Source organism: Schistocerca nitens, chromosome 10, assembly GCF_023898315.1.
Source record: "Schistocerca nitens isolate TAMUIC-IGC-003100 chromosome 10, iqSchNite1.1, whole genome shotgun sequence".
In the NCBI taxonomy this organism is placed as follows: Eukaryota; Metazoa; Arthropoda; class Insecta; order Orthoptera; family Acrididae; genus Schistocerca; species Schistocerca nitens.
In genome coordinates this window covers 40,246,121-40,318,209 of record NC_064623.1, presented here as the reverse complement: position 1 = coordinate 40,318,209, position 72,089 = coordinate 40,246,121, and the positions used below count along the sequence as shown (strand labels likewise).

The window sequence follows — 72,089 nt, the reverse complement described above, 5'->3', positions numbered from 1 at the left end:
ACTGGCCACTCGTCTAAAGATATTTTTCATTTTATGCCATTTGTCCGTACAACCCTTCATGACTAGTCGATCTGACGTTAAGAAATGAGGAAAAAGGCAAAAAATTTGTTCCATCTATCACGTAACAAACACAGTCTGATACAATCTGCAGGAACCGACAGAAAGATAAGTAAAACATATAATTCTTGTAATTTTACCGTCGCAATAATAACTAATCAGTGCAACAAGGGTAAATACTTATGACTAAATTGCCCTTTATATGATATTTAACTTTGTTGCATACCAACGGGGATAGAATAGTACACACACTGTTTCCTAACGCCTAAAAACGATTTTATGGACTATCATATAACTTTTGTTATTGCTTTCAGGAGCCTTACATCTACGGCGTATATCCAGCGCACTTTGTACCACTGGTGGAGGGGGGTAAAACTGTCTACATTCTTCCGTACGAGCCACGATTTCTCTTACGTTGCCTTCGTAGTCCGTGGCCGAGAAGTGCCTCCGTTGAAGTAGAACTGTAATCACAAATGCTGGCTCTCTGTTCACAATAGCATTTCGCAAAAAGGACGTCTTCTTACCTCCAAGGTTTCCCATTTGATTTCACGGAGCATTCTCGTATCACCAGAATTTGATCGAACCCACTGGTAGCAAATTTAGCAGCACGCTTCAGAATTGCTTCGATGTCTTCCTTTAATCGTGCGTGGTGGGGACCTGAAACACTCGAGCAGTCCAGAATAGTAGGCTACACAAGTGTTTTGCACTCAATCGCCTATGCAGATGAGCTACACTTCGTGAAACAATCCCCCTTCTGAAAGGTTGTTGTTGGGCAGCGTCTGGAATGGTCTCCACACCTCACGTAGCAGCTACGGAGCTTCCCTGATCTGTCCTATGTAAAAGTCACAAAGAGCTCGGGGAAACTTCTCGTCACTATGATTAAGATATGCGACCAGATTCGTTCAGTAGGACTGACATCTGATGGTCAAGTATCTGCACCGCCATCATGCACGTAGAAAGTTCTTAAAACGATGCTGCTCTGTTCTGCATTGTTTTGCATGTTGTACAGAAGGCCTGCATTGTTCTGTAAATCAGTAAATGAAGGCTGACAATTAAAATTTGAGTACCGTGAATGACGTGCAACAAATGTGAGATTGCCATGAAATATACTACGTGCTTGAATATCTACATGATTAGTATTTCAGCACAACTGTACAAATTTGGTGTCATTTACGACATTTACATCCTACACATTAGGAAAGATTGCGCACCGAGTTCGTCATTTATAAATTACTTTTGAATGTTGTTTGTTGGTAAATCGTCTTATACCTTGTGTAATTAGGAGAAGTTCAACTGCACGATTCTGAATTCGACAGCGTAACGAAAATTAAGACTGCGCTCTATTCTTCCACGATACTGCTGATGACCCTGGTCCTGATTCTTCGATGGTCATGCAGTTATGGAATTTGTAGGTGCACGATGGCCACAATTAACGTCATACGAAGTCTCAGCGGCGGCCCCACGCTGCTAACACCCTAGAGTACAAACATATTTTTCCACGGACCTCGAGACCTGTTTGTTTGTACAAAGGTATCCCCCTATACCATACGACAATGTCTGGATCACCACTGACTGCCAAGTGTTGTGATATTGTTGTGACACAGCTTCAAAGAGAGGCGCATTCACAGTGGTACATCTTACGACGAAACTGGCAGAATGTTATCTACTCACACAAGTACCAGTTCTTCGTAAAACACCATGATGGGCTTGAAATGCATGTGGATACTCTAACAACAGTGATCGTTCGCAGACAGCTTTTGTAATCCTCTCATGGCATGATGATTTGGGTTGACATTGGGTACTTGGGTTGTCATTGGGTACATAACACTATCACCTATGGATTTCATATCGGCTTCTTTGGACGGCCCGCATCACCTCTCCTGCGTCATAAAGGCCGTTGGGAGTGTCTTATCTTTCAAGTACCTGTGGCGTTATGTTGCAACAGGGTGATTCGAAATATAAAACCACTCTTTGTACATGTTGTCCTGATCCCCTCCATACAGAGGGTGTTCGAATGTTACACTGGTCAACACGTTCTCCAGATCTCGAACACATTGAAAATATCTGGTCATGGGTTGCCCAGAGCATGCCTCCACTCTCCAGTTACTAAGGCTGACGAAAACTGGGATAGGCTCACAGCAGCATGGAATGACAAACCCGTACCTATCATCGAAGTCCAGTTCGAAGCACTGCCCAAGCTGGTTAGAGTCATCGTTGGCGCCATCGGTAGAAGTCCTGACTGTTAAATTCCTTAGATTGCATATCTCCGAATTACCTACGAATTTAATCATTGTTTCCTGAGCTATACTGTATAGATACCAAAGTAAAAGTTCGCTATATGCTATCTGCTCTATTACGAGGTGTGGCTAGAAAAAAACCGGACTAGTACTGGTGAAACAATAAAACGAATGCAATAAGGCTGAAAGTCGCGTGGCCTGTCACGTGACTCTCGCTCCGCCTACTGCTCGAGTTTCATCTGCCTCCTGCACTCAGTCTGCCCGTGGCGTCTGTTTTAAGTAGTTGACGTTTTGTCTGTGCGTCGGAAAATGTTGAGTGTACAGAAAGAACAGCGTGTTAACATCAAATTTTGTTTCAAACTAGGAAAGTCTGCAAGTGAAACGTTTGTTATGTTACAACAAGTGTATAGCGATGATTGTTTATCGCGAACACAAGTGTTTGAGTGGTTTAAACGATTTAAAGATGGCCGCGAAGACACCAGTGATGACACTCGCACTGGCAGACCATTGTCAGCAAAAACTGATGCAAACATTGAAAAAATCGGTAAACTTGTTCGACAAGATCGCCGTTTAACAATCAGAGCAGTGTCTGAGTTAACAGGAGTTGACAAGGAAAGTGTTAGGCAGATTCTTCATGAAAGTTTCAACATGAACAAATTGTGTTGAAAAATGGTTCCAAAGGGTCTCACAATTGAACAGAAGGAACGCCGAAGAATGATTTGTTCTGACATCCTGGAAAACATTGAAAGTGATCCCACCTTCTTACAAAATGTAATTACTTGCGATGAATCGTGGTTTTTTACTTACGATCCCGAAACTAAACGCCAATCGATGCATTGGAAAACTCCTGGTTCTCCACGACAAAAAAAAGCACGAATGTCAAAATCAAAATTCAAGGCAACGATGATTGTTTTTTTTGACATCAAAGGGATTGTGCACATTGATTGGGTACCAGAGGGACAAACAGTGAATCAGCTTTACTACATTAGCGTCCTGGCTACCCTACGTGAGCGAGTACGGAGAAAACGGAACGATTTGTGGAGAAAAAAGTCATGGATCCTTCACCAAGACAATGCCCCAGCTCACAGTGCGTGGTCAGTGAAGACGTTTTTGGCAAAACACAACATTCCCATCTTAGATCATCCACCCTACTCACCTGATTTGGCCCCCTGTGACTTTTTTCTTTTCCCTAAAGTCAAGTCAGCTTTGAAAGGAACTAGATTTGAGACTGTTGAAGCAGTAAAAGAAAAAGCGACGGAAGTAATGTATGGACTTACCGAAAATGATCTGCAGCATTGCTATGAACAGTGGAAAATTCGTATGGAGCGGTGTAGAGACCGGGGAGGAGAGTACATTGTAGGAGATAACATGAAATTGTAAATAATTGTAAATAAATGTTTTTTCCAGCATCAGTCCGGTTTTTTTCTAGCCGCACCTCGTATAGGGTAACCGGATATCAGTGCCTGCGGCAAAACTCAGGGAAGAAACGGGTGAAGCTGCAAGGTATCTGCGGAAGAGAACACGACACCAACATTTGCCACGCTAAAACTTAGTGAACGACGGCAGTCAGGACAAGGGCAAGGATAATCCAAAGCAAACCATACAAAACACGAGGTTCAAAGTAAAGCGAAGACAGAATGTGAATCCTGACCAGAACAGTTGGGAGTGTAGTGATGATTATAACTATTAATACCGGACACGAGTACCGAATTGTCTGAACATTTACTGGATCGCCGTATTTATACTAGCTGCAAGGCCCAGTATTGGCTAGCATATTCACAGGGTGAAACGAGTGACGCAATCACGCTGTGAGCACAATGCTGCAGGGAGACTATGCCGTTTAACAGCCATCTAGCTCCAATGAGCATTCATGTTCTGCAAAGCAGGAAACCGCATCCATTTCTCCTGAAACAGATATACAGGGTGTTACAAAAAGGTACGGCCAAACTTTCAGGAAACATTCCTCACACACAAATACAGAAAAGATGTTATGTGGACATGTGTCCGGAAACGCTTAATTTCCATGTTAGAGCTCATTTTAGTTTCGTCAGTATGTTCTGTACTTCCTCGATTCACCGCCAGTTGGCCCAATTCAAGAAAGGTAATGTTGACTTCGGTGCTTGTGTTGACATGCGACTCATAGCTCTACAGTATTAGCATCAAGCACATCAGTACATAACATCGACAGGTTAGTGTTCATCACGAACGTGGTTTTGTAGTCAGTGCAGTGTTTACAAATGGGGAGTTGGCAGATGCCCATTTGATGTATGGATTAGAACGGGCAATAGCGGTGGCTTGGTACGTTTGTATCGAGACAGAATTCCAGAACGAAGGTGTCCCGACAGGAAGACGTTCGAAGCAATTGATCGGCGTCTTAGGGAGCACGGAACATTCCAGCCTATGACTCGCGACTGGGGAAGACCTAGAACGACGAGGACACCTGCAATGGACGAGGCAATTCTTCGTGTTGACGATAACCGTAATGTCAGCGTCAGAGAAGTAGCTGCTGTACAAGGTAACGTTGACCATGTCACTGTATGGAGAGTGCTACGGGAGAACCAGTTGTTTCCGTACCATGTACAGCGTGTGCAGGCACTATCAGCTGCTGATTAGCCTCCACGGGTACACTTCTACGAATGGTTCATCCAACAATGTGATAATCCTCATTTCAGTGCAAATGTTCTCTTTACGGATGAGGCTTCATTCCAACGTGATCAAATTGTAAATTTTCACAATCAACATGTGTGGGCTGACGAGAATCCGCACGCAATTGTGCAATCTCGTCATCAACACAGATTTCCTGTGAACGTTTGGGCAGGCATTGTTGGCGATGTCTTGATTGGGCCCCATATTCTTCCATCTACCCTCAATGGAGCACGTTATCGTGATTTCGTACGGGATACTCTACCTGTGTTGCTAGAACATGTGCCTTTACAAGTACGACACAACATGTGATTCATGTACAATGGAGCTCCTGCACATTTGACTCGAAGTGTTCGTACGCTTCTCAACAACAGATTCGGTGACCGATGGATAGGTAGAGGCGGACCAATTCCATGGCCTCCACGCTCTCCTGACCTCAACCCTCTTGACTTTCATTTATGAGGGCATCTGAAAGCTCTTGTCTACGCATCCCCGGTACCAAATGTAGAGACTCTTCGTGCTCGTATTGTGGACGGCTGTGATACAATACGCCATTCTCCAGGGCTGCATCAGCGCATGAGGGATTCCATGCGACGGAGGGTGGATGCATGTATCCTCGCTAACGGAGGACATTTTGAACATTTCCTGTAACAAAGTGTTTGAAGTCACGGTGGCACGTTCTGTTGCTGTGTGTTTCCATTCCATGATTAATGTGATTTGAAGAGAAGTAATAAAATGAGCTCTAGCGTGGAAAGTAAGCGTTTCCGGACACATGTCCACATAACATAATTTCTTTCTTTGTGGGTGAGGAATGTTTCCTGAAAGTTTGGCCGTACCTTTTTGTAACACCCTGTATTGGTGGTGTGGGAAAATACGCAAGGCCATGTCATTGGGCAGGGAATAAGAACTGATCCCTACTACTGCAAGCTGCAGCTGGGAGGCTATTCAGTATTGTCCACTGGGGCAACACTGCTGATGCGCATGCTAGAGTGTTCCACCAATCCGCGTGGTTGCGGAGGGGGTCACCAGTGTTTCAGTGGGACATTGTAGGTAGGCAGCCACCACAGGTCCCACCTGTGGCATCTCACTGGAGGAGTTAGTGCCCATGTAACATGTGAACTTCGGGCCAAATGGGTTTGAAGATGCTGGCATTGACACTTAAACCTGTTCTGTTTTATGACCGACATAACTCACCACTCGTGGGTCTTCGCTATATCACAAACGTCCAAGCCTCAGCACTCCCATAGAAGTGGGCCCACACAGCTGCAGCAGCAGTCCTCAGATTATGAAGCAGAGTCTGCTGATGTAACCCTTGGAGGAACTAAGCAGGAAGATGGAACGGAGTGCTGCAATATTTCTTAAACCATAGACCTCACAGAAATCTTTGAGGATGTGAGGCAATGTTTCAGAGGCAGTATTGGTGATTTTGGTTGTGGTGGAGGTCATGCATACAACATACGGGTACTTCGAATAAGTGTCCTTGAAGAGCAACCACATCACTCTCAAAAACAGGCCTGCAAACTCGAGATGCTTATGGTTCCAGGGTAGTTGGGGATTAGGTAAGGAGCAGAAGATGGTTTGGGTGCTGCCTGGTACCATGCAAATGGCATGGAGCCACAGACTTTTCCTTAAATGTCGCTGTTGATCCCTGGCCAGAACACATGTTGGCAAATTAATGCCTTCATGCGGGACATCTCTCAATGCCCCTAAGATGTGATTTGAACAACCATTAGCACAATTCTCCTTGGACAATCGCTTGATGCATGTCCACCTCAGTAGTCAAAAGAAGGACGTCATCAACTGAGGAGTTGAACTCGTTCACCAACTGGCATGTGAGGTACGTCGCTCAGCCATGGGTCTCATAGTAGTGGACCTGCCAGAAGTTGGGATCCCAGCTCATTGGCAGCAGCAACATGAGCTGCCCTAAAGGGTAGACTGTCTAATGGATGTTGCCACTCAGTATCAGTGTGTAAACAAAGGACTTTCACTTTGTTCTAATCAGGGTCCAGACCAGCAGGCAAACTCAAAAATTCAGCACTGGAATGTTGACACTGGACATGAGGCCCTGGAATGTAGCACCATAACCTGATATTTGAATATTATAATTGTATAAAGTCAATAACAATTCACAGCGATGGAGGTGTTGCACTATCTGTTCTGAGAGGGTAAAGTGCGGCACAAATAGTGACACCCGTGGCTTGTGATAGTTACAGACTATTGTATCCCAAAAAGGTAGACAGAAACATTTTAACGGCCAACACTCTCGCCAATGTCTCCTTTTCGATCTTCAAATAGTTTCGAGGTGCAAGGGTCAATGTCTTCGACGCCTGTGTTGTAAGTTGTTTGACGCCATCCGTATTCCTGTGCGCCTATTCTGCCCCATAGGTCGATGCCTGTCACAACCAATGGGCAACCAGGAGTGAAGGACATGAGACAAGGAGTAGATTTCACAATGGTTCTCCATTTGCTAAACGACCACTCACAGAAAGGGGTCCAGTCGTATGGTACACATACTTTATGCTGCTAATTGAGGGGTTGAACAGCATGGCCCCACAGGCCATTAAATGGGAATAATTATTGATCTAGACAATCCATCATAGAAGAAGATGTGTGACAGTTTTGTATTAATAAGGAATACCATCAGCTGTACATTTTACAAAATCTATTAATTACATAACAGTAGTTGTAGTCAGATGGCTGGAGTGCATACATTATGTAGATAGATATCCAAGAGCCCATTGAATATACATGGTACATGTCCTGATCTACTGGATATCACCATTCAGTTATCATAGGGGCCTAAAGACGCCACTAACGTAGTGTCGAAACTGATCACATGGTAAATATAATTTGCAAAAAGTACAACTGTTGCTATTCCTTACCTCTACAAAATTGTTGATTTTGCCCAAAAATGCCTTAAATTCTCGTACGTTGGTCAGTTGCAGTAAGGGTATATTGTGGAGACAATCCTATGTTTCCCTCTTTCGTTAACCAGTGTCCGAAATATTCCACTTCCTTGTTAATACCCCCAGCACATCTCTGATTCTCAAAGCAGTCCACTGTTTCGCATGGTTGTAAAAGAGTGCGAAAATTCTTTAAATGTATCTTGCAGGTGAGCGTGTCACAATGCAGTCACCTGAGTGATTCACACAAGTTGGGAGATGCAGCGTCAGCTATTCCAGAAACCACTGAGAAAGTGCAGAGGCTGTTTGTTCTTGTACAGTCCAAAAGGTGTATTAATGATAACGGTGTTCTGTGGTCCCATGTTTAAGGGTAACTGGAGCTAAGCCTCGATACGGTCGGTCTTTGAGTTGTATTTCCCTCCAGCATGACTGGTGAAGAGGTCTTCTGAAAAGGGTATAGAATAAGTTTCCACCTGCCACTGAACATTGATTACAACCCTGATATCTCCACACAATCGGGGAGAACCAATGGGTTTGCTGGCTAATGGAGTGCTCAATGCGCTAGATCTCACCAGCTCGGTAACCTCAGAAATCTGGGGAACATCTAGCTCCTGCTTCACTAAAGCCTGTAAGGCAACCGGAAATACGAGGCAGTGATCGCGAATTACCCACGAAGAGGAAAAGAGCCTTTAACGTTTGCCACCAAACACCACGAACGCAGGGACAACTCGGGCAAGCCAAGTTGGGCATAAGTCGTTTGATTTATCAAGCTCTTCTATCCACATGAAAACTAATGGGCTGGTTCGCAGCGTGAGAATTTCAGTGTGAAGCGGTCGCTCAGTCCGGAACCGCGCTGCTGCTACGGTCGCAGGTTCGAATCCTGCCTCGGGCATGGATGTGTGTGACGTCTTTAGGTTAGTTAGGTTTAATTAGTTCTAAGTTCTAGGAGACTGGTGACCTCAGAAGTAAAGTCGCATAGTGCTCAGAGCCATTTCTGAAGCGGTCGCTCGGATGTACTACCAACTGCAGCACACCTACAATATTTTGGTGTATTCGGGGAATGGGGTGGGTGCCTGTTGTTCGGATTCGAAACAACGGAGCGGAGATTCCTCACTCTGCCACAGTGGCTGCTATCCATACCATGTGCTCGGAGTTCTAGGAGACTGGTGACCTCAGAAGTTAAGTCGCATAGTGCTCAGAGCCATTTTTGAAGCGGTCGCTCGGATGTACTGCCGACTGCAGCACACCTACAATATTTTGGTGTATTCGGGGCATGGGGAGGGTGCCTGTTGTTCGGATTCGAAACAACGGAGCGGAGATTCCTCACTCTGCCACAGTGGCTGCAATCCATACCATGTGCTCGGAGTTCTAGGAGACTGGTGACCTCAGAAGTTAAGTCGCATAGTGCTCAGAGCCATTTTTGAAGCGGTCGCTCGGATGTACTACCGACTGCAGCACACCTACAATATTTTGGTGTATTCGGGGAATGGGGTGGGTGCCTGTTGTTCGGATTCGAAACAACGGAGCGGAGATTCCTCACTCTGCCACAGTGGCTGCAATCAATACCATGTGCTCGGAGTTCTAGGAGACTGGTGACCTCAGAAGTTTAGTCGCATAGTGCTCAGAGCCATTTTTGAAGCGGTCGCTCGGAGGTACTACCGTCTGCAGCACACCTACAATATTTTGGTGTATTCGGGGGATGGGGTGGGTGCGTGTTGTTCGGATTCGAAACAACAGAGCGGCGATTCCACTCTCTGCCACAGTGGCTGCAATCCATACCATGTGCTCGGAGTTCTAGGAGACTGGTGACCTCAGAAGTTAAGTCGCATAGTGCTCAGAGCCATTTTTGAAGCGGTCGCTCGGAGGTACTACCGTCTGCAGCACACCTACGATATTTTGGTGTATTCGGGGGATGGGGTGGGTGCTTGTTGTTCGGATTCGAAACAACAGAGCGGAGATTCCACTCTCTGCCACAGTGGCTGCAATCCATACCATGTGCTCGGAGTTCTAGGAGACTGGTGACCTCAGAAGTTAAGTCGCATAGTGCTCAGAGCCATTTTTGAAGCGGTCGCTCGGAGGTACTACCGTCTGCAGCACACCTACAATATTTTGGTGTATTCGGGGGATGGGGTGGGTGCGTGTTGTTCGGATTCGAAACAACAGAGCGGCGATTCCACTCTCTGCCACAGTGGCTGCAATCCATACCATGTGCTCGGAGTTCTAGGAGACTGGTGACCTCAGAAGTTAAGTCGCATAGTGCTCAGAGCCATTTTTGAACCGGTCGCTCGGAGGTACTACCGTCTGCAGCACACCTACGATATTTTGGTGTATTCGGGGGATGGGGTGGGTGCTTGTTGTTCGGATTCGAAACAACAGAGCGGAGATTCCACTCTCTGCCACAGTGGCTGCAATCCATACCATGTGCTCGGAGTTCTAGGAGACTGGTGACCTCAGAAGTTAAGTCGCATAGTGCTCAGAGCCATTTTTGAAGCGGTCGCTCGGAGGTACTACCGTCTGCAGCACACCTACAATATTTTGGTGTATTCGGGGGATGGGGTGGGTGCGTGTTGTTCGGATTCGAAACAACAGAGCGGCGATTCCACTCTCTGCCACAGTGGCTGCAATCCATACCATGTGCTCGGAGTTCTAGGAGACTGGTGACCTCAGAAGTTAAGTCGCATAGTGCTCAGAGCCATTTTTGAAGCGGTCGCTCGGAGGTACTACCGTCTGCAGCACACCTACGATATTTTGGTGTATTCGGGGGATGGGGTGGGTGCTTGTTGTTCGGATTCGAAACAACAGAGCGGAGATTCCACTCTCTGCCACAGTGGCTGCAATCCATACCATGTGCTCGGAGTTCTAGGAGACTGGTGACCTCAGAAGTTAAGTCGCATAGTGCTCAGAGCCATTTTTGAAGCGGTCGCTCGGAGGTACTACCGTCTGCAGCACACCTACAATATTTTGGTGTATTCGGGGGATGGGGTGGGTGCGTGTTGTTCGGATTCGAAACAACAGAGTGGCGATTCCACTCTCTGCCACAGTGGCTGCAATCCATACCATGTGCTCGGAGTTCTAGGAGACTGGTGCCCTCAGAAGTTAAGTCGCATAGTGCTCAGAGCCATTTTTGAAGCGGTCGCTCGGAGGTACTACCGTCTGCAGCACACCTACGATATTTTGGTGTATTCGGGGGATGGGGTGGGTGCCTGTTGTTCGGATTCGAAACAACAGAGTGGAGATTCCACTCTCTGCCACAGTGGCTGCAATCCATACCATGTGCTCGGAAGAAAGCAGGACACTCGGTGCAGGGCTACGGCCCGATGATCGTCAGCGCGGGGCGACTGGAGACTCAGACGACGTAGTACTATCCGGGCGTGGAACGTGCGGTGGTGCTTAGACAACTGCAAATTGAAGACTCGCTATGAGCCGTTCGTTAGCAGCGTGCATAATTTGGAGTAAGTGTCCGTGAGCAAGATGTCCCCCAACGACGAGTCATCCACTGCTGTTGCGTGGACCTCAGAATCGGATGAAAGCAGAACCACGACATCACGAATCAAGGATCCTTGAAGGTTTCACTGTCGCTGAAGTGTTGCAAGTCTGTGACCCAGAAGCGATAAGATTGTCCAGGCTGTTTATGGCATTGGTGAAACTCGAACGTGTAGGCAACCATATGATGCAGGGTTACAATTACTGAACTATACGAAAAAACAACTTCTGAACGGTTTGCGTCAGGACGTTCGAACTGCACGGAATTACACTCCTGGAAATTGAAATAAGAACACCGTGAATTCATTGTCCCAGGAAGGGGAAACTTTATTGACACATTCCTGGGGTCAGATACATCACATGATCACACTGACAGAACCACAGGCACATAGACACAGGCAACAGAGCATGCACAATATCGGCACTAGTACAGTGTATATCCACCTTTCGCAGCAATGCAGGCTGCTATTCTCCCATGGAGACGATCGTAGAGATGCTGGATGTAGTCCTGTGGAACGGCTTGCCATGCCATTTCCACCTGGCGCCTCAGCTGGACCAGCGTTCGTGCTGGACGTGCAGACCGCGTGAGACGACGCTTCATCCAGTCCCAAACATGCTCAATGGAGGACAGATCCGGAGATCTTGCTGGCCAGGGTAGTTGACTTACACCTTCTAGAGCACGTTGGGTGGCACGGGATACATGCGGACGTGCATTGTCCTGTTGGAACAGCAAGTTCCCTTGCCGGTCTAGGAATGGTAGAACGACGGGTTCGATGACGGTTTGGATGTACCGTGCACTATTCAGTGTCCCCTCGACGATCACCAGTGGTGAACGGCCAGTGTTGCAGATCGCTCCCCACACCATGATGCCGGGTGTTGGCCCTGTGTGCCTCGGTCGTATGCAGTCCTGATTGTGGCGCTCACCTGCACGGCGCCAAACACGCATACGACCATCATTGGCACCAAGGCAGAAGCGACTCTCATTGCTGAAGACGACACGTCTCCATTCGTCCCTCCATTCACGGCTGTCGCGACACCACTGGAGGCGGGCTGCACGATGTTGGGGCGTGAGCGGAAGACGGCCTAACGGTGTGCGGGACCGTAGCCCAGCTTCATGGAGACGGTTGCGAATGGTCCTAGCCGATACCCCAGGAGCAACAGTGTCCCTAATTTGCTGGGAAGTGGCGGTGCGGTCCCCTACGGCACTGCGTAGGATGCTACGGTCTTGGCGTGCATCCGTGCGTCGCTGCGGTCCGGTCCCAGGTCGACGGGCACGTGCACCTTCCGCCGACCACTGGCGACAACATCGATGCACTGTGGAGACCTCACGCCCCACGTGTTGAGCAATTCGGCGGTACGTCCACCCGGCCTCCCGCATGCCCACTATACGCCCTCGCTCAAAGTCCGTCAACTGCACATACGGTTCACGTCCACGCTGTCGCGGTATGCTACCAGTGTTAAAGACTGCGATGGAACTCCGTATGCCACGGCAAACTGGCTGACACTGACGGCGGCGTTGCACAAATGCTGCGCAGCTAGCGCCATTCGACGGCCAACACCGCGGTTCCTGGTGTGTCCGCTGTGCCGTGCGTGTGATCATTGCTTGTACAGCCCTCTCGCAGTGTCCGGAGCAAGTATGGTGGGTCTGACACACCGGTGTCAATGTGTTCTTTTTTCCATTTCCAGGAGTGTAGTATGCCCATGCTCAGGTGCTTTGTTGTTGTCGGAGATTTGCACGTGAAAATGTCTCTGTAAGCGTGCCTGAGCGTATAGCGTTTGCGAAGGCCTACGGTGAGACCAATAACAACCAAACTGCGGCTCAAAGGAAGTTTGCGACCGAGTTCAAGCTGAAGACAGCCGGCCCAAGTGTGCCAACAAGGATGCTCAATCGCAAGTTTGAGGGAACAGGCAGTGTTAGTGATGACAGTGTTGCCAATGTCGGTCGTCCAAAAAAGCGTGAAAACGCCGAGAAGACACGCGCTGTGTCTCAAATCAGCCCCAGGAAATCGATGAGACGAACTGCAAAACAGTTGGGATTCAGCTGGGAGACACTGCAACAAATTGTTGTTGGAGACCTGCTTCTTGTCCCACACAAAATTCAAACCGATCAGCCATCAAGCCCCAGGGCCATGGAATAGCGGTTGTGTTTCACCATTACTCCTGCCCACAGAATTGATGAACAGGACTTGATGTGAATGTGGTTTGGTTTAGTGACGAAGCCCACTTTCGTGTCGATTGGTTCGACACTATGCAAAATTGGCGCACTTGGGTGGCTGAGAAATCTCTTCTCCCTCAACGGTTGACTGGTCGTGTGCCGTATCCAGTCACGGAATAATGGGTGCGATATTCCTTCCGATATGGCACGTGAAGGTTTCTCAAAGGTTTATCCAAAGTGACGCTGATTTCAACAATGTGTGGTTTACGCAAGACGGAGCTCGGCTCCATCTAAACGAAAGAGAGATGTCCTGGAGGACACTGCTTGTTCTGCGCGGATACAACGAGAACTGGAAGCTGGAATGAGATTTTCACTCTGCAGCGGAGTGTGCGCTGATATGAAACTTCCTGGCAGATTAAAACTGTGTGCCCGACCGAGACTCGAACTCGAGACCTTTGCCTTTCGCGGGCAAGTGCTCTACCAACTGAGCTACCGAAGCACGACTCACGCCCGGTACTCACAGCTTTAATTCTGCCAGTACCTCGTCTCCTACCTTCCAAACTTTACAGAAGCTCTCCTACGAACCTTGCAGAACTAGCACTCCTGAAAGAAAGGATAATTCGGAGACATGGCTTAGCCACAGCCTGGGGGATGTTTCCAGAATGAGATTTTCACTCTGCAGCGGAGTGTGCGCTGATACGAAACTTCCTGGCAGATTAAAACTGTGTGCCTGACCGAGACTCGAACTCGGGACCTTTGCCTTTCGCGGGCAAGTGCTCTACCAACTGAGCTACCGAAGCACGACTCACGCCCGGTACTCACAGCTTTAATTCTGCCAGTACTTCGTCTCCTACCTTCCAAACTTTACAGAAGCTCTCCTACGAACCTTGCAGAACTAGCACTCCTGAAAGAAAGGATAATTCGGAGACATGGCTTAGCCACAGCCTGGGGGATGTTTCCAGAATGAGATTTTCACTCTGCAGCGGAGTGTGCGCTGATACGAAACTTCCTGGCAGATTAAAACTGTGTGCCTGACCGAGACTCGAACTCGGGACCTTTGCCTTTCGCGGGCAAGTGCTCTACCAACTGAGCTATTGAAGCACGACTCACGCCCGGTACTCGCAGCTGTACTTCTGCCAGTACCTCGTCTCCTACCTTTAGAACTGGAAGCTGTTTGAAAAGAGCTGGAGGCTACTTGGCAACTGTCGACATGCATTCTGGATCTGGGGTACCCAAAGTCCACTGGAATGGGCTTCGATTACTTGACACATTCTCCGAATCTGAACAAATGCGACTCCTTTTTGTGGAGCTGTATTAAAGACAAGGTGTACAGCAATAACCTCAAAATCATTTCCGAGCTGAAAACAGCTATTCAGGACCTCATCGACAGCGTAGAGTTTCCGAAGCTTCAGGGGGTGATGCAGAATGTTGCTATTCGTCTGCGCCACGTCATCGTCAATGATGGCAGGCATATTGACCGTGTCATAACCTGAATCCGAGTATTCGTATTGACGTTTACATTCTGAATAAAGCGTGTGGACGCTGTTCCAGTACCTGACATCCTTCATCTATGGGAACAATAACAAAGCGCATATTTTCTGAAAGAAGAGCGTGACAGTGTCAGACAAAGGCGCTAATTTCAGGAGCAGAAAAAAGTGTCTGGCGACGCGCTAGACAGAAATAACGATCACAGCAGTATATAATCCGCAGCATCAAATGCAGCGAATGTTGCTTCATTCAGTGCATATACGTACCCTAGTCCTCTACAGTATCTTTGAGTATCATTGAAAGGTGGAAACGACGGAGGACAAAGGGTGGTATAAATGCAAGAGAGTGGGAAGGGTGGGGGGGATGCGCTGAGGCCTGGAGCAAAGTGCTTCATGTACTAGGGTTGTCTGCCTGAAGCTGAAGCGACTTCTGTAACACCTCTGTCTGAAACTGCCGCTGTTGCATTAGCTGCAGCTGCCGCATCCCTACCAATCATATTTAGCGCCCATGCTAAGGAGCAACTTCTTTTTTCTCGCTGTCAATGCTATATCCATGAGTATCCGGGTATCAGCGCATACGTCGAACTGCAGAACAGGAACTGGTGAAGTCTGCAGAAGGTAGCCACATCCACAGTGCAGAGACTTATCGCTGTAGACCAGTTGGTCTGAGACACAGCAGTTTTAGTTTCTGTTTCTCACTCATTAGCACGAGGAAACGATTTCTGCCTGTGTATTTTACTGTATAGACTAGTTCCTATATTCGTGTGAGGCAACTTTCTTCCGTAGCTTTTTCGCGTCAGCAGCGCAAACCCGTTTCTCCTCGTCTTAGTTCACAACGTATCAGTGCTTCAGAAGATGGTTTTTGTTAATCCCAAAAGCTTTTTTGTAAGCGGAGTATCAAGTGAAAAGTAACGGTTGATACATGCATTTTGAGTAGAGAGATCTATTTCTGATTTAAGAGCTAGCGGATCTTGCGATCTTAAGCTACAGCGAGAACTGTGCAGAGCAATTTTTAGTGTTTTTGTATCCTACTTAGTTACATTTTGCTTCGACTCCAATCTCTTTGTACTGCTTTAGTTATTTCTCTCAGCTAGTTTTGTCTTTTGAGATCTTATTCAGTTTCTTACGAAGTACGATATGGATAGGGACACTGTTTGTTATGAGCGGACACAAGGAAAACTTTTTGTATGTCCATCCTTTTGGCAGGAGGTCTCTGGGACGACGAATGTTTACTATTGTGACAAAATAAAACACTTACAGCCGTCCTTATGATTTTATTTTATTTTATTGCAACCGGTTTCAATGCTTCAGTGCGTCATCTTCAGGCTGTTGTCGATGCGGTACAGTTTGATATGATCCATACATATATATATATATATATATATATATATATATATATATATATATATATAAAAAACATCAGTTGCCAGCGTTACTGGATACGCAGCTAATGTGTGTGGTTGGAGTACTGCCACACTATCTGAGTATCCAGTAATGCTGGTAACTGATATGATATATATGGATCATATAAACCTGTACCACATCAATAACAGCCTGAAGATGACGCACTGAAGCGTTGAAACTGGTCGCAACAAAACAAAATAAAATCATAAGGACGGCTGTAGGTGTTTTATTTTGTCACAACAAGGAGAACTAGCTGCGGTCTAGAAACAGCTGGAGGCTACTTGGGATCGGTCTACATGCTTCAGGCTACTCCTCAAAGTACAGCTACTTCAGGGCACCTGTGGCGAGAATTTGTGATTCCTGTGTTACCGTTGAATTCCTCTGGTGACCTGGTTGTGACTGTGTCTACCAATTCTCAACATAATTCGCAATGGTGTGAACAGACACACTAGGCTGTCTGCTCCTGCACAATAGCATCAGATAGTCCATCAATAAATAAATTTTCTGTAAAAAAATTTTTGTATTTATTGTCTTCTAAGAATACAGACAGAAGTACCAGAGACCCTCTGGAGCTATGTCTCCAGCAGACTCGGTGCGATAACCAGGGGATCCGTATGGTTACACCAGCAGTTCCCAGCAGGTTCGTTGCAAAGTCGTTGGTTCTCGGATTCTAGATCTTGGCTGGTAACGAGAAGAGCTTTGCAGTCCTATCCTTTCTCAGGTTGCGCCACGAGATTGCTGCGGGCATGGTATCACTGTCCTGAAACGTTGGTTTTTCGGTAGTACTTCAGTTGAACAAGATGTGGCACTGTGTATTGTGATTCCAGTTCGCAGTAGTTGTAGAACATGGATTTAGCAGTCACTATCCTGGGATCAGAACATGAACGATGTGTTGGACGACTTGATATTTCTGCAGTATCTGCGTCAAAGGTTCGTGGAATCTCTGATAACATTTCCGGTTGTGATGCACTAAATTTTCGAACACAACCACTTTAAGAAATATTTGTATCTTATAGAGAATAGCATCAGTTTAATACACATTGTGGAATTTGTTTATCATTTATAGAAATTGAGGGTGGTGATACAATGATGTGCTTGCAGGGAATGTGTTCATTTAGGTGTTATGTCTTAGGTGTGTTTGATGCATCATTGCACTTGCAAGGAGCGCGAAGTCTTACATTTAGTGGAATTATATTTTGTTCGAATTTTCCTTCATGTCTTGTGTATATTATGATATGCATGCATTTTAATAAGCAATATAAGACATTTAGGTACTGCAGTATTTACGTTTTGGAGCTTCATTGTGCTTGCAAAGTGCGGGATGTCTCACAATAAATGGTAAGTAATTTTCTTTGTTTCTGAGATGTTGACTCTGAATTACTTTCGTAAATGTCACATCTCCCACTGTTACAGTCTCTGGTCGTCTGTCTTGCAAGTGTGTGTTTATAAATTGTCCATGTCATCCCACAGTTTGCGTCATATATCGTGCTAAAGCACCTTACTCCTTCCTTTCTTAATAAGACAAATGTGTTGTACATTTGTGTGAGCTAGTACTTAAATTAGTTGTTGGTGTGGTTGATTACAGGATTTATTTTCGTGAGGCATAGTTTCCCAAAATGCAGCTACACATATTGAATACACACTGCCCGTATTTAGTTACTGCTGCAACATATTACATTTTCTGAAGAATTTTGTATTATGTGACCTCGTAGGTACGGTAAAGTAATTCATTTCAGCCTGACAGTGTTTTTATTGTACTTAATCTCAGCTAAATCCTTGATAATAGACGTACACATCGCACGTTTTGCGTTCCTGGAGTATTTACATAGACTTTTGGATTATTGTGATATCATCGTACAAAGCATGTAGAGAGTGTTGAAACTATAGTTTTGATTCAGACTTTGTCATTTAGGATAATAGAATTAACTGAAAATTGACATCGTAGATTATATTTTTTCTATTTAATACCAAATTGCATGATATGGTGCTAGGGAACATTTAATTTGAGGATATACCGTCACTTGCATCAAGAGTTGCCCTATTTTGTTGCGTTCAGACTCTCAATTTGCTTGTTCGCGTGCTTAGCATAGAAGTTTAGTTAAAATGTCTGTTTACTCGTTTATAACCCTGAGCAGGTTAGTTTTGCAACATTGATCCCTTAGGATTATCTTATAAAATGTCAACTGTTATTGGACATGGAATAGTAGCATTGGAACACATGCTTTAGAATTTTGGGAATTAGTCTCTCAACTATTTCTTTATGTGGAAATTAACATTATGTCACATGCACCTACTTTACACTGCAGACGCATTTTTGGGCATATTTTATAATACTGTGGTTCTTGACAAGTGTCATTGATGTGGACAACGACTGGAAAGAATACTTACAACTTTTTTGCGTCTTAAACCAAGGATTGTACTTGGAAAGGAAACATTATCGTTTTTACCAACACAGATATTGTTTTCTACGGTACAACCATTTGTTGGCGATAGTATGAACTCATGGTACAACAGTCCAATACTCCACATTTTAAAAATTGTTAAGGCTTTTGTGCACACTTGTTGACAAACTGCCTATTGGCTTCTGTCTCGGATTTTTCGGCCGACGTTCATCTAATGACTTTAATGACGTTTCAACAGCACGAGTGGCTGGTGTTGTCAAAGATTCACCCTCCATTGCCGGTGGTGAACTGGAGCCGAGCTCGCGGCCGCAGCCTATATGTCCACATTTTGTACAGTGCAACCATCTTTTGGTGATAGTAATAAACTGAGATGCAAAGGTCGAACAAGGCTCGTTCTCTACAGTGCAGTCTTCTGCTAGTGACAGTAAGCATCTGGGATGTGAAAGAGTGCTTGATTTTATTTATTTTTCATAGCTGGTGAGATAGTATTTAAAGTGAAACTGATGTTCAGCAGGTAGAAATTCCTAATTTGTTCCATATATTTTATAAACAGCTGCTGGTTTTTAGTTATTTATAGAGAAACATCTACTCATTCCAACAAAAGATATGTAACTTCACTGTGACTGGGGAGGCAAATACATAAATGAGTTGTTGGAAGTCAGGAACGCAAACAAAATTAAGAAAATATTCGGTAATAATAAATGAAAGCACCAGTTTGCTTTTGTTCTACAATATTATTTTTATTGCTAACCGGTTTTCGGCTTACAAGGCCATCTTCAGATGTCTGAAGATGGCCTTGTAAGCCGAAAACCAGTTAGCAATAAAATTAATATTGTAGAACAAAAGCAAACTGATGCTTTTCATTTATTATTATAATGTTGTTCTACCAAGAACCGACGGAAGATTCTGTTAATATGTTAAAATTTTCGGTACTTTATGCAGTTCAAATATTTTATCATATTTGGTGCTTAAATTGGTATTATATTTTACATCATTCTTATGACTTAATTACATCACGTTACTCTACTGTATTGCACGCAGCTAAGCTCCTTTGCTGAGCAGGTGTGCAGCGGTGGGGGCAAAGGATTCAGTGCAGGGGGCACGGGGTGTGGTTCGCTCCCCCCTCCTCCTCCCTTTCCCCTATGTGTCCTTGGCATGAGGCCAGTGACCCACTACTCACAAGTAACAAGTGCTCTTGCGTTATGTAGTTCGAAGGTAACATTGTGGAGGCCTCGAATATTGGGTTCATCCACTAGCCATAAAACGTTCGAAATGCAGCGCCTGCTGTCCAAATGACCAGCAATGAGAACCAGACACGATGTGTACCCAGTGGAGCTCTTTTATCATCACAAAGTCTTAGAGGCTGCTGCGACAGCGACAAATGCAACCGGGTAACATCTGTTTCCTTAGAGTCTCCACCTACGCTCCTGTCGATTGTGTAAATGTACGCAGAAATGGGACTCGTTTGGAAAGATGGTGTGGGGCCACTCCTATGTTCACTGTTGTGGGCATTCCGCTGCTCCTCTCTGACATCACATGAAAGTCTCCATGCTGGCCGTCCATGATGTTCCACACGTCGTCCCACTATCTGTGTGGATCCTTGTTTCCATGCAAAATAGCCTAGTTCCTCACTCGATGTATGAGTGTGTTGTGCTCTCCCACGTGTGCAATCTGTAGTGTCGGCAGACTTGCCAACACTACGCACACTAATTGAAGGAGGCGGCCAAGATGCACGCGCTAACTCACGAAGGATGGAGTGAGGTCTGAAACAAGATACGTAATAAATGCTATAAAGAAAAGTACGTAGCTTCTTGAATACTTAACTTTTAATCCATCCTTTGTATACATCGTTCTTGATGAGACATCTGGATATTGTGACGATACAAGTGAGACTCTTTTGATACAAGCTATCTAAGGCTAATGGCGCCTTGCTACGTCGTAGACATGGACTTAACTGAAGGCTATTCTAACTGTCTCTCGGCAAATGAGAGAAAGGCTTCGTCAGTGTAGCCGCTAGCAAAGTCGTCGTACAACTGGGGCGAGTGCTAGTCAGTCTCTCGAGACCTGCCGTGTGGTGGCGCTCGGTCTGCGATCCTGACAGTGGCGACACGTGGATCCGACATGTACTAATGGACCGCGGCCGATTTAAGCTACCACCTAGCAAGTGTGGTGTCTGGCTGTGACACCACACAATCGACAGTATCACCTCAGCTGTAAGACAAAAAATGGTTCAAATGGCACTGAGCACTATGCGACATAACTTCTAAGGTCATCAGTCGCCTAGAATTTAGAACTAATTAAACCTAACTAACCTAAGGACATCACACATAACGATGCTTAAGGCAGGATTCGAACCTGCGACCGTAGTGGTCGCTCGGTTCTAGACTGTAGCGCCTAGAACCGCACCGCCACTCCGGCCGGCCGTTGCAAGACACATGGAGCCATTTAGTACCTGTGTGACATTGATCATTAACCCATTGACTCCAAACTACAGGATTGTCCTAGGCTTCAGATTCACATGAGCAGCAGTATCAAGGAAAATTAAATCACGGTTTTGACTCGCCCTGATGATGGTGCTGTGGAATTCTGATGTGCAAAGGGAGCCATTTCTCTTTCCCACACAAGACACAGTACCATCATTCCACGAACAAGCAACTGTCAAATACTATTTGAGAATTGTAAGCCTGCTGCGTAAACCTTCCTTATATACCGGATGTGGCCGGAATAATTCTTACCCTGTTTGTTATGCTGCACTGAAATGCTACCATGTCAACAGACAACAACGTAGTACACTTTATGCCAATTAGACTTTAGTTGCGTGCCGACTTCGTCGCGCTGCAATTTTGATGGCCGACAGTATTCACAGCAATAACAATGTAGTCATTAGACAGAAATTGGTTATGTAGTCAGGAAAGGTTGTTAAGAAAAAACCTTATTAAAATATTTTTTTGAAATGATTTTACTAAATAGAAGAAATGAAATTAAGTCGATAAGCATTTAATGCGGCTTTGAATGATTTCTGTATCGTACAGCAATTAAGCGCCGAATGAGATTTTAAAGTTTAGTGTTTTCCCTAGAAAACAGAAGTTTAACTACCAAAGAATTTTTTTTTCTTTTACTGAACCTCACTTTCGTCCCTTTGACACCCCATTTGTCCATTTCACACGTTTCGTCTACATAAGAACATTCCCAAAAATATTACCACTCAAGTCCATAATTACCTTTACGTAAAAAAACTAATTGCTTTAAGGATTTAACAATTTTCTTACAAAACTAGACCTAGCCCTGATCAATTTGATACCCCAATTATGAAATTTAAAATCTCCGTTTGGCTAAGAAAATTAGGACAAATCCTTTGCTTGATTTCTAGGGAGTTGGTTTTTGCTCCTGTCAGACATTTGCCCAAAAAGATAGGCGGATCACATTCGAGGTAAGGAAGACGGTAGAATCCCTAAAGGTTCTCTGTAATCTATTCCCAGAGGAAAACGAAATATTAGCCAACCTTCTAAAAGATGTCGTGAACGATTATGAGGCGCAAATAGGGAAATAGATATAAATTCGAATCTCGAACAGCTGCCAACATGAGTAATTGGAAAGCCAAACCCCTTCGGTGTAGCGAAGCAGGCGAGTGTTAAGGCCCGTCCACAGGCAAGGATCTGTTTGCGAAAATGTCTGCGCACATCACATCTGCGCTTACAGATCGTTGCGTGTGGACAGGCGATTTGCACCGACATGAGTTGTGTGCAAACCTAGAAGTTGGAGTTGGGGGTTTGAGCGAATCGTCTCAAATCTGTGGGTTCAAACCACATCTGCGCAGACAAGTTGGAGCGTGTGGACTGGAGATCGCCGCAAATCTGGCGCGAAACAGCTGCTTGTTCAGTCTATTGTTTGTCTTTGTGCGGAAGGAGCATTAAAATGGCTGACGCTCGTCAGTGTTCTAGACAGTTTATCAGTGAATTCATTGAACTTTATAGAAATTACCCTTGTTTGTGGAAGATTAAAAGTAAAGAGTACAGTGACAGGAACAAAAAGACAGCTGCATACAATGCATTAATAGAAAAATTACGAGAAGTTGACGCACCGGCGAAGTGAGAAACGGTAATTAAAAAAATCGTTGTGGACTGTTTACTGTAAATAATTATCAAAAGTTCAAAAATCTGGAAGGTCTGGTGTTGGAGTGGATGAAATACACGAGCCAAGTTTGTGGTATTTCACAGCAAAAATATTGTGCTTCTTCATCAGCAAAAATATTATTCGTAACTTGACAGAATTAATGTACTTGTCTTGACTTCATGAACTCATCCTTCAGGACAGCGTAAATAGCTTCACTTTTGTTGGGTATAAATTCACTCAATGCATGTTTAGAAATTGCAGTTGAAAATTTAAAGTCCTTATAGCTGCTTCCTGTTGCCAGGAATCTTAATGTCACCATCAGTCGTTCATGGAGAGAAATTTCTCTTCTCATTCAAGTATTATTTCGTATAATATGAGAGGTTACGAGCGTTAAGAGACAATTATAAGTTTCGACATCCATCTGTAAATAATTACGCCAGTCGATAGGGTGGCCGTGCAACTCTCGCAGTAAATGTACGTGCGAAAAATGCTTTCGCTTTAGCAGCCACTATGTATACCATTTTGACCGCTCTCTCTTTTTCTGCGTTTTGTCGGAATGTTTTTTGCAACACAAGTTGCAAACACAGACCACAACAGAATTTCTTCAATTCCTAAATTTCAAAATAAATTAATTAAACTTCTGATGTTTTCGGCGAGCGTAGTCGCTTGCCACTGATATTTCTTTTCTACACCGACAGATGGCAGGCGAATAGTAGATTGGAGTTTGTGCCGTGTGAACACAACACATTTGCAGCGATCTTTTGCTTGTACAGACATCTGCGCCGATATCTGCGCAGACAGATCGTTGCGTGTGGACCGGCCTTTACTGTCCACTTTGTGTACCAGTTAGGTTCTTCTCTGAAAATGCTGACGAAATCAATCATTAAGGACCGATCGCTCGACGAAAGAACCTCACCTAAACACCGGAACGTTGCAAGTAGAAGACCAATATACAACAAAGAAAGAAAAGTATTTAGCTGAATTGAAGACCCATTTCGCTGACTTGATTTCTCAAACCCTACTGTGTTCCAGCCTTATGAAATATCAAGAAGAAATTAGTCTACTGACACAAAGTGATCACTTAAACTGAATATATCGTTATTATGAAACCCAACTCACCCTTTGTTCAACCGAAGTAATGAGTACCATCAACAGGAGGTTTCACGTAGATTCCAGATTTATGAACTTTCAGAATGTTTGCGATATCTTTCCTCACAAGCGACTTCTACTCAATTTGCTTGACTATAATCAGACTGCGTGCATATGGAGATTCCAGGTTTTTGACAGCGTGACATCTACTCAAATAGCGTGCCTACCGAGTATAGTTTCAGTTTTGCGACTGGAATCAAGATTTCTCATCAGGAAGACTACAGCTCGTAGTTACTGAGAGTTATCGAATAATACAGAAGTGATACCTGGCGCTCACCAAACTAAATGCCGTAAGCACTGCCCTATTATTAATCTACATAAACGATTTAGGAGACAGTCTCAGCAGCCGTAATATACTTTACAGATGACGATGTCATGTCGCGTCAAGTAAAGTCATCGGAAAACCAAACCTAATTGCAAACTGAGTCAGATAATTTTGTTAAAGGAACATTAATCCGTAGTGACATGTATTGTTATCCTTTATGTGCGGTGATATTGGCCAATTTCGACTTATTCATCAGCTGTATTTCATACGCCCGAAGGGTCCACGTGTTCATTCATTTGTGGATTAATACGTCTGCATTGCAGTCTGAGATCAAAAACATCATAGTAGAAGCAAATAGCCACTTCTTCTTACGTGTAAGCCCAAAGACTTCCACACTCGCGATTCTTTCATAAAATGCTTGGAGGCTGTGAACCCACATATGAAGAAAAGATGTAGACAATGTGTGATGCGAAAAGTGGAAGTTGTCTGCAGACAATAAAAGGTGAGAGATACTCCACGCTATTAATAAAAAAATTCTGTTAAATTTCGGTTGCACAATAAGTCACACAAATTAAAAGAATTTCCAGTAAGTTAAATACCTAGATTAGCATTACAAATAGCATAAACTGGAACCACGATGCAGATAATGTTGTGGGAAAGGCTAACCAAAGACTCTATTAACAGAGCACTCAGAAGACGCAAAATGTGTACTGAAGTGACTGGTTTCAGTCACTAGTCCGTCCTCTTCTTGATTGTTTCTACGCTGTATGGAAACCTTAGTACATAGGATTAGCGGTTGGACGTCGAAGAAGTTTTGAAATCAAGAAATATGAGAGAACGTTACAGATATGATAAGCGAGTATGACTGACAATCGTAAGATTAAAGATGATTTTTTGTTGCTGCGACATCTTGCCTATAACCTTCTTTCTCCTCTGCATACCAACATATTGTGTTAATCCCCATATACAAAGAGAGATATATCCATCGTAATTAAAAAAGAGAAATCACAGCTCACACGTATATACATGGGTGTTTGTTATTACCATGTGCTATTCGAGAGTGGAAGGCTCCAGAAATAGTGAGCAAGTGGTTCTGCCCTCTTCTCAAACACTGAAACCTCTGATCTAATCACAGATTAGATCTTAACTCCTGATCTTAACTCCTGCTCTTAATCACGGGTGTTAGCCCCCTCTGTGTTACTAGTTTATGGAGGGTCGGCCTTTAAGGCGTCCCTCACACACTTGTTGTTGTTGTGGTCTTCAGTCCAGAGACTGGTTTAATGCAGCTCTCCGTGCTACTCTCTGCTGTGCAAGCTTCTTCATCTCCCAGTACCAACTGCAACTTACAACCTTCTGAATCTGCTGTGTGTATTCATCTCTTGGCCTCCCTCTACGATTTCTACGATCCACACTGCCTTCCAGTACTAAACCGGTGAACCATTAATGCCTCAGAACATGTCATACCAACCGATTCCTTCTTCTCGTCAAGTTCAGCAACAAATTTCTCTTCTCCTTAGTTCTATTCAGTACCTCCTCATTAGTTACGTGATCTGCCCATCTAATCTTTAGCATTCTTCTGTAGCACCATATTTCGAAAGCTTCTATTCTTATCTAAACTATTTATCGTCAATGTTTCATTTCCATACATGGCTACACTCCATACCAATACTTTGAGGAAAGACCCTGACACTTAAATTTTTAATCGATGTTAACAAATTTCTCTTCTTCAGAAACGCTTTCCTTGCCATTGCCATTCTACATTTTAAATCCTCTCTACTTCGACCATCATCAGTTATTTTGTTTCCCAAATAGCAAAACACATTTACTACTTTAAGCCTCTCATTTCCTACTCTAATTCCCGCAGCATCACCCAATTTAATTCGACTACATTCCATTATACTCGTTTTGCTTTTATTGATGTTCATCTTATATCCTCCTTTCAAGAGACTGTCCATTCCGTTCAACTGCTCTTCCAGGTCCTTTGCTGTCTATGACAGAAGTACGTCATCGGCGAACCTCAAACTTTTTATTTCTTCTCCATGGATCTTAATTCCCACTTCGAATTTTTCTTTTGTTTCCTTTACTGCTTGCTCAATATACAGATTGAATAACATCGGGGATAGGCTACAACCCTGTCTTACTCCCCTCCCAACCACTGCTTCCCTTTCGTGCCCCTCGACTCTTATATCTGCCATCCACTTACACGGCGCATTCCGTCGCAATACACGCTTCCTGTTGCGTGTCTCTAGTAGCAGCTGTAAATTATTCCTTGTCGTTCCTCGGCTGCTTTTACGGGCGCTGTGGCCTCTGCGAATTGCCGATTAGTGTCAGCTCTGAAAAGTGGCGGCACGGTCTCCAGACATGTCTGTCCTCAGTACTACGTAACTTCTCATGAATCTCGCGGGAGGAGGGGTGGAGGAGAGTGCTATTTGCTTTTACTTTCGCTTCTGTACCTCGTTCGTCTGACTGCCAGGTCTATAAACCTACAGTATTACTTAATCCTGCTACAGGATCGATTCGGATAATTTTTCGCACACTTCTACTAAAGGCAACCTACGTGAGCTAACAGCACTCGATAGGAATGCAGGCTGTCTCGGCGGGACAGGAACCCGACTATTCACCTGAAGATGAATGTTAAGAAGGTCATGCGACAACACGATGCCACAACATTGTTTGCCCGAGAATATTTCATCAGTGCAATCGACAGTTCACTATTTACAGTAAACAGGTGTTTCATTCGCCACGTCACTTCGTTGTCATCATTCTCGTATTACTTACAGGAATTGTGCATCTGCTTGTTCTTTCTTCATAGCATCTTTCCTTGAGATTCCCTACCCTCTCCCTCCAATAACGGCTATTTTAACGATTTTGTTGCGTGATCTATAACCTCTCATTCTGTTCACTTGGATTTTCCAGTTACTGCGCTATTCTCTTATTTCCACACTAGAAGGTGAATACAATCACTGGGAAAGGAAATTAATAATCGGTTAGATAACGACCAGTTTGGCTTTAGGAAAGATAACGGCGCCAGAGAGGCATTTATAGCGTTCAACTTGTCACTGGTAACAAGACTTGCGAAAAATGCGTTCGGAAATGTGAGGGCAAGACAGATAATATATGAGGGCTATTCGTTCGCTCGCGAGATCGCAAGCAGAGTGAAAGTCAAAATTTATTTGTACTTCCAATAGTTAGCTACACCACCCAGGTACTTATCTACATTTAGTGTTGGTCCAACTTCCCAATACCCTCGCCTCAGAAGGTAGCCACCTGAGGTTTCCGCCACTTCTTTATGCCAGCAAGCAGCTCGTTGCGAAAAAAGTCTTGTCAGCCAGCAGTTCCTGTGAGCTGAGATGAAAATCAGAGACCCAAGTCCACGCTCTACAATGGGTGATTAAACATTTTTCACGCTGTAGGAGCAGCTTTATTGCCCCTGTAGTGTGCCGCCGAGAGAAGGAAATGTGTGACAGTTACGTAATGTGGGGTTGCATGAAATCAGGCGAAATCTCTCAGCAGGCCCTCGTACTGCGCAGGGAACACAGTTTCCCAGGCTCTTTATGTGCTCGCTGTGAGCTTAAAATTGAAAACAGCGACGCCACGCAATCGATACACGTACTAGAGACACTCCGCAAAATGTCTGTGCAAAGCTGCATCGGATATTCACTGTAGTTTCCATTTCGCAATCGATCGAACAATAAGCAAACAGCCCTCGAACAGTATCTGCACACTCGTCTGCAATGCACAATCGAACACTAAGTGTCACAACAAGCGGAGCTGCCAGTACAAACGGAGGCGAGGTGTATTGTCATCAAAGGAGCAGTAACATCAAAGGAGAGTTCAGTGATTTTTGAACGACAAGCCATTTCATATACCATTGGTAATAAATCCATCGGCGACATTCGAACTTTTGTAAAGCTGACTAAAACTGCTATTAATCATATGATTCCGAAGTTAAACGCAAAAAAAAAGCAACGTCAGCTACATCAAGGTCACACAGATCTCAAGCGCTGATGGATAAGGACTGTCGAGTACAGTAGAGGGTGGCTGTAAGAAATCGTATGAAATCAGCGGAAGCAATCACTCTACCATCGGTACAGATAGCACACTGGCTGTGCATAGGAATGAAAAGAATAGCATTCAAGAGCTTGTTATAAAATAAACTTCTTCACATCTATGATCACAAATACTGTAGGTCCTCAGACTAGTGATATAGATCAGCAATGACCATCTTCAGATCTATTTTATAAAAAAACATCTGTGGTGTCACCGCTAGACACCACACTTGCTAGGTGGTAACTTAAATCGGCCGCGGTCCTGTAGTACATGTCGGACCCGCGTGTCACCACTGTGGGATCGCAAACCTAGCGCCATCACAAGGCAGGTCTCGAGAGACTGAGGAGACCTCGTCCCCAGTTGTACGGACAACATAGCTAGCGATTGGACGTGCTAAGCCTTGCTCTCAATTGCCGAGAGATAGACAGTAGAATAGCCCTCTGCTAAGTTAAATGGCGACCACCTAGCAAGGCGCCATTTGTATCAGTGCCAATAGCTTACGAGTATGCAGGAGAGATGTATTCCAACAAGAGAATAAAGTTAAGTATTAAAAAGGCTACGTATTTTTCTTTAGTGCATTTATAAGTCTCATGTTCCAGACTTCACGCCCGTCTGCGTTAGCCTTGCGTGCCCTATCGGCTACAGCATTGTGTCTGGGCTGTATGGTCTAGACACAACAACGTCAAATTCTAAACACATAATAAGTGATAGTATCGTCACACATACATAAAACATGGTATATACGAGGGCAGTTCAATAAGTAATGCAACACATTTTTTTTTTCTCGGCCAATTTTGGTTGAAAAACCGGAAATTTCTTGTGGAATATTTTCAAACATTCCCGCTTCGTCTCGTATAGTTTCATTGACTTCCAACTGGTGGCAGTGCTGTACGGAGCTGTTAAAATGGCGTCTGTAACGGATGTGCGTTGCAAACAACGGGCAGTGATCGAGTTTCTTTTGGCGGAAAACCAGGGCATCTCAGATATTCATAGGCGCTTGCAGAATGTCTACGGTGATCTGGCAGTGGACAAAAGCACGGTGAGTCGTTGGGCAAAGCGTGTGTCATCATCGCCGCAAGGTCAAGCAAGACTGTCTGATCTTCCGCATGCACAGCTGTGACTCCTGCAATGGTCGGAGCGTGCGAACACACTCGTTCGAGATGATCGACGGATCACCATCAAACAACTCAGTGCTCAACTTGACATCTCTGTTGGTAGTGCTATCACAATTGTTCACCAGTTGGGATATTCAAAGGTTTGTTCCCGCTGGGTCCCTCGTTGTCTAACCGAACACCATAAAGAGCAAAGGAGAACCATCTGTGCGGAATTGCTTGCTCGTCATGTGGCTGAGGGTGACAATTTCTTGTCAAAGATTGTTACAGGCGATGAAACATGGGTTCATCACTTCGAACCTAAAACAAAACGGCAATCAATGGAGTGGCGCCACACCCACTCCCTTACCAAGAAAAAGTTTAAAGCCATACCCTCAGCCGGTAAAGTCATGGTTATAGACTTCTGGGACGCTGAAGGGGTTATTCTGTTCGATGTCCTTCCCCATGGTCAAACGATCAACTCTGAAGTGTATTGTGCTACTCTTCAGAAATTGAAGAAACGACTTCAGCGTGTTCGTAGGCACAAAAATCTGAACGAACTTCTCCTTCTTCATGACAACGCAAGACCTCACACAAGTCTTCGCACCCGAGAGGAGCTCACAAAACTTCAGTGGACTGTTCTTCCTCATGCACCCTACAGCCCCGATCTCGCACCGTCGGATTTCCATATGTTTGGCCCAATGAACGACGCAATCCGTGGGACGCACTACGCGGATGATGAAGAAGTTATTGATGCAGTACGACGTTGGCTCCGACATCGACCAGTGGAATGGTACCGTGCAGGCATACAGGCCCTCATTTCAAGGTGGCGTAAGGCCGTAGCATTGAATGGAGATTACGTTGAACAATAGTGTTGTGTAGCTAAAAGATTGGGGAATAACCTGGTGTATTTCAATGCTGAATAAAACAACCCCTGTTTCAGAAAAAAAAATGTGTTGCATTACTTATTGAACTGCCCTCGTACTAGCCATCTTGTTTACAGTGCTACTGCTCATATACCCTAATTCGTAGACTGAAGCGCCAAAGAAATGTGTATTCAAATACAGACATACGCAAACAGCTAGAATACGCCGCTGCTGTCGGTAACGCCTACATAACACAACTGGTGTCCAGTGCAATTGATTGATCGGTTACTGTTGCTACCACGTCACGTTATCAAGACTTAACTGAGTTTGAACGGTGTGATATAGTCGGCGCACGAGCGATCGGCACAGCATCTCCGAGGTACCGATGGAGTGGGGATTTTCCCTTACCACCATTTCACGAGTGTACTGTGAATATCAAGAACCCAGAAAACATCAAACCTCCCACATCGCCGTGGCCGGAAAAAAAATACTGCAAGAACGGGACTAACGACGACTGAAGAGAATCGTTCAACGTTACAGAATGCCAAACTACCGTAAATTGCTACATATATCAATGCTGGACCATCAACAAGTGTCAGCGTGTGAACCAGTCAGCGAAACATCAATGATATAGGCTTTTGGAGTGGACGGTCCACTCTTGCACCTTTGATGACTGCACGTCACCAAGCTTTATGCCTCGCTTGGCCCTTCAGCCCGGCATGGTACCGTTGATAAGCGAAAACATGTTGCCTGGTCGGGTGAGTCAGGTCTCAAATTGTATCGAGCTGATGGACGTGTACAGATATGGAGGCAACCTCATGAATCCATGGACCCTGCAGGTCACCAGGGGACTGTTGAAGCTGGTGGAGGCTCTGTCATGGTATGAGGCGTGTGCAGTTGGAGTAAATGGGCTACCTGATACGACTCTGACAGGTGGCACGTACGTAAGCATCCTGCCTGACCACCTGCATCCATTCATGTCCATTGGCCATTCCGACGGACTAGGGCGATTTCCATCAGGACAATACGACACACCACATACCCAGAATTACTACAGAGGTGCTCCAAGGACACCCTTCTGAGTGTCAACTCCGCAGGCATAAATTTTATTGAGTATATATGGGATGCCTTGCAACGTGCTGTTCAGAAGAGATCTCCAGCCTCCAGTACTCTTCTGGATTTATGGACAGCACTGCAGGACTCATGGTGTCAGTTCCCTCCAGCACTACTTCAGACATTAGTCGAGTCTATGACACGTTGTGTTGCGGAACTTCTGCGTGTTGGGTCCTAAGCGACATTGGACAAGTGTGCCAGGTTCTTTGGCTCTTCATTCTGTATGTGTGACGATGCTGGCGCTGATTCTGTGTTTAGAATCTGACGATGCCACTCTGGCTCTAGTATATTACGATATGGTTTTTGTAAAACACAAATGAAGATGGTCATTGCTGACCTAAACCAGGTGTCTGAGGACCTACAGTATTTGTGACCTCCTACGTGAAATAAAGAAATTTATTCTACCTTTTCTGATCATCGTTGCAACCGCGACCATGTCGCAGCTTGTGAAGCTTGTTATAACACACACATTTCTGCAGTCAGTGCTGAGCAAGGCTGGAAGTGATCTAAAGTGCGATGCCAATCGGCTGTGATTAAGTATAAACGACCGATTTTGCGTAATTAAGCACGTTATACCCTGTGCGAATCCGATGGAAGAGTTTAGGTTTCGTGATTACCTGGAGACCTTTACATAATGTTACAGGAGGTTCGTCATTCATCTGCGCTCTCATTATTACGGTCAACAAAACACTGAATCCGGAAGGATATAAATGCGTTTTCCAACATCGCGTACTGCTTACAGCAGAGAAACACTTTGTAGGCAATAATTTTTGTGTTACAATGACAATACACCCTGTAAGGAAACAGCATCTGTCAGCGACTGGTTTGTGGATAACACCTTTATTTAAGTTAAATGGTTTGCCCGTAGTCCCTCCCTACCTGAACCCAATCGAAAACCTTTGGGAAGCGTTAAGCACCGACTTCGCTCCAGACCTTTGCGTCCAACATTACTTTCTCGGGTTTCGGTTCTTGAGGAAGAATGGGCTGCCTTTTCTCCACAGACATTCATACACCTCTTGGGAAGTGTATGCAGAAGAGTTCAACCCTTCACAAAGGCGAAAGGTGGTTACACCCCTGGTCAATGACAGCGAATTGGTGTAAGGATATATTTAATCACATCGGGCATGTGAAGAAACTGTCTAATTCATAATACAATGACATACAGGGATCAGAAAGCGTACAGGACAGGGGTGTAACATTTCACCCCCGTTGTTCAATCTGCACACTGCAGAAAAAATGGCCGAAACTTAAGAAACGTACAAGAGTGGGGTTAAAATTCGGGGTAAAATGGTATCAATGACAAGATTTACAAATGACATTGCTTCTATCTGTATGGGCGAGTAACAATTGCAGAGTCTGTTGAACGAAATCAAGAACGTAATGATTAACAGCGAACTGGACTAAGCCCATGTAATATGGAGTAGCACAAATAAGATTAGCAAAAAAGTTAACATCGGAATTAGGGACCACGAAACAGAGGAAGAGAAGGACTTACGCTACATTGGGAACTGGAGAGTGTCCTTTTAAGTAAAAAGTTTAGTTTTGGCTACATAAGAGAAGAGTGCCATTAAATTGCGTGTTCTCTCTTGCTATGTACACCTCACTGTTTACTTCACTTTTAATGCCAGTGTCTCTCGATTCCCAAAGATATGTGCAAAGAAGTCTCTCCGAGGTTGTGACGTATGTAGACGACGAGTGAAATTGCAATCGCTGCGTCCATTGATTTTGACAAGATGTCGTGGCGTCCTTGATTTTGAGTGAACATACAATGATATAATTAATTACGCTCTTGTGAGGCAAAATGGCTAGAATCAAACTGCTTACCTGAAAAGTACACATATCAAACCATCTATACTCCCAAAATTCCTTGGAGAATTTCAGCAAGTTTAATCACTTGCAATGACAAGGTCTTTTTTCTGCACTGTTGTACACATTGTTACGTTGTTCAATAACTGTTGGTACCTCAGTGGTTCACACTCTCATTTTCATTCAGTTTTCTCACTCTCTTGCCACTTTTGTTCAACTGTATCTTCCTCTGATTTTAAACAGATATTGTTCTCTCTCGGCGTAGCAAGCACACAACGGAAAATATACGTGTACAACACATTCGTACAACACTTAGGTTTTTTTTCATATAATTTTTTAGAAAAAGGGTAAATATACACACTAGGAATAATTTCGTCACATATCCTTTCCTCTGACATTACTACGGTGTTAACTTTTCCGTTTCACAATTGCATCCCCGTCCATTCCGTTGTTTCCACAGGTAATTCCTGTGATATTACTATTTTCTATGCGTGTAGAATTCTAAAAGATGCGACACAGTTAATAGGAATACGCCAAGGGTTGAAAGTCATTTCGAATAAAATGAGGTGAAGACTTCTATTGTTGACTAAGATGTAGCGTATAAGATGAAAATTCTGCCTTTTTTTCCCCATTATCCTTTTTAATGTTTCAGAGGTAGCTCGTGTCAGATTTTCTGATGAAAGATGACGTTTATCGGGCACTGCTGTATTTAATAAGGGGAAACAACAGGTTCATTTGTTTGAAAAAATTTATTTAGCTATGAGGGTATTTGTCACATGAGGGTATTTGAGCACGTCCTGCGTTTTGGTAACAATCGTAGAAAATGCTGCACTCCGGAATTTAGTGCCGCCAACCTGAAAACAAAAAAACAAACATGCTAAATGAAGGTACTGATACGTATAGTTCAGTATTAACATTACACCTTTTGAAAGCGTCTCAGCCTCGGTTTTAATTGCTGAAACTATTCGGAACATTTCGTGGTAGCAGGTAATCCTCACTTTTAGCTTAAAAATCACATTATTTTGATTGGTTGCCTGTGACTTTATTCCGACAGCACTACAGTGGGACATGTTATATGATTTCATATACCAAATACTGTCACCATTCTAAAGCAGTTGACCTCAGGATGAAACATGTGTTAGGCAAACATCGCCCTACCAACGGAACAATGTTCTAAGGTTACATACTTATCCAAAGCCTTTGAGTCCACCAACAAGTCTTCACAGATCATTTCTCAACAAGAGAGAAAGTTGAAGCAACCGTTACAAATGCTCTAACGACGGCGTATATTACGTTTATCGCTGCATGCGAAATATGACAGAGCCACGAAATGCTTAATGTTATTCAAATATATTTAGTTCAAACTGAGAACGCATCCAGTACCTCAAATTAATTCAGACGAATATGTTTATGGTTTGTTCATCGTTTATTTCATCCAACGACATTGTTCTGCTACTTAGAAGTGAGGTAACAACGTGACACACTGTTTCGCTATTTACGCGAGTCAGAAACTGTGTAAAACTGTACATTATGCAACCGTATAGTACTGATGGATACTTATAAATCACCAATTTACGCAGGGTGTTTCTGTAAGAGCGTGCAAAAATTTAACGGGACATAGAGAATGTTCCACTGAACAATTTGAAGTAGGGAACCTGAGGTAAGATAAGGCAGCTTAAGCAGATGTGAAAGTAAACTTGTCCACCGTTTTCTCTAGCGTTACCGTTTTCCATCTTATTTACGGCTAACATTCGTACAAGTTTACACGTACTGTTCTTCAAATGGTTCAAATGGCTCTAAGCAATATAGGACTAAACATCTGAGGTCATGACCCCCCTAGAACTTAGAACTACTTACACCTAACTAGCCTAAGGACATCACACACATCCATGCCCGAGGCAGGATTCGAACCAGCGACTGCAGCAGCAGCGCGGTTCCGGACTCAAGCACCTAGGACCGCTCGGCCACAGCGGCCGGCCACATGTACTGTTCTGTTTATTGACGTGTACATTCTCTACTTCATTCAAGGAAACAAAGAGGACGAGCCTGGTTACTTGGAAATCTACTTGCCCGTCTGAATGGCCACTCCTACTTGAGTTTTGTGCAAACATTTCTGCCTCAGTTGCTGGAGAACGTAGCTCTGGGTGTTCGTGAGAGGGTGTGGATACAGCATGACTTTGCACCGCGCCGGCTCACTGTGGGTGTACGCAAACATCTCAGAGCTGTATTTCCTGATCGCCATGTTGGGAGGTCCTATTCCATGGGGTGCTAGGGCCTTAACTGAATCTCCTTTAGTATTTCCTATGGTGATACATAAAGTCACTTGAGTATGAGACACCAGTGGATACAGAGATGGTGGAATTGGTTGCCTAAATTGTAACTACTTGTGATGTTATAATTAAACGTTTCCCTGAGACATTTAAGTCTCTTTTTATGATCTACGATAATGATCGAAGCAGACGAAATGAATTGAAATTTGTGCTGTGGTGGGACTCGAACGCGGGTTTTCATGCTTCGTAAGGACGAACGCTAATCATTAGACTACCGCAATACGATGGTCAACATTGCTGCACGAACCACCGAAGCTGAATGGCCTCCCCAACGCAAACTTCAAATACCTTTTCCCTTACATGTTGTCACTACTGCCAGGGCTCTCCGCTACTGGCAAGCACCCCAGCGTTGGACGTAATGGGACTTCATTGTACCATCGGTGATCTCATAGATCTTATAATTAAAGGTTTCGCTGAGACATTTAAGTCTCTTTTTATTATCTACGATAATGATCGAGGCAGACGAATGCTGGGGTGCTTGCCAATATCGGAGAGTCCTGGCAGTAGAGACAATATGTAGGGAAAAATTAATTGAAGTTTTTATTGGGGGGGGGGGCACTCACATTATGTAGTTCGTGCAGGAATGTCGACCATCGTACTGCAGTGGTGTACTCACAAATTTTAATTCATTTCGTCTTTTTCGATCATTACCTGTGACGTGGTTCGAAACACAAAGGGGATATTTGTCAGGGTGTCTCACAATCTTCTTCACCAAAGTCATGCAGCCATTGCGTTGTGCTGAGGTTGATGGCCGTCAGTTCTGCACGTTTTACAAGATACAGTACGAATGGTACGTTCATTCTGTGAATGATGGCATTTGCAATTAACTGTAACTATTTAAAATGTCTTCAGTGGATCATCCTCTACGTCCTGTTAAATTTTTGCACGCTCTTATGGAAACGCCGTGGATAATTTTCAAGGTACATAGTTGACACATCCCTCCCTGAAACATGGCAACTACTCTGTAATGTTAGACACTTCAAGGAAAAAAGGTAGGAAGGTGCAGATATTTTGAGAAGGCATGAGGGTATTGCTGAGTTACCTGATGTATAGATGGGGTTCCATTTAGTGCAGGGCGTATCTGGAGTAGGACGCTCCATAAGCACCATAGGCACCGTAGCTCAGGGAAGAAGCGTACCTGAAACAGAGGAGGATAGCCGCTGACGTCACAAAATACAGGTACTTGTCTTGTTATGTTGCTGACTCCATAATATCTACCTCGCCATATGAACTATGGTCTGTATCTTATTTAGCTCTAGCTGTGTTAGTTTTGTTTGTATCTGAAAAGATGTTTTGAGGAATTCTGTTAATAAGGTTCAAACTCAGAGGCACAAGTTGTCACAAGTACAGAATCCACACGGAGTTTTACAATTGATATTGCAGCCTTGTAGTGGTTCTGGAGGGAATTTCTTAGACAAAGTTTCGATAAAGAACGCATGTCGGAAAACTTTTCTTTTGATTGTAAAATAAGTTTGAAGATCGGATCACTTTCAAACTGGCTCTTCACAGTACCCACACAGGGGAGAGAGTGAACTCTTACCCGTGTTCTGTACAGGATCCTCTGCCATGGGCAGTGGTTCGAGTTTCATCGTCGGGTTCCCCTCTATATGACGAAGGTCGTCCTCTTGAAAGCCGAGAGTGCTTCGTGGAGCACCACACTCAACAGTCCCCGTAGCGATGCTACCGGTTTCTCTTAGTCGTTACTGTACTCGGAAGACAAGTGCTGTGTGATGTCATAATTACAACAGGCAATGACGACGGTGCCCACTTCTCAGTTTGCTTGCGTACCGTGAAGCTGGAGTCTTGGCAGTTATCTGATTTTCAAACATATTTCGTATCCAAACTGGACCATTTCCTAACATGGTTTCCCTACCAAAGTATTATCCCCACTACAACCCCTAGAAGCCTGTCATAAGATTTGCGAAACACATCGAGTTCCACCTCTCTTGTCTCTCCGGTTTAGTTTCATTCCGTAACTTACTTACCGATCATTTGACACAGAGCATGGGATTTTCCATGAACTCAAGCATTTGGAATCAGCTAATGCCTCGTTGTTTATTCCAAGAAAATTCTAAAACTGGGTGTAAGTGCGTCCCGTAATAACTGATTTCACTCCTTTGTCTCTTGAAAAGCTTTTGAGAAAGCGGCTATAGTATGAGAATGTCTGGTGACGACAGGAGAATTACTAATCAAGGTTCGTCCTGACTAGACTCTGAGACGATGGTAGCTGAACAGATTTATGTCTAGTTCATGGCAAACAAGTTCAACCTCCCTGCGACAACTGTTATGCAGTTCCAAGCAATTTGAACTGCTAGTTGCTGAACTGGTCATACATTAAAAGAAAAACTATGAGTCAAATCCTTTGGATCAGATGGGTGAGAAGTTCATATCGAATTACAACATTGATAAAAAAGTTCAAGGTGTTTTCCTAATTGAAGTGTGTCTAATTAATTGGACCTAAAGGCAATGTTTCCGGACTTTCTTTCCTCTCCCTATTTTCACGCCCTGTTATCTTACTCAAGAAGATAATTATGCGTGTATTTAGTAGTATAGAACAATAATAATACTGAGTGGAACAAATAGAGACCCCTTAAAGGACCTTCGAAATCTTACTATCAATTCAGATTTAATATTTGGTGGTATAAAACAAAGGAATCAATTTCAGCTAAAACTTTGCAGTCTACAGTGACTGCAGAAAACAAAGAAATATTTTTATGTACAGTTTGCTGTGTGTGCAGTTCACAGCGGAGATGTGTAGTTTGCTATTCAACAAGTGCCCAGTAACATGGTGCAATACTTTAGGTAGTGCCTACTGTAAGTAGGCTGTTTAGGTTTTTTTATTGGTAACGCCACCTCTGTATGAAAATCACTGGCTGTGCTGTGTGCAGTCTGTGGCTGCTTTGGATTGTTGTAATACTCGCCATTGTAGTGTTAGGCAGCTGGCTGTGAACAACGCGTAGCGTTGCGCAGTTGGAGGTGAGCCGCCAGCAGTGGTGGATGTGGGGAGAGAGATGGCGGAGTTTTGTAATTTGTCATGAACTGCTATATATATTATGACTATTAAGGTAAATACATTGTTTGTTCTCTATTAAAATCTCTCATTTGCCACCTATGCCTATCAGTAGTTAGTGCCTTCAGTAGTTTGAATCTTTTATTTAGCTGGCAGTAGTGGCGCTCGCTGTATTGCAGTAGCTTGAGTAGCGAGGATTTTTGTGAGGTAAGTGATTTGTGAAAGGAATAGTTTAATGTTAGTCAGGGCCATTCTTTGTAGCGATTACTGAAAGTCAGATTGCGTTGCGCTAAAAAAAATAATGTGTGTCAGTTAAAGCACAGTCTTATGTATAATTGTTAAAAAGGGGACGATTCATACTTCAACCTACCTCACTATACACTTGTTCTACAAATTAGCTTACATTCAAGAACCGATAATACGTGTTAGCTAGTGGCAGAGTTGATTATGAAGTGGCATCACAAGTAGTAGTGTACTGAAAATAGATCTCTGCCTTTACAGATGTACGAGTAGTACTGATAAAGTAATAATTATCACTACCAGAAAATAGTATAACTTATATTTTGATCAAGCGGACACCTAGCGCTGTGGTACAATACTGTGGCGATGGGGTTTCAGTGTGTACCATACCTGCAAACAACGACATTTAAACAAACATGAATTTAACTATACATCTCAAATATTTTCGGTTGACAACCGAAACGTAATGTTCCTTATCGATATGCTACTCAACTGACATTCATTGAGTATTAAAACTGTGTGCCCGACCGAGACTCGAACTCGGAACCTTTGCTTTTCGCGAGCAAGTGCTCTACCATCTGAGCTACCGAAGCACGACTCACGCCCGGTACTCACAGCTTTACTTCTGCCAGTATCTCGTCTCCTACCTTCCAAACTTTACAGAAGCTCTCCTGCAAACCTTGCAGAACTAGCACTCCTGAAAGAAAGGATATGGCGGAGACATGGCTTAGCCACAGCCTGGGGGATGTTTCCAGAATGAGATTTTCACTCTGCAGCGGAGTGTGCGCTGATATGAAACTTCCTGGCAGATTAAAACTGTGTGCCCGACCGAGACTCGAACTCGGGACCTTTGCCTTTCGCGGGCAAGTGCTCTACCATCTGAGCTACCGAAGCACGACTCACGTCCGGTCCTCACAGCTTTACGAGTTCGAGTCTCGGTCGGGCATACAGTTTTAATCTGCCAGGAAGTTTCATATCACCGCACACTCCGCTGCAGAGTGAAAATCTCATTCTGGATTCATTGACTAGTTCACATTCGAAGCCACTTAGCTCTCTTGATCAGTGCATTCTCCTCTTACTGCTGCTCTACTGATAACACAGTACTCACCATCTCGTTTTATAACGGCGAGTGACATGCAGTAGTTTGCTACGTTTTAAATAGAGGTTCGGGATTTTTTTTCCAGATAGTGTAGTTGTGAGCTACATGAAAAGCAGCGCAGGTAAAATGTCGTACACCTAATAAGATACATGAGATTTGTGTGAGCAGGTTGTACCATTCATATGGACGCTAGTCAATTACATCCGTCTCCAATGACAGCAGTGTATCTTCCTTCAAATGGTATGGGTCTGGTCGAAAATGGGTCAGCATCAAGGCCAAGGAAGAAATCAACTTATTAACCATGCAAAGAGCTATTGTAGATGAGGATACCTGATTGAAGGCGTCAGGAAGGAGGAGTACAATGTTGGAAGAGAATATTTGGTTTATGTAGTCAACTGGGCTTGATAGCGTAAAAATGGAGATCACACCCTCCACAGTTCCGTGAAGCTGCAGAGGTTCTATGGTTTCCTGTAGCAGAATATGCCTCTGTAATCGGGTTTAGATCATGCTATAACAGCGCTCAACAAACTTCGCACGTAGGCTAATGGCTGCCTCAAGCCAAATAGCATTTGCTAACTTGACTCTGTATGCTAAGAAGTGGCTGCTGATAAATGGAATCTAAAAGTGAGGTTCAACAACGCCTACATGTTTCACGGACATGCCAGCCCTCGTCAGTGACTAAGGTACGGAAACAGCTTTCCGTGGACTCCTGGGAGGCTTAACATGCCCTTACAGGCGGTGCGGCTTGAAACTGTATAAGGAGAGGACAGAACACTCAACTCCGCAAGTGTGCATGACAGCAGCTGTGCAGCGGAGACCCAGATCCGTTGAAAGCTGGTATATGCAGAAGTCAGTACACAGGTAACATTCCAAAATAGGAAGTTCCCGGTATAACTTGAAGGAAGTAGACTTGGATGTTGGTGGTATATATTGTGAATGTGGACAGAAGTGAATCACAACCAACTCGATTTAGTACTTACAGTGTCCAAGATCCTGCACACCATCCTGGAACCTTGCATCATGTCATATGAAGATATAAATACAATGTATGCGTTTGCGGTATCACCTATCGATACCACTCCATGGGCGTTACATCTGGCCGCGGAACTGCAAGTTTCCATCAGATGCTGACAGCGATAGTGCGGGATCCGGTGAACCCAATAATGCACGCCCGCTGAGCCACACCTCAAGTTAGTAAATCTTCTGTTTACTGTGTTGACCTGTTCACTAATCATTTCTGCTCCTGTTCAGCTTTACTATGACAAGATTTGCCACACCACTCGACAGCCCACCTATCCTCACCGCTGTGTACGAAGTCATACACAACATGTTGTATTATCTAAGTCTAATGTGCTTATTACCTAATATGATTGTGAATTTGTATGTTTGTTTTTTGACAATAAAGCTAGAGGTCAGTATAACTGAGAGAAAATTGTTACCTCGCGTAGCTAAGGGCTGGAGCAGCAGCGTACGAGATGGCTGGAGCAGCGGCGATGGCTGGGGCGGCGTAGGAAATTGCCGGAGCAGCTGCTACTCCGGCGATTGCGGGGGCGGCGTAGCTGATCGCGGGGGCAGCGTAGCTAACTGCAGGAGCCGCAGCAATGGCAGGGGCGGCGTAGCTGACTGCAGGAGCAGCAGCGATGGCTGGGGCGGCGTAGCTGATAGCGGGGGCGGCAGCAATGGCGGGGGCGGCGTAGCTGACAGCGGGGGCGGCAGCAATGGCGGGGGCAGCGGCGTAGCCAACCTGCAGGAAAGACAGAGATATAATCTGATACAGGACAGCAGCAAAGACGTTACCTGTCAAGTAATTTAGAAAAGGGTACATGAAACATGATAATATCTGACGTGTTAATTTCATTAATGAACAATAGACAGAAATTTAATTGGTGGATCCATGAAACAAATGAAATTTCATAGACCTGAAGGTAAAAATGTAAGTCACCTTATTGAGTATCACAGCCCATATTCAGGCGATTAAAATCTCATATACGTTAGTATTTGGTGCGCTTATTGCAGCTCTACATGTTTTCTTGACGTCCCAACACAGTATAAGAACATATGGTCCATAAAGCTGTTTATGACATGATATCGCTTGATTTACCTACCACATGTGGCATTTTGTAAATAAAGTAAGTTTTGGGTGTAGACGATCTTTCTACCACTAAAATATTCCTGCTATAAATGTTCATGAAATATTTAACGTTTAATAAGACTGTTGTAACTAACTAGATATCAATTACAAAACCTTGTTATGGCGTTATACGCCTGGGGTGGGGAATTTTGATGACATGTAATATCTGTAGTTGTGAAATCAATGTGGGATGTAATGTAATGAAAATTATGCGATCGGTGTGAATCACGACATGCAAGGTGTGATGGATCCGTTTAGCCTGAGGCCTATGTGTACTTTACTTCCCAATAAATGTTAACACAAATTCGAGAGTTCACAGAAGCAAGATCTGTGCTTGACTGTCAAATTAAGTCATAGCTTTGCACAAGAGTAACGTGTTTTTGGCGTGTCTCGTATCCAGCAGGTAAATGACAAGCTACATTCTCGTGTTAGCAGAAGTATGTTTATTAGCCAATTGACATTTAACTGAAGAATTATATGAAGTAAGGTTATGAGCTAAAGACACTCAAGTGTGTATCACTTAGTACCTGACATTTTGTTATACATAAACACCACAAATCTGCTAGAATCATTTTCGTTCCGCTCCTTGGTTCAGCATCTTATCTTCAACTGACAGACTTAAGAATTTTAATAGAGTATACACCTCATTTCCGTAATTTGAAAATTCACCGCCTGCGCAAAGGTGAAGCACATACAAGACGTGGTCGAATGACAATGTCACTCTGTACAGATACATACCACCAGTGCGTATATAAATGGTTACACATATCTTATACAGCTTTCAAACGGTCAATTCTGATGGTAAAAAGGGCAAAACTGTTGAAGGAGAAGCTGAATAAAAGCTCGTTAACGCACTACAGCTGTATTTATTGAAACTCTCGTGGACTCTGACTGCGTCTTATGGTGCATCTCTGTGTAAATATTACTGATACTATTAACACAACAAGTAAGTAATCATATAGTGGAAATATTTCGTTTGTGGATTGGCTGATTTGAAAATCATACGAAATTCGACATGGTTTAACCAGTATGTCCAATTTCATATATTTTTTTGAATTTGTCAATCCACAAATAATTGATCCTGATTACGTAATTACTTATTCGCTGTTAAATAGTATTGAAAATTTTTATACTGGGATGCACCAGAATAGGAAACTACAAATGGTGCGAAACTGACAGTCTGAGTCTACAAGGACCTCAAACAATAGAGCTATCCTGGATTAACGAGGTTTCAGTCTGTTTTAGTGCTTCAGTCTTCTGTAAACTACGTATAAGTGTTTTAGCTTGTGGTGTCTCTTGGTTTAAAATTATATGTAAAGAATTACAGTTGTAATTCTTAGTGACGGTCACAAAAGCCATTAGAATGTATAGATGTTGTAAATGTTTAGTGTTATCATCTGGTCTGATAGGACATACAACGAGTGTGAAGAGTATCAGAGTGACCACTGTGAAGGACACAATGGAGACAGATACTCGCGTAAGACAGCGTTACCAAAAAGAGTCAGTTTCAAAGGATTCTCACTATGGGCTCCTTTGGCCAGCTGATTGAATATCCAGATTTGTGAGGCAGTAGGCTGTGACAGCGGCCCGATGTTGTACTGCATAGCAACGTGAAGGCAAACATACTCGTTGTCAAGCTTCTGGCCGATACATCTGACCGTAACAGGAGAGGATCTCCTCATTGGGCACCAACCACACCGAAACCCCTTCACATCAGCGCCTGACATCCGATAACAAGCAATGGAGAACGTGCAACATTTTGTGTCATCCTGAGCCATTGGTTTGGGATCAGCAGCAAACTGGCTGGTAATTTTCCGCCCCATACGTGGACCGCCATTATCACAAGACCTGGTACGTTTGGAGTGATGCTGTTACTGTCAAGCAAGGATGATGAACGGCTTCGCGTTGCGTTCAGCAATGAACAGCGCTTCCGCGCTGTCCTGTATAGCCGCCTCCGGCGAGTGGAGAGAGTTTAGATTCTTCAGATATTTCAGAGACTGACATCAGTGTTACTCGGTACATCATGGTATGGGGAGTTTTCAGGTATGACTTCGTATCACAGCTGCCAGTGATTGAAGAAACTCCTGAGAGCACAGTGGTACATCACGGACATCCCCCGTTCTTATGGGTTACTTCTCATGCCCCAATGTTGTTGTGCCGTTTATCATTGAGCTATGCTCGTTCACACACCACATTCCTCATCAACTTTGTATGATGTTTAAGTACTGTCATGATCCGCAACATCTCCAGGTCTGTCCCTGATTGCACATCAACTCCACCTCGGTGTCAGTATGCAGGGTATCAAGGACGAGTTACACGGGCTGTGGGTCACCTTGCCCCTGGAGAGGATACTGCACCTTTTTGAGATAATTCCCGATGTAGTTAGTGCACACAGCTTGGCTAGAGATTTGTGGAACACTGACACCTGCTCGACTCACCTCCACCGCCTGCCATCATGGTGTATAAAGTATGAAGAAGCTCACATTATGACCGAAACTACGAGGGCAGTTCAATAAGTAATGCAACACATTTTTTTTCTCGGCCAATTTTGGTTGAAAAAACCGGAAATTTCTTGTGGAATATTTTCAAACATTCCCGCTTCGTCTCGTATAGTTTCATTGACTTCCGACAGGTGGCAGCGCTGTACGGAGCTGTTAAAATGGCGTCTGTAACGGATGTGCGTTGCAAACAACGGGCAGTGATCGAGTTTCTTTTGGCGGAAAACCAGGGCATCTCAGATATTCATAGGCGCTTGCAGAATGTCTACGGTGAGCTGGCAGTGGACAAAAGCACGGTGAGTCGTTGGGCAAAGCGTGTGTCATCATCGCCGCAAGGTCAAGCAAGACTGTCTGATCTCCCGCGTGCGGGCCGGCCGTGCACAGCTGTGACTCCTGCAATGGCGGAGCGTGCGAACACACTCGTTCGAGATGATCGACGGATCACCATCAAACAACTCAGTGCTCAACTTGACATCTCTGTTGGTAGTGCTGTCACAATTGTTCACCAGATGGGATATTCAAAGGTTTGTGCCCGCTGGGTCCCTCGTTGTCTAACCGAACACCATAAAGAGCAAAGGAGAACCATCTGTGCGGAATTGCTTGCTCGTCATGTGGCTGAGGGTGACAATTTCTTGTCAAAGATTGTTACAGGCGATGAAACATGGGTTCATCACTTCGAACCTGAAACAAAACGGCAATCAATGGAGTGGCGCCACACCCACTCCCCTACCAAGAAAAAGTTTAAAGCCATACCCTCAGCCGGTAAAGTCATGGTTACAGTCTTCTGGGACGCTGAAGGGGTTATTCTGTTCAATGTCCTTCCCCCTGGTCAATCGATCAACTCTGAAGTGTATTGTGCTACTCTTCAGAAATTGAAGAAACGACTTCAGCGTGTTCGTAGGCACAAAAATCTGAACGAACTTCTCCTTCCCAGAATGAGATTTTCACTCTGCAGCGGAGTGTGCGCTGATATGAAACTTCCTGGCAGATTAAAACTGTGTGCCCGACCGAGACTCGAACTCGGGACCTTTGCCTTTCGCGGGCAAGTGCTCTAACAACTGAGCTACCGAAGCACGACTCACGCCCGGTACTCACAGCTTTACTTCTGCCAGTACCTCGTCTCCTACCTTCCAAACTTTACAGAAGCTCTCCTGCGAAACTTGCAGAACTAGCACTCCTGAAAGAAAGGAGAGCTTCTGTAAAGTTTGGAAGGTAGGAGACGAGGTACTGGCAGAAGTAAAGCTGTGAGTACCGGGCGTGAGTCGTGCTTCGGTAGCTCAGTTGGTAGAGCACTTGCCCGCGAAAGGCAAAGGTCCCGAGTTCGAGTCTCGGTCGGGCACACAGTTTTAATCTGCCAGGAAGTTTCATATCAGCGCACACTCCGCTGCAGAGTGAAAATCTCATTCTGGAAACATCCCCGAGGCTGTGGCTAAGCCATGTCTCCGCAATATCCTTTCTTTCAGGAGTGCTAGTTCTGCAAGTTTCGCAGGAGAGCTTCTGTAAAGTTTGGAAGGTAGGAGACGAGGTACTGGCAGAAGTAAAGCTGTGAGTACCGGGCGTCAGTCGTGCTTCGGTAGCTCAGTTGATAGAGCACTTGCCCGCGAAAGGCAAAGGTCCCGAGTTCGAGTCTCGGGCGGGCACACAGTTTTAATCTGCCAGTAAGTTTCAACTCTCCTTCTTCATGACAACGCAAGACCTCACACAAGTCTTCGCACCCGAGAGGAGCTCACAAAACTTCAGTGGACTGTTCTTCCTGATGCACCCTACAGCCCCGATCTCGCACCGTCGGATTTCCATATGTTTGGCCCAATGAAGGACGCAATCCATGGGAGGCTCTACGCGGATGATGAAGAAGTTATTGATGCAGTACGACGTTGGCTCCGACATCGACCAGTGGAATGGTACCGTGCAGGCATACAGGCCCTCATTTTAAGGTGGCGTAAGGCCGTAGCATTGAATGGATATTACGTTGAAAAATAGTGTTGTGTAGCTAAAAGATTGGGGAATAACCTGGTGTATTTCAATGCTGAATAAAACAACCCCTGTTTCAGAAAAAAAAGTGTTGCATTACTTATTGAACTGCCCTCGTAGTTACCATTGTGTATAAATATTTTATTGTGTTTACCTCTTGCTAATTCAGTTTTACAGTATTTTATCGAAACCGCTAGTATTCCCAACATAATCAGTGCATACATCTTGGCTACAGGGTTTGCAAAGTCATACCGATAAGTCGACTTTACCGTCGACTTCTTTATAATTTTGAATCGATTTTGTAATCACTGAAATAACGTAACACCCCCTCAACCAGTGAAGATTCTTTTTGTTTCCTCCTATCTTTCTAGGTGCTTTATATTGCTTGTCAGGGTGTAGAGATGAGTGGGCGTTGACTATGGTATGACCGTATTTTAAAATTCTGAAATTTGGCAGACCGTGAAACACTGACAAAACTTTCTGCAGAACATTTTTTGGTGATTACACACAAAGTATGCTGTCTAACCACTGTGGAGCCTTATATAATGGAGTCAGTTACCGGACTTGTATACAAAATATGTTAATCAGAGAAACTATCAGATTTAAATTATAGACTAACCGTATTAGACCGTGGAGCATTGTGCATGGGGGTGGGGTGGGGGGAGAGGGGGTGATGGTGGATTGGCGGGCGGGGCAAAGGGGGTAGCTGAGAGAGCATTTTTGTGTCCAGAGAAGGATAGCAGATTCCAGTTACTCCATTTAAGGAGCACTTGTAGAATGAGCACCACCCTTTTTACGAACAGGGAAGGCACGTCCCAGAACAGTTAGAGCAGTGAGCGATATGAGATATAAGAAGTTTCATTTCAAAAATAGGTCGGGTACTTGGGGTGGAGGCTGTGCGACTTTTCTGTACCGCCCGAGAGCACGTGGGGAGCGTTTGCCATGTGTTTAGCGCATGCGCTGAGTACATGTAACAATGCTACTTGACGAGTTAGCTGTATCATCAGCGCTTGCCTGTGAGTTGGCTGAAGGTCGCCCAGTAATGCCCAGGCCCTGTGGGTTGGCTTAAATGGTTTAAATGGCTCTGAGCACAATGGGACTTAACATCGGAGGTCATCAGTCCCCTAGAACTTAGAACTACTTTAACCTAACTAACCTAAGGACATCACACACATCCATGCCCGAGGCAGGACTCGAACCTGCGACCGTAGCGGTTGCGCGGTTCCAGACTGAAGCGCCTAGAATCGCTCGGCCACACTGGCCGGCTGTGGGTTGGCGTAGGAACAGACTGAGCTAGAGGGAAAATGTACCCTTAAGTACTCCACAAGACCGGCTTAATACAGCCGAGGATCGGTAATAATTCTATGGAAGCGTTTTAAAAGTGAATTAAAAAATAGTATTGACCGCAATGAAATATTTATTGGCAGTGGTAACGGGTTCGAATGAATATGTGGCCATCTTCAGACCATGTAAAGCATGCAGGATGGAAACTAGTTACCATCGTCAATAAATGTTTTATTGGATTCAACTGTTTGTGATTCAATGTTGAAATATTTTATCGCAACCGCTAATATTCTCCACGAGAAATGTTCTAATGTTCTCAAAAATAGCTTATGCATGGAACTGCGGTAGCACATATGTATCAGTATCTCAAATTAGATATGTAGATAGTCTGTCCCCATTTATTTACTTGTTTAATACTTCTAGTATCTCTGCATCAGGAAGATAGTAAATTTATTTCAGTAAAATGTGAACGAATGGTTACTGTTTCGTAAGGTAGAAATGTATCATCATAACAACTCAGTCAAAGTACTTTAATGCCTTCCAGTTGATAATTTATGATGCTAGGAATGTTGAAGTGCTGGTTTCACTTAAACTTGAAGGAGTTCAAGCTCTTTCTTTTACATTGCGGTCTACCTTTACGAATTGTAACAGGGCATTGTTTAACCATTATTGTAGCAAGCTATGCGACATTGTGGGAAAGAACTGGAGCTGCTAACCTGCCGTGTAATGACTCGAAACTGGATATCTTTCTTGGATTGGAGTCTGATCACATTTTCATATACCGGACGATTGTATACTCATTCCGCTAACTGGTGAAATCCTTTCTGGCTGTCAGCCGAGTCAAGGTGTCGTGTTGTCTTGTAGAAACGTTTCTTACCCTTCATCTGTAAAACTCCTCGCCTGAAAATGAAGAGTACAATCCTTGTCGATACGTTGTGACAACCCAAAACCACTACACTTCTGACAATACTTCCCTTTATCTGTATTTAAACAATCGGTTTTGTGATACCGAAAACGACATCCTCGGGTGACATGTGGCTACGTCATAAGGACTAAGTGGCCTGGAATGTGGACGCCAACTTTCGTTTTCAGATCAAAGTAATGAACTACTAAGTGGCGTTACGTCAACGAATCAATATCAGTTGGGCGTATGGATCCCAGTCCAAAATGGTTGGTGGAGCTACAACTATAGTCTACGCGCATTCCCGAAACACGTGGCATCAAAGCGCACTGTGAAATACGGACTATTATGGACTCCAATCTCTACGTCCGACTGATTCTCATTGATTGACGTACCCCTTTTTAAAGGTTTACTGGTCGCTTTTCAGTGACACGGTATCGGTTCGTATCTGTTAGTACGGAACACAACTGAATCCCAAAGATAATTACTCACAACCGTGGTTGTCATGTCTACAAGGTTTTCTGCAACCCGAGAAGAGGTCATGTACGAAGTACGCTTAGAAAGTCTGTATTCCAATACCAAACCACTGACACTTTTAGCACTGCCCGCTTTAAATCATCAGTATGTGACCTCATTTGCCCGTGTGGTGGTGCTACAGTTTATCTGGAATGAACTACACGAGATGCACGCTTGCAGCTGCCGTTACCTATACTGTCGTCTTGTCAGATACTGTGAAAGAAGTGGAAAACGCACAGTGAATACTCACCGCTGCAGGAGCGGCTATGGCTGCACCGTACCCGTATCCACCGTAGCCCAGACCCAGCAGTCCCCTCTTCTCCTGCTTCTTCTCAGCGGTCGCCTCCTTGTTATCAGCGGCCAGCACGCAGGCGGCTACAGCGAACAGGATGACCTGAAAAAAAAAAAAAGTTGCGAGATGTAGTAACAAGAAGAAAAAAGCAGTGACGCCATTAACGACTGTCTCCTCTGAAATAACGTTGGAGGAGTGCCCTCCGAATTCACTCCGGAATGGTCTCATATTGTAAACCAGTTCAGCTTTGGAAAGTAATCATCAAAAAATAATCCGATTAATTTCCTCTGTGATGCAACGGTTCAGCTAAATCGCCTACACGTGTCCTGTATTTTACCAATATCTACGCCTACATGAGCCAACCACACTAAATACAGGGTGTCACGGTTTAACATGTAATAGTATGAAATAAGCCAACCATACTGAATACAGGGTGTCCAGATTTAACATGTACACTACTGGCCATTAAAATTGCTATACCAAGAAGAAATGCAGATGATAAACGGGTATTCATTGGATAAATATATTATACCAGAACTGACATGCGATTACATTTTCACGCAATTTGGGTACATAGATCCAGAGAAATCAGTACTTAGAACAACCACCTCTGGCCGTAATAGCGGCCTTGATACGCGTGGGCATTGAGTCAAACAGAGCTTCGATGGCGTGTACAGGTACAGCTGCCAATGCAGCTTCAACACGATACCACAATTCATCAATAGTAGTGACTGTCGTATTGTGACGAGCCAGTTGCTCTCTCACCATTGACCAGATGTTTTCAATTGGTGAGAGATCTGGAGAATGTGCTGGCTAGGGCAGCAGTGGAACATTTTCTGTATCCAGAAAGACCCATACAGGACCTGCATTATCCCAATGAAATGTAGGGTTTCGCAGGGATCGAACTAAGGTTAGAGACACTGGTCGTAACACATCTGAAATGTAACGTCCACTGTTCAAAGTGCCGTCTATGCGAACAAGAGGTGACCGAGACGTGTAAGCAATGGCACCCCATACAATCACGCCGGGTGATACGCCAGGATGGCGATGACGAATACACGCTTCCAATGTATGTTCACCGCGATGTCGCCAAACACGGATACGACCATCATGATGCTGTACACAGAACCTGGATTCATCCGAAAAAATGACGTTTTGCCATTCGTGCACCCAGGTTCGTCACTGACTACACCATCGCAGGCGCTCCTGTCTGTGATACAGCGTCAAGGGTAACCGCAGCCATGGTCTCCGAGCTGCTGCTGCTGCAAACGTCGTCGAACTGTTCGTGCAGATGGTTGTTGTCTTCCAAACGTCCCCATCTGTTGACTCAGGGACCGAGACGTGGCTGCACGATCCGTTAGAGCCATGCGGATAAGATGCCTGTCATCTCGACTGCTTGTGATACGAAGCCGTTGGGATCCAGCACTGCGTTCCGTATTACCCTCCTGAACCCACCGATTCCATATTCTGCTAACAGTCATTGGACATCGACCAACGCGAGCAGCAATGTCGCGATACGACAAACAGCAATCGCGACAGGCTAGAATCGGACCTTTATCAAAGTCGGCAGAGTGATGTTACGCAGTGCTCCTCCTTACACGAGGTTGGAAACTTTCGTCATGTCAGCGCGTTGTAGGTGTCGCCACCGGCGCCAACATTGTGTGAATGCTCTGAAAAGCTAATCATTTGCATATCACAGCATCTTCTTCCTGTCTGTTAAATTTCGCGTCAGTAGCATGTCATCTTCGTGGTTTAGCAATTTTAATGGCCAGTAGTGTAATACTATGAAATGTAATAACTTGAGACGGCATTTGTTACCATGTACGCATGCGCCTAAAAGCGTGTCAGTTGCCCTGTGTGCTCCACAGCTGAAGGTGTTTTCTCTCCCGGTGTTCTGTGCGGTTTCTCTCCCGGTGTCAAAGTCTGTTATAGAGGTATAACTTCTTTTTTGGCGTGAGTAGCGACTGCGACCAATTAACGATGTTCTCACTCGCGTAACAATCAAGAAATGGGTCGAGCGACTTTGGCAAACAGCGAATTTTCATTCGATGTCGGGCCACCGTGCTAAGTACGCAGTTCCAGAGGCTACTGTCGAATTAATCCGCGTTTCCTTCCAGTGGACCATCCCTTGTGAGTCAATCCGACAAGCAAGTAGGCTGTTACAGTTACCTCGTTCGAACGTACATGATGCCATCGACAAGGGTTTGCTCCTACGGACGTATAAACTGCAGCTCAAAATCAAGCTTGAGGATAGGAAGGAGACAATTGTGTCATAAATCGAGGCATTCCTAGATTTCGTCCGTATCTCGGACGAGGCTACATTCCACAATTCCGGTACGGTAAACGCGCACAACCAACCCCCACTCCCTCCCCGCATCCAGTGACAGGATGCGAAGATGACTGTCCGAAAGTGAAAGTGTGGTGTAGAATGTTGAAGGACAGGGTGATAGGCACATTCTTCTTCGTAGAGCCTGTAGTTAATGCAACGTACATGTTAGAGCTGTATGCTGTGTCGCAACTTCTTCGTGACGTGGTGCGCCATCTTGTCTTTCAACAAGATGACCCACCATCCAGTTTAGTGAACATTTTGAGGGATTCCTTGGATCATGAGTTCCGAGATGTCTGGATGGGGAAAGGTTGTAAATCGACTGCTCGCCCCCCCCCCCCCCCTTGAAGGCCAGACATTACGCTACTTAATTTTCTTCTGTTTGGTTCGTAAAGCGTCAAATGCAGCAGATGACCAATTTCCTACTTACCAAATCTGCGTCATCGTATACGTTCAGCTACCGCAAATGTTACACCTGCAATGCTGCAGAACACTTCGAAGGAAGTGGAATACAGATTAGATGTCTGTCGCACCACTAATGGTACATATACGAGGTGTGGCTAGAAAAAAACCGGACTAGTACTGGTGAAACAATAAAACGAATGCAATAAGGCTGAAAGTCGCGTAGCCTGTCGCGTGACTCTCGCTCCGCCTACTGCTCGAGTTTCATCTGCCTCCTGCACTCAGTCTGCCCGTGGCGTCTGTTTTAAGTAGTTGACGTTTTGTCTGTGCGTCGGAAAATGTTGAGTGTACAGAAAGAACAGCGTGTTAACATCAAATTTTGTTTCAAACTAGGAAAATCTGCAAGTGAAACGTTTGTAATGTTACAACAAGTGTACGGCGATGATTCTTTATCGCGAACACAATTGTTTGAGTGGTTTAAACGATTTAAAGATGGCCGCGAAGACACCAGTGATGACACTCGCACTGGCAGACCATTGTCAGCAAAAACTGATGCAAACATTGAAAAAATCGGTAAACTTGTTCGACACTTTCCTTGTCAACTCCTGTTAACTCAGACACTGCTCTGATTGTTAAACGGCGATCTTGTCGAACAAGTTTACCGATTTTTTCAATGTTTGCATCAGTTTTTGCTGACAATGGTCTGCCAGTGCGTGTGTCATCACTGGTGTCTTCGCGGCCATCTTTAAATCGTTTAAACCACTCAAACACTTGTGTTCGCGATAAAGAATCATCGCCGTACACTTGTTGTAACATTACAAACGTTTCACTTGCAGATTTTCCTAGTTTGAAACAAAATTTGATGTTAACACGCTGTTCTTTCTGTACACTCAACATTTTCCGACGCACAGACAAAACGTCAACTACTTAAAACAGACGCCACGGGCAGACTGAGTGCAGGAGGCAGATGAAACTCGAGCAGTAGCTGGAGCGAGAGTCACGTGACAGGCCACGCGACTTTCAGCCTTATTGCATTCGTTTTATTGTTTCACCAGTACTAGTCCGGTTTTTTTCTAGCCACACCTCGTACATGCAGAAATATATCGCCAAAAACGCTCTCAAATACAAGATGTCAAATTAAACACTTCTCAACCGTCCAGTTTCCAAAATTATTCTGTTTGGCTACCAGTTTCGGCGTTTTACTACGCCATCTTCAGGCCCCTGAGCGACGTGGAGCAACATTCCGACTCGGTTCTGATAAAATAGTTTTGGAAACTAGAGGGGTGAAAGGTGTTTAATTTGATAGCCTGTATGGAACAGCCGAGTCCCACATCCATCTCTGATAAGATGCACATACAGAGTATCTCCACTACCTCTCATGTTATTACATTTTATATGAATCTATGTTTAACCGTGACTCACTGTATTAGTCATACTTTTAAAAGAGTGTATACATACACATATTTAATTTCATGTAAAAAAACTGAGTCGTGGTTAGCATATGTGCGAATCTTTGCGCTATGAAGGAATAAGAACGCACGAAGTGCTATTTTCTGAGATTGTCGTGGAAAAATGTCAAAACATTTATATTTACCTCATAGTGCAAACAATTCCTCTTGAAAACGGGACAGTTTACTGCAACGGCTCGTGCTACGCATGACAAAGCGTAACCGGTGGGGTGTTCTAATATTTAAATAATTAATGACGCCGTTATGGTCTTTCGAAAATGGCCGATTGTAATGAATGAAATGAACTCACGGAATTATTTTAGCTTCCACCAATTTCGCCCTGTCATCATTTGAAATGAGCACACAGTCGGACATCTGAGCGCGTTAGCATGCCGCTTCCGGGATTCGCGGAGGCTCGCCGACCCTGGATCGAATCCCCCCAGGCGGATTAATGAAGAGGAGTGATCTTCGGGTCATCTTGTATGTAGCTTTTAGGCAGTTTCCCCTCCTCCGTCTAGTTGAATACCAGGCTGGTGTCCACGTCCTGTCTGTTACACTATCCGCAAAAACTTCGAAAACGTTTTCACCCTCTAATATCGGACAATACTAGGCACAAAGAGATGGGGAACGCAAATTACATTGCAGGGAAGAAGGGATGGAACTAACGACATTGTAGCAGTGATAACACAGGTTCCCGCCAGATAAACGAATTTCGCTGTCGGTCTTGGCTAGCACTTGCATTGATGAGCGTCCGGATCGGCAGAGTGCTGTTGGCAAGCGGGGTGCACTCAGCCGTTGTTAGGCAAACAGAGGAGCTACTCAACTGAGAAGTAACTGCTTCGATCACGAAAACTGACAACGGCCGGGAGAGCGTTGTGCTGAATACGTGCCACTCCATACCCACATCCAGGACGCTTATCGAATGAGGACGACACGGCGGTCGGTCGGTGCCGTTGGGCTTTTCAAGGCCTGTTCGGATGGAGAGAAGAAGGGGTGGTGACAGTAACGGCACCCAACCAGTCTCTACCACTGACATTGCCAAATCCATAAATTAACATGCCGACCCACTGAGGACACGTGATAAAGTCTGGGAAAAGGAAGATAATTTTAAGTGCGCGGATTTACATCGAAAGAAAGTCTTTCACTGAGCCAGAAAAAGCATGCCTGACTATTAAAGTTGAAGGAGCGATTATCCAATAGCTTTCTTTCTTGTTGTGTCGGACATATGCCTGCCAAGTTGATCGACCAACAATGCTCGATTTGTTGTCACAAGGACGGATTCAGTCTTTGAGCTTTTGGGAGTGTGTTACGTAGTGTGGTACTTGTTGGCACATATCCAGACGGACTCTCCGTCTGTAAACCATCTCCGTCCTTTCTATTCAGTCAACAGAATTCTAGGTAATTAGCAATAGGTTTCTAGTTCTTTAAAACCGATTGCACTTTCATAGCCCATAAAATTACTTACTATGGCACGGAAACTTCTTACTGATGAAAGGCTCATCGGTTAATCTAATGCAACTACTTTTCCTGGAAACTCAGTCTCGGCTTTATCTTCGATACGGATGGAAGCTGAATGAATTAATGAATGTAATGGATTAGTATTTGTGCCAAGGCTGGGATTTGCACATCTGTCTAGTAAGCAGGAGACACAGCTTCAAGTCCCGAGCATGGCATAAAGTTTTATTCATTACTTCAAATTCTACCCTTATCGCACTCATCTGTTACTTTTTTAAACTACAACTTGATCCCACTTCTGTAGAATGCTGCATCAAACCAGTCTTCAGAATGAAGTACTCAACAAAGGAGAGAGCGATGTCATACAGGACAGACACGTGAAATCAGTGCCGAAATGGAAGGCTCAGATTTGTTGCATGAATTAGAATTGGGGAAAGAGTCGTACATTTGTAAAGGAAAACGCTTACAAGACGTTACCGTGACCAGTTCTACAAATTGGAGTACGTATCAAGTTGGCATGGCAGGAGACATCGAACGAATCCAGAGATGCGCTTGCAATATCTCAGCAGGTCCATATGTCCCATGCGAAATTCTAACAGAAATGGTCCGAGAACGTATACTGAAATACTATCGCAAGTTACGTTATACGCGGTGTAAAACACTGACCCAGTAGACCTACATGATCACAAAACATAATTAAGTCAAAGTGGCCTTACACTGACAATCGTTAACATCTTGGCATAATAAAGGAACTCGCAGGTGGTCAGGGATAGGAACCATCATTCGATGCTAAGATGTGTACCTTAGGACCTATGGGCACTTATTAAGCAGCAGAGAGGTGTTCCACAGTAGAGAACATGAGCAAATGCTCAGAGCTCTTAAACTACACAATTTACGGCCGATGTTTACTGGGCATTTGTTTCTTGATTTGGTCCATACGACCAGCTGTCTCCTGGCCAAGAGAAATTTATTGGTGTCAAACATAGGTCGTAAATTGAGCAAGAAATTTCTGAGAATGTGCGTTTGGAGCACAGCGTTGTGTGGTAGTGAATCGTGGACAATGGGGAAACTTGAACAGAAGAGAATTGAAAAAAATATATTCCAGCAGATGGACGCTGAAAATCGGGTGGACTGACAAGATAAGGGATGAGGTGGTTCTCCGTGGAATCGGAGAAGGAAGACAAGTGTGGAAAACACTGGAAAGAAGAAGAAGGCATCAGGCATCACCGGTACTAGGGGGAACTGTAGACGGTAAAAACTGTAAGGGAGGACAGAGATTGGAATATATCCAGCAAATAATTGAGGACGTAGGTTGCCAGTGGTATTCTGTAATGAGGAGATGGACAGGAGAGAAAAACGTATCGGGCTGCATCAAGAGAATCAGATGATGCATGACCTAAAAGAAAGAAAGAACGCCTTTCAAAAAATGGAACGCAAAGAGCTTGCAGTAGAAGAGACTTGTTTCGTAGTTTCAAAGACGAAGTTCTCATAGCTTTTAAGGTTTTTCTTTATGGAGTCTATGTTTGCAAATCTTATTTGCTCCCAATAGTCGTTCCTGTCATATGTCTGAATATTGCCTATCCCTACTGGTTCACACTGTATAAAACTTTGTCTCTTTCAATCAGATCTGAAGGTGATCCGGAAGGGCCGAACTCTACAGTCCGTCGACATTTTTTGTGACTCCAGACTGAAATCAAAGAAACCAGCTATGTAGAGGGAAATCCTTGGCCGACATTGTTCTAGTGAAAAACCCCTACTCGAAGTTTAACCACATCGGTATTTGAGAAAACGCGTGGACAATTGTGCCAGCCATCCTGGATTTGTTTTTCAGGTGGTTTTCCACAACCGCCTCGGCGAATACCACGCTTGTTCCCACGTCTCGCCTCAGTTAAACGATTCACAAAGATTTCGAATACATTCTCATATCGCTACACAGACGCAGACAGATAGGGTAAAAAAATTCCATGCCGGGGGAAAAGGGGTACTGACACGAGGACCGTCTGACAACCCTTTATCAGTAACGTTGCCAAATCCAGATGACATCCTTACACCCCGTGAAGGCACGACATAAGGTCAGGAAAACAAGGGAGTATTCGAAAAACGAACATTAGTCTACAACCGTAATATATCTCGTGTTGAAATCCAATGAATAAAATAAATATAATAACAAAATAAAGACCAAACAGAGGCAAAAACACTCTGTTCCTCTATCGCTCAGTACCAGTAATATTGTTTTGATCTACCCTCAAAAAAAAAAAAAAAAAAAAAAAAAAAACAGTGGTTCAAATGGCTCTGAGCACTATGGGACTATGGGACTTAACATCTGAGCTTATCAGTCCCCTAGACTTAGAACTACTTAAACCTAACTAACCTAAGGACATCAGACACATCCATTCCCGAGGCAGGATTCGAACCTGCGACCGTAGCAGCCGCGCGGTGCCGGACTGAAGCGCCTAGAACCGCTCGGCCACTCCGGCCGGCGATCTACCCTCACCACCCACCGTACTCTTAACCAGAGGAGTATACAGTTGTCGCAGAAATAGTGGTCAACATTCACATATACGACGGGAACTATCATTCGAAGCGAAAATGTGTGGTAAACATGTGCTCTGAGACACATAATTCTAGGATTATGATCATCTGTTCATCTTTGCTACTGTGAAACACGTCTTCTCTGCTGAATGAGTGTTGGTATCCACTTTAGAGCGCCTGTTCACCGGAAATTTATATCTTGTTTTGGTTCATTTTACATGCTGGCAAAATACGCAAAGCAAAGAGCATGCAGCAGAAGAATATCGAAGACGCTCATAGGTTTTTAGCTATGGGTCTTAGGGCCCGTTTTTGCTAGATTTCCTGCCTCGAATGATCGCTCATATCGTATCTCTGAATACTAACCATTCTTCCCAAAGACTCAGTTTATAGCGTTACAGACGTGACGTTGAAACTATGTGCTTTTCTAGCCTCCATGGTATAGGTCTGTATTTCATTGCGACGATTTCCAGCTTCGCAACAAAATCACTTATCCGGCAGTGTATACTTACAATGGCGGTGTTCATGGTGAGCTGGCGTGTGTTGGGCTCCGCAACGAGGGGAAGAAGTTTCGTGAGTAGACGTGTGCACTCGTGTGTGTTGGTGGCGGCTGCCCGCAGCTCTTATATACGATTAACGGCGACTAGTTATACCGGAATTGCCGCCTCTCGCTTAATGCACACTCGGCCACGATACAGCGTGACACGCGGACACGCCCCCAGACGTTGACCATCGTAACCTAAAACAGAGACGCAGCCAACAGGTTACAGGGAGACAGCAGTCCTACCGGAGCGAGACCAATGACCACACCCCGCTCGTTGTTACGTATCTGACCAGTTCCAACTCGTTATCGAAATTTGTGGTAAGACACCTACAACAGGCCATCGGAAATAAATCCAGAGTGATGAAGTAATACGATGTGCTATTTTCGATGAGTTGTAGCGGGCAGAATCGTGACTTTCTAACGTACGCAAGTACATTCTTACGTTTATACCAGGTTGGGTTTGTGAAAGGTATGAAAGGTAACTGCATCAGACAGGCAGTTACGACAATGTGCTTGATAATGGAAGTAAGACTCTTGAAAAATCAAGGCCTTTCAAAAGTTTTGTCGCAGGAGAGCTTCTGTAAAGTTTGGAAGGTAGGAGACGAGGTACTGGCAGAAGTAAAGCTGTGAGAACGGGGCGTGAGTTGTGCTTGAGTAGCTCAGATGGTAGAACACTTGCCAGCGAAAGGAAAAGGTCCCGAGTTCGAGTCTCGGTCCGGCACACAGTTTTAATCTGCCAGGAAGTTTTAGAAAATGGAGTTCAACAGTGTGAAACAGTGCAAAATGTGTGACATTTTGAGAGCGATGGGTGTAAACTGTGCGGAAATACTCGTAACACAAAATGTATAGTTCAACCTACAGAAAAATTAGACCTTGAGAAAAAAAACGAAGTGTTCGCATTAGAAAGGATATAATGCAAGAATAAAAACTTTCGTCCCAACAGTTCAATCCAAACATCGAAAAGGCAATGACGGTAATAAAAGATTCAGGAGTGGCATTGATATTCAGGGGTATCACTGTTAAGATTTCGATACACTCAGTGAAAATGACGACGGATGCGGTCTAGTGAGAACAAGCTATGGCTTGAGAGGATTCGCTGACTGTATTGCTATCCTCATTGAAACTAACAAAAGAACTACACGACCTTTGGAGTGTAATGAATAGAGAATATGCACTGAGGGTAAACCGAAAAACGACGACACTAATTCAGGACCATTTAAATAAAAGAAAACAGACGCAATTTACCAAATTTTGCAGCAAAGGTATTTTCAGTTGTACTCAAAATCGTTCATTCAAATTTTAAACATTCGATATTGGTCATCCACGTAGATTGCGCTTGGTGAATAATTGAAGCTAATTACCAACACACCTTTTTAAGAAAAAAGGTTACAATTTACACATTTTTACAGAACTCAACAGATCCACTTTTTCATGCGTATTTACATTAAAGAGCCACAGAAACTGGTACACCTGCTTAATATCGTGTAGGGCCCCTTCTGGCACACAGAACTGCTGCAACACGGTGCGGCATGGACTCGGCTAGTGTCTGAAGCAGTCACCATGAATCCTGGAGGACTGTCCATAAGTCCGTAAGAGCACGAAGGAGTGGAGATCTCTTCTCAACAGCAAGGCACACCAGTTATGTTGAATAATGCTCATGTCTGGAGAATCTGGTGGCCAGCGTAACTGTTTGAACTCCAAACAGTGTTCCTGGAGCCACTCTGTAGCAATTCTGGACGTGTGGGGTGTCGCATTGTCCTACTGGAATTGCACAAGTCCTTCGGAATGCACAATGGTCATGAAGGGATGCAGGTGATCAGACAAGATGTTTACGTACGTGTCACCTGTCAGAGTCGTATGTAGACGTATCAGGGGTCCTATATCACTGGTCGTAAGGGAAAATCCCCACTTCATCGCTACCTCGGAGATGCTGTGTCCCACCACTCGTGGGCCGTCTACAGCACCACGTTCAAATTCACTCAAATATCGATAACCTGCCGTTGTAGCAGCAGTGACCGATCCAAGAACTGTAACTTTGTTTTACAGTTTGGTCCTTTAAGAGAGTGTTTGCTGTACAGGTTGTAGCGGTCAGCTTCTTCTCTCTTGCGTTGTGGTCGCCGGGGGCTGGGGCCCGAGGTCTACGAATGGTTCAAATGGCTCTGAGGACCGTGGGACTTAATATCTGAGGTGATCAGTCCCCTAGAACTTAGAACTACTTAAAGCTAACTAACCTAAGGACATCACACACATCCATGCCCGAGGCAGGATTCGAACCTGCGAACGCAGCGGTCGCACGGTTCCAGACTGAAGCGCCTAGAACCACTCGCCCACACACTGGCCGGCCCGAGGTCTACGCCTGGGCTCTGTTGGGTAGCCAGCGGAGTTGTGTCCCGATCTGACGTCGAGATTATCAGCTATAATTCACTAATATTTAATGTGTTTGATCTTCCGCAATTCTTTTAAAACTGTGAAGCATGAGTAAATTGTTTGAGATTTGTTATTTGGAATTTGATAATTTCTCTTACAGCTGATCTTTAATATTTTTTCTTGTTTTAAATACAACGAAAAAAATTGAGGGATGTACCTTGTAATCGTTTGGTAAATAATTAATAATTTTTGTACAAGGTGATTAATAAGAAACGATGTCCAATGGTTTTTCCCAGCCCTTCGTCTAGTACCGAACTGTTTGTGTCCTACCACAAGGTACACGACCTTATTAGATGTTTCAACCAATGATACCCATACAATACGAGGTGCGGCTAGAAAAAAACCGGACTGATGCTGGAAAAAACATTTATTTTCAATTATTTACAATTTCATGTTATCTCCTTCAATGTACTCTCCTCCTCGATCTCTACACCGCTCCATAGGAATTTTCCACTGTTCATAGCAATGCTGCAGATCATTTTCGGTAAGTCCATACATTACTTCCGTCGCTTTTTCTTTTACTGCTTCAACAGTCTCAAATCTAGTTCCTTTCAAAGCTGACTTGACTTTAGGGATAAGGAAAAAGTCACAGGGGGCCACATCAGGTGAGTAGGGTGGATGATCTAAGATGGGAATGTTGTGTTTTGCCAAAAACGTCTTCACTGACAACGCACTGTGAGCTGGGGCATTGTCTTGGTGAAGGATCCATGACTTTTTTCTCCACAAGTCGTTCCGTTTTCTCCGTACTCGCTCACGTAGGGTAGCCAGGACGCTAATGTAGTAATGCTGATTCACTGTTTGTCCCTCTGGTACCCAATCAATGTGCACAATCCCTTTGATGTCAAAAAAACAATCATCATTGCCTTGAATTTCGAATTTGACATTCGTGCTTTTTTTTTGTCGTGGAGAACCAGGAGTTTTCCAATGCATCGATTGGCGTTTAGTTTCGGGATTGTAAGTAAAAAACCACGATTCATCGCAAGTAATAACATTTTGTAAGAAGGTGGGATCACTTTCAATGTTTTCCAGGATGTCAGAACAAATCATTCTTCGGCGTTCCTTCTGTTCAATTGTGAGACACTTTGGAACCATTTTTGAACACACTTTGTTCATGTTGAAACTTTCATGAAGAATCTGCCTAACACTTTCCTTGTCAACTCCTGTTAACTCAGACACTGCTCTGATTGTTAAACGGCGATCTTGTCGAACAAGTTTACCGATTTTTTCAATGTTTGCATCAGTTTTTGCTGACAATGGTCTGACAGTGCGAGTGTCATCACTGGTGTCTTCGCGGCCATCTTTAAATCGTTTAAACCACTCAAACACTTGTGTTCGCGATAAACAAGCATCGCCGTACACTTGTTGTAACATTACAAACGTTTCACTTGCAGATTTTCCTAGTTTGAAACAAAATTTGATGTTAACACGCTGTTCTTTCTGTACACTCAACATTTTCTGACGCACAGACAAAACGTCAACTACTTAAAACAGACGCCACGGGCAGACTGAGTGCAGGAGGCAGATGAAACTCGAGCAGTAGGCGGAGCGAGAGTCACGTGACAGGCCACGTGACTTTCAGCCTTATTGCATTCGTTTTATTGTTTCACCAGTACTAGTCCGGTTTTTTTCTAGCCACACCTCGTATTCTTTACGTCTCTTATAACACCGCTTTACGGGCAACGATCTGCAAGTCGAATGGGCTGTTAGTCTACAAAAAAATTTCTGATATCCTATTATTAGTGAGATGGTTTTGCGGGCGCGAGAGCGTTAAGAAGATGCTCTCGAACTCCATTGGCAGACGTTACAAGAGAGGCGTTGCGCATGACGGAGGGAGCTACTATTGAAATTTAGAGAGAGCATTTTCCGGGAAGAGTTGGACAAAATATTACCTGCCCCCACATCCCCACCCCCTGCCCCCCTACATATGTCTCGCGTAGTGACCACGAGGAAATTAGAGCCAATTCAGAGGTTTACTGACATTCATTCTTCCCATGCGGTATTCCCGAGTGGAGCAGGGTTGGACGGCTCTGTTAGTGGTACATAAGTTCCCTCCGCCACTCACCATAATTCGACTTGCTGACTATGATGTAGATGTAGATGTAAAGTAAACAGTCGTACTGAATGCTAATTATTATTCTCCCAAACATACCATAATCTGTAAACGACGCAATCAGGATTATAAATCGTTTTTGTCAGGTCACACAAATTTTTAACGTCGACAGACTCATTCGGAGACAATAAGTGTGGAAATTGCAGTGATTAAATCCAAAATCTCGGTTACTAACTAAATATCTGCAGTAACTTCTTCACGAAAAAGCTATTGAACCACATTTTACGTGCAGTTTTGTGGCCAGCACATCACTCACTCTCACAAACAGTTAGGAAAATATTCTGTATGATTCTGAGCTGAGCAACATCTAATGTAACCGAGGAAATTAATCTGCAGCACTACTTCTTCCAACAGGAAAATGAACATAGACTTCCTGCACGTTTAAAATAAATAAATTAAGATACTGAAACAGCCTACTTGAATGTTAGTTGAATAATATTGTCAGAACTAATTTACTTTTGATTACTGGTTGGATATTCTTGAGAATCTGATTACAGCATTACGCAATAGGCAAATTTGTGACCCTTTTTAAGTAAACGTCATCATTAATGGGTTCTTCAAGCTAACATCAATTTCAGTTTCCTAAAAAAAAAAACCAGTATCTTCTTTATAATAATGACGCTACAGCAACTATAAGAATTAGAGTCAGGAGCGTATCACACGCAGTACAACTTGAATAGTACTCAGTTACAATGTAATGATGGAGTTCTTTGCAACTGTGGCTCGTCATATATTTCCCAGACCATCAGGATCGTTGAAGACGATGTACTTAGGGTAAGCGGCACGCACACTTAAAACAGCTGAATAAATCGGCTACAGAAGGACTTTTCCTTAGCACCGGTCATCATACGGAATATAGCAACAAGAATACTCTGATATCCAGTTCCAACTACTGGGTTAGTACTATTAGGAAAACATTTGAAATTAATTTTATAAATAGAGATTAAAGTCTTATGAGGGAAATTCTGCTCACTCTCTCCCTTGTTCCCTTGTCGAAAAACAAAAGGAGAGAGTTAATGATACTACACACACAGTGGATACTGATTTCCGCTGTTATTTTTGGTTGAGTAGCGGCGCTAGTATTTACAATGTGTGTGTGTGTGTGTGTGTGTGTGTGTGTGTGTGTGTGTGTGTGTTTGTGTGTGTGTATGTGTGTGTGTTTCCTCTTTCCGGAATTACTTCTCATTTCATGATTTTACCCACCGTTCCCTACGGGTTGTATCTACTTGATAATGTTTTCTTGCCTTGAAATAAACAGAGTGAGCACCAGGTTGCTTTCGAATACGTTACTTTAACTTCGTAGTCGCGGAGAAAAACATAGGTTTCACGTTGTTTACCTCTGCGGCGAAGAAACAGATTGTCGCTTGCGGAGGTTGGACAAATTCCGCAGCAGTTGGGTAAGATTGCAATGTTTTTTTGTTGAGGTATCAAGATCATAATATTCTCCAAAGTTTGAGAGTGCTGTGTGTCATATTAATTCTCACATTGCCAATCGCATCAACGAAAGCACTGGTTTAGCCGTTGTCCGTAAAAAATCTATTACAATCTTTCATAGTTGGATTTGGTTTCCAAGGAATTGATTTGGCTGCCTTTAAGGGGCTCCGGAACACCCTATACTTGCGATGTTAAAATAACGCTTATAAATTACATCTTTCCTCACAAAGTATTTGAGGTAGGAAGTTGAACTTTTTACAGATTATTTACTGGAATATGGGCTACAACTTAACACAGGGATTTTACAAAATTTTAGTTCAGTTATTAAAGATGATTTTTTTTCAATTGTAATGAAAATTCACAACATTTTTTTGCAATTTTTTATTTATATATTCCAAAATATACTGTTTTTTGGAAAAAGGCTGTGTTAAATTATGCAGAAGGTACTGTGTAACATTTACTGAAAGTTTGAAACAAATATGTTTGGAAGATCCTTAGAAAACATGTAATTAGTATGAGAAAATAAAAGTTTTGGGAATCGAGCGACAAAGATTGGATTAACTTTTTAGTGCATTCCAGGTCCATAGGATGGATTATCTTCATCCTCTGCAAACTCCTCCTCCAGCTTCCTCTTGTTCCTCCTCCTGTTTACTCTTGCTTGTATTTCTAGACTCTTTACAGCCCTGTCTGCAGCCCGAAGGCGTTCCTTGTCTAAAGCAAGCATCGCTCGTACCATGTTAGAACCTATCTTCATTCCCATGTTTCTAAATACCTTTGGCTTTCCAACATTTCTCCTTTTCTTAAAAGCCTTCAGAGGATTTCTAATAACTTTACTTTTACTCATTATTATACTTCAACAAAACAGAGACTCAAGAAACAGAATTAATTACGAATATTTTCGAGATAACGACAGAGTAAATAAACATGAAACAATCGACAATCACACCAGCGATATATATTGAACCATCACAGGTTAGCCACAACACATACTTTATCTCACATCACTAAAATGTACCTGATGAACACGGACGTTAATAATAACACCATTTGACGGCAGTTTAACAGCGCCACAGTGGGTCACGCCCATGTAGAACACATTTTAAAAAAAAATTAAAAATAGTTGTAGTCTTCGGAATTGAATAAATTATGTATCTATTAAAAGGAAATAGTCTGCAGATTCAGAAAACGCAAAAAAGTAAAAATTGAACTTTTCATGAGTTTGAGCCTTTCCGGAGCCGCTTAATGGTTGCTAAAAAAATGTCGGCTTTTTCTTGGGATTGGTTACACGGTGCTTCATGATCGTACTCTGACAGAGAATTAGACTCGGCAACTGCCCGGCATTTGGCGAAATTTGTAAGTTTTCCTTGTCTTTGATCCTAATCCTTGACGTTCTGTCGTCAATCACACGGTGAAAGCATTTGACGACGGTACGTTATCCGTGTCAGGGTTTAAATTAAGCGTTTAATAGTCGTTCGTTTTATAAGTGCTGTTGGACAAGCCGTTACCTCTTTCTACAGCAGAATAAATTAGGGGGATAAACTGTCTTGTGTTGATTTGGGCACGTCCGCCCACGAGTGATGTAACTGCAGCTGAGAGGGGTACTTTGCGGTCACTACAGTGGAACCGGATACTATTATTTCACCCGGGGACAAGAGCAATGCTGCAGTTGTTTCGGACCAGTGGGATTATGTTTACGTGTTGCATTGCGTACTATCTGATTCAGCCTATCGCAGGACCGATGCTGACCCCACAAATGGTGTCGAAAGACTAACTGCCCCCTGAAGAAAAGTTTCTCGTCGCAGTACACTATCAGGCGTCTTAATTCTTACTGCGCTGTTCCCCCTAGGTTATACGGCCTTCTAAATCCACAAGGGAAGGTTTCGTCTCTTTTTTGAGTTATAAGTCTTCTGACTGGTCTGATGCGGCCAGCCACGTATTGCTCTCTTGTTCCAATATTTTCATTTCAGAGCAGTACTGGCAACCCACGTCCTCTATTATTAGACGGGTGCATTCCAATCTCTGTCTCCCACTACAATTTGTACCCTCCATAGCTCCCTCTGCAACAATATAATTTATTCCCTGATATCTTACGCAAGCCCTATCTTTCTGTCCCTTCTTCTTGTCAATTTTTCCATATATTTCTGTCCTCGCCGATTCTGCGGGGAACCTGCTCATTGCTCACCTTATCGTTCCGCCTAATTTTCAACGTTCTTCTGCAGAACTACATGTCAAATGCTACGGTTAATTTCCGGTTTTCCCACACCCTATGTTTCACTACCATACAATGCTATGCTCCAAACGCACATTTTCAGAAATTTCTTCCTCACATTGAGGCCTATGTCTCATACTAAGAAACTTCTCTTGACCTTTTCGCTAATTCTAGTCTCATATCCTCCTTGCTCAGTGCATAACGGGCTATTCTGCTGCCTTGATAACAGAATTCCATAACTTCATGTACTTTGTTACCACCAGTCCTGAAGCTAAGTTTCTTGCTGTTTTCATTTCTGCTGGTCCTCATTACATTCGTTTTTGTTCTGTTTACCCTTCGTCAGTATTCCTTAATCCTTACAGTGGTCATTCCATTCAGCAGATCTTGTAATTCTTCTTCACTTACTATAGCAATGTCATCAGCGAGTCTTATCATTGATAACCTTTCACCTTGAATTTTACTTCCACTCTTGAATCTCACTTTTATTCACGTTATTGCTTCTTCGACGCATAGATTGAACAGTAGGAGCCAGAGACTTCATCCTCGTCTTACAGCCTTCTGATTTCGTGAAATTCGTTCTAGGCCTTCCATTCTCATTAGTTCCTCTTGGTTCTTGTACATATGGTATGTTACTCACCTTTCCCTGTAGCTTAACTCTATTTTCCTGAGAATTACGAACATCTTGCCCCATTATACATTGTCGTGCGCTTTCTTCAATCGAGCGCTTTTTTCATTTCGGCATATTCTATGAATGTGTCTAGTCTTGCTTACATCATCAACCACAAAGTCAGAATTACCTCCCTCGTTCCCTTACCTTTCCTTAAGCCAAATTGATCCTCATCTTTTCCGTTCTTCTACATATTATTCTCGTCAGGAGTTTAGATGCATGAGGTGTTAAACTGATTATGCCATAGTTCTCGCACTTGTCGGTTCTTGCAGTCTATGGAATTGTGTGGATTATGTGTTTTTTTTTTTTTTTTTCGAAAGTCAGGTGCTATATCACCAGTCTCATACATTCTGCACACTAACGTGAATAATCGTTTTGTTGCCACTTCTCCCAATGATTTAAGAAATTCTAGTGGAATGTTGATATCCTTTCTGCCTTTTTGGATCTCAAGTTGGGACCAGGTGGGTTACAACTTTTCCTCTCCTCTCTATCATTTACATCCCACCTTCCACGTCAGGCTTATTGCCGTCTGCCACTTTACTCTGCGTTGGCAGGACAGCCACCACAGGAAATTTTAATTTCCACTGTCCATACTTTCACAAATAAATTCATAAAACTTTGTCAGCATGACCAGAAAGGAGTCAGGATTCACACCCATAGCAGTAGAAGTTGAAAAACATAACAAAATTATATTTTTTTTTTCAATGTGAAATTTCATCATTTTTCACTTACTATTGGTTGCATTTGTTGCTATAGGTACACTTTTCTTCATAAGTAAGAGAGATTTTTCGATGAATTTTGCACTACATACAAACAATACTTACAGGTGTATGAAAAATTTTTTAATTAATGAAAAATGAAGAAACTGTTACATTTTAAAGTTTAGAAAAAACCTAAATTTCATAGTCAATTATCTCAATTTCAACACAGTTTTAAATAGATTTGAAAAATTCTAGAGTTTTGCATCAAAGAATTAGGTTCAATAAGAATGTCGAGTGTGAGAGTAATAGGATAATTGTTTGTTTGTTTTTTGCGGAAAATGGCCGTATAGTTTTTGCTTGTATTTGGCATTGTTTTACAACAGTCCAGCACCATGAGCAGGTTCTCTTTCATATTCTAAATCCGTTTTCTTCTTTTTCACGTTCCCATGATGCACTCTTCTTGATTTTACTTTCTCCAAAAATGATTTATCTGCTTTCACTACACGTTCTCTATCGCATGCAAAGCTTTGCTGCAGTCACCCCGGCCTTAATTCCCAGTTTCTCTAAAACATATTTACTGCTTTGCACACCCTCATTGAAACATGAAACTGCATCACAATCACCAATGGCAAGTGCATTTATTTCCGCAAAAATGGTTTTGGCAATCTTTCCTATAAACATTGGTTAAAACTTTCAATTTGGGTTTTGGGTATCGCCATGAAGACATTTCTTCAACAAGTTCTCATTCGCAAGTTCCCTAAATACACACTATGCGATCAAAAGTATCCTTACACCAGGCTGAAAATGACTTACAAGTTTGTGGCGCTCTCCATAGGTACTGGTGGAATTCAATATGGTGTCGGCCCACCCTTAGCCTTGATGACAGCTTCAACTCTTCAGGCGTACGTTCAACCAGGTGCTGGAAGGTTTCTTGGGGAATTGGAGCCCATTCTTCACGGAGTGCTGCACTGAGGAGAGGTATCGATGTCAGTTGGTGAGGCCTGCACGAAGTCGGTGTTCCAGAATATTCCAAAGGTGTTCTATAGGATTCAGGTCAGGACTCTGTGCACCCCAGTCCATTACAGCGATCTTATTGTCGTGTAACCACTCCGCCACAGGACCTGCATTATGAACAGGCGCTCGATCGTGTTGAAAGATGCAGTCGCCATCCCTGAATTGCTCTTCAGCAGAGGGAAGCAAGAAGGTGCCTAAAACATCAGTGTAGGCCTGTGCTGTGATAGTGACACGCAAAACAACAAGGGGTGCAAGCCCCCTCCATGAGAAACACGACCACACCATAACACAACCGCCTCTGAATTTTACTGTTGGCACCACACACGCTGACCGGTGACGTTCACTGGACATTCGCCTTATCCACACTGTGCCATCTGATCGCCACATTCTGTACCGTGATTCGTAAGTACACACAATGTTTCCACTCTTAAATCGTCCAATGTTTATGTTCCTTACACCAAGTGAGGTGTCGTTTGGCATTTGCCGGCGTGATGTGAGGCTTATGGGTAGCCGCTCGATCGTGAAATCCAAATTTTCTCACCTCCCACCTGTCATAGTACTTGCAGCGGATCCTGATGCAGTTTGAAATTCCTGTATGGTGCTCTGGATAGACGTCTGCCGATTACACCTTGTGACCCACATCAACTGTCGGTGGTCTCTGTCAGTCAACAGACGAAGTTGGCCTGTACAGTTTTGCGCTGTACGTATCCCTTCATGTTTCCACTTCACTATCACATCGGAAACAGTTGACGTAGGGATTTTTAGAAGTGTGGAAATCTCGGGTACAGATGTATGACACAAGTGACACCCAATCACCTGACCACGTTCGGGAGTGCCCCATTCTGCTCTCTCACGATGTCCAATGACTACTGAGGTCGCTGATATGGAGTACCTGGCAGTAGGTGGCAGCACAACGCACCTACTATGAAAAACGTATGTTTCGGGGTGTCCGCATACTTTTGATGACGTAGTGTTGGTTTGATTGCTTCCATTAGAGCAGTTGGTAGAGAATTCATGTCATTATATTCTTCACGTACATATGAGAGAATAATGCTGTGCAAAAGTGTGTGGCATTGTATTTTCAAAATGGTTCAAATGGCTCTGAGCACTATGGGACTTAACTTCTGAGGTCATCACCCCCTAGAACTGAGAACTGCTTAAACCTAACTGACCTAAGGACATCAGACACAAATGCCGTTCCAGGCTGTAGCGGCTAGAACCGCTCGGCCACTCCAACGTGCCGCACTGTATCTTTTTACACTTAAGACCAAATAACTTGCCATATAATCTCCCAAATACGTATGTTTTATGTATCAAACTATTCAAGAAGATGTGCGCTACAAAATAGGCATATTTTTGAAAAATCGATTTCTTTAAAAGTTTTTGCTTCCTACCCCCACCACTCCCCCCCTATGCAAAAGTGATCGTCATCTAACACTTCCTGAATCTTCTTTTCTATTCTTCTGTATATCATTCTTGTGAACAACTTGGATGCATGAGTTGTTAAGCTGAATGTGCAATGACTCTCGCACTTGTCATCTCTTACAGTCTTCGGATATGGGAGGACGATGTTTTTCCGATAGTCAGATGGTATGTCGCCAGTCTCATAAATTCTTCATACCTACATGAATAATCTTTTTTTGCCATTTGCCCCAATGATTTTAGAAATTCTGGTGGAATAGTAACTATCTCTCCTGCCCTGTTCGATCTTAGGCAAATTATAACTATTACTCTCCTCTCCGTCATTTACAGTCCACCTTCCAGTTTGGGCTTTTTTCCGTCTGCCACTTTACTCTGCGTTGCTAGACACTCAGCTGAGGGAAAGCGGCGTTGAAGAAACTCCACCAAACAGAGGTGACGGAACTCTAACTCGTAAGCAGCATCTGGAACTTCATAAAATCTCAACCGTTTGGTATTCTATGAAACTTGTTTGAAAATATTTTAAATTTCAATTAATTCGCTTTTACTGCCTCTACAACATCTTGCAAATCGCTGTCAATTCCGCGTTTACTGTCCATGTAATACTGACGGAAGCTGATGACTATTTTCACTACAAGTTCTGCAAACGAGCTGCAATCCGACCCGAATGATTTTAACATTATGTGTAGTCACTGACACCCTGCTATTCGCGAGTTACTACATCAGTCTTCGAAAGAACTGCTTGCCCAAATGTTTCAAGATGTGCATGAGACGCGGCGCTTAAGGAGGACAAGAAAGTTGAAACACAAACAACTTCCAAACAAATTCTCTTAAAATTTCCTGACTGTCACTATAAAGTTCAAAACCAGAGCCACTTCACAGTTCCGAAAACAGAACCGACTGAACGTAAGATTTCCTTGCCTGAAGAAAAGTTCACGTGCATCGGCTCCACGTTGATCTGTCGAGAATTACGATTCACGAGCGAATCCCAGGGACACAGAACTGTGCCACAAAGCACTAAACAAAGCGGGAGAAATGCTTAACCCCTGCTGGGTGATGATTTAGGCAACTATTATATCTCTTAAAAAAATAATGTAACTATTTATTTAGAGGAAATACTCTCCTAGTAAATTTGATTGTCCTTTGATTTATCGTAATATGTTACTGATTTTTAGTGAAGTTAGTTTTTACGTTTAGCTTCCCAAAAAATACAAAAGAGTTATAATAAGCAAAATAATGAATTTCGTAGGTTGCCAATTCAATATTATATCTGGTTTTATCGAGCGCCAGGCTACCTACAAATTATTGTAAATGCAATAGCGTAGTATTACTCAGCTCCAGTTCACTGATCTGAAATTATTACTATTACAGAAAGTAGACAAGTTTTAATAAAATAATTTCACTGAATTCCTTCAATTAATCTCACTGAATATTTTTACATAATTTCTTCCGCTCCGGCTATCAGACTTTGTGCTCCGAAAAAATATTTTTAAATGTACCGCATAATGGCGGCTAATTGTTAACAGTCAGAGATCACTGTTACCCGATCCGCAGCAGCTGGAAACACGCTAAATAATTTTCATTAAATATTCTTTTCACAAGATAAATGTGGCGTAGGTTCTTGAAAAAACACACGGAGTTCACTTTATACTAATATATTCTTACTAGGACACAGTTTACACCATTAAATATTTGCAATTACGTTACGACAGAAACCAATGCTAGCGCAGCACAATAGCCTGTGTACCTTATTCCAGCTGACACCAGAACGAACAGAACAAAACAGACTAGACAGAAGAATGAGCATTGCATTGTGTTTTATACTGTTACAAAGATAATAATACTTCTTTTAATTACTTACACATTATAATCTCATACGCTAAAAATAATGTCTTTTCTGCATCTATC

General features: G+C 43.7%; 1 protein-coding gene across 1 annotated transcript; it reads right to left on the bottom strand.

Moving 5' to 3' along the window:
• Positions 1–33,958: 33,958 nt before the first annotated feature.
• On the bottom strand, positions 33,959–58,241 carry LOC126210622 (cuticle protein 16.5-like). The gene is made up of 5 exons (XM_049939914.1): positions 58,169–58,241; positions 49,455–49,598; positions 41,343–41,647; positions 36,597–36,692; positions 33,959–34,078 (listed from the first exon to the last, which is right to left on the bottom strand). Exons 1-4 carry the CDS (start codon positions 58,181–58,183, stop codon positions 36,620–36,622), a joined length of 537 nt encoding a protein of 178 aa, XP_049795871.1. The 5' UTR covers positions 58,184–58,241; the 3' UTR covers positions 33,959–34,078; positions 36,597–36,619.
• Between the last annotated feature and the right edge of the window lie 13,848 nt (positions 58,242–72,089).

Excerpts from the sequence above, each read along its gene's own strand:
- LOC126210622 (XM_049939914.1), bottom strand. Across the intron at positions 41,648-49,454 it reads CCATAGCCGCTCCTGCAGCG|GTTGGCTACGCCGCTGCCCC; the intron begins GTGAGTATTCAC and ends TCTTTCCTGCAG. Across the intron at positions 36,693-41,342 it reads CCAGCCCTTAGCTACGCGAG|GTACGCTTCTTCCCTGAGCT; the intron begins GTAACAATTTTC and ends CCTCTGTTTCAG.